At 50.2% G+C, this 70,546-nt stretch overlaps 2 protein-coding genes across 6 annotated transcripts; both read right to left on the reverse strand.

The window, feature by feature from the left end:
• Positions 1–44,859: 44,859 nt before the first annotated feature.
• FOXL1 (forkhead box L1) lies at positions 44,860–54,695 on the reverse strand. Of its 5 annotated transcripts, none has more exons than XM_037040234.1 (3): positions 49,209–49,310; positions 48,995–49,013; positions 44,860–48,743 (listed from the first exon to the last, which is right to left on the reverse strand). In XM_037040234.1, exon 3 carries the CDS (start codon positions 46,954–46,956, stop codon positions 45,928–45,930), a length of 1,029 nt encoding a protein of 342 aa, XP_036896129.1. In that variant the 5' UTR covers positions 46,957–48,743; positions 48,995–49,013; positions 49,209–49,310; the 3' UTR covers positions 44,860–45,927. The 5 variants fall into 5 exon arrangements, with proteins under 5 accessions (XP_036896129.1, XP_036896127.1, XP_036896130.1 ...); XM_037040232.1 differs by having other exon boundaries at positions 49,189–49,310; XM_037040235.1 differs by lacking the exons at positions 48,995–49,013; positions 49,209–49,310 and adding an exon at positions 53,145–54,695.
• Positions 54,696–56,097: 1,402 nt separating this feature from the next.
• On the reverse strand, positions 56,098–58,996 carry FOXC2 (forkhead box C2). Its single transcript, XM_037040236.1, has one exon. The coding sequence runs from the start codon at positions 58,377–58,379 to the stop codon at positions 56,874–56,876; it is 1,506 nt and encodes a 501-aa protein (XP_036896131.1). The 5' UTR covers positions 58,380–58,996; the 3' UTR covers positions 56,098–56,873.
• Positions 58,997–70,546: the final 11,550 nt, after the last annotated feature.

The following is a 70,546-nucleotide window of genomic DNA, read 5'->3' on the forward strand; positions in this document are numbered from 1 at the left end:
TTTCTGTGTGTTAGTCCCCTCCCTCCCAAGCCTGATATGTGGTCAGGCTCCAGGAGGGCAGGGACTCTGTCTGTTTAGCTCAACAACACGTAGCAAGTGCCCAGGAGAGGGACTGATACTCATCAAGAGCTCAATAAATGTTTGTTGAATAAATGGATGAACAAGAAATAAATACAAGTCAGCACTTTGCAAGGTATAGGTATCAGGAGGGGTAAAAGGGAATGTGGTCAAATCAATCTGAAAAATGACTTCTTTTTTCAAACTTTGAGAAGAGTACCTCACTTTCTCCCCAACTTTATTGAAATATAATTGCCACATAATATTGTGTGAGTGTAAGGTGCAGAGCTCAATGATTCGATACACTTATATGTTACAACATGATTTCCACCACAGCTGCTAACAGCTCCATTTCATCACAGTTGCCAGTTTCTCTGTTGTGGTGAGAGCGTTTAGAATCTGCTCCCTTAGCAACGTCCCAGTAGTGCACGCTGTGGCCACCGTGCTGTGCATTAGACCCCCAAATATGTTCATCTTTTAACTGGGAAGTTTGCACCCTTTGAAACGTCTTCTTTGCCACATGCTAAGGAGCATTTTGAATCTTCCTGGATTTTTCTGAAACATCTCTCAGGGGGATGACTCCAAAGGACACACTGTGAGGCATGAGCTAACTCTGGAGGCATCTTGAGAACTACTCTGTGTTTCCATCCTGCGGAAGGCTGGCGTCTCCCCAGTGATCAGTCGTCAGCTGTTCTTGTACCCTGGTCAGCACCAGTCACTGAATGCGTGCTGTTAACTCCTGGACCTTGGACACAGGATTGCCTGAAAGCTTTGAGACATTCAATTTTAAAGGAAAAAATGGGGTTTCAGAGATTATGTGGTTTGTCCCTTTCATTGTACATTGTAAATGTACTAGAAAACACTGTGCTGGTCAACGCTCCACCAAGAATGTGAGGTCTGAGTCTGATTGCTTGAGTTCAAATCCCAGCTGCACTGCTTCTTAGCTGAGTGACCTAGGGGAAGTCACTTAACCTCTCTGAACTTTACTTTCCTTATTTGTAAAAACAAGAAAATAAAAAACAGCGCCAGTTACATGGTTTGCTGTAGGGATTTCCTGGATGGGAAAACCACAGAATGCATTTATCATAGCGCCTGGCACTTAATAACCACTCTGTAAATATTAGCTATTATAGTTGCTTTTCCTTATTACATTTTGCTGGGACTAAGAATAAAGCTGAGGCTGGGTGGTCTAGTGGTTTTACATTTCTAAGCCAAACCACCTGGGTTCAAGTCTCGCTTTGCAACTAACCGGCTGTATAACCTTTGGCAATTCATTTAAACTTAGTGTGCCTGTTTCTTTATGCCTCACATGCGGAGAACGTAGCTCCTAGGTAATGGGGTTGTTAAAGTTCAGTGAGTTAATATTTGCAAATGCACTTAACCCAGTGCCTGGCACAAGGTTTACACTCAGTAAGAATTGCTGGGAATGTGTCCTCTCTCTCTCTTCAGAGCACAGCAGGAGGCAGATTGAGTGATCCCTGCAGGCTCACTTCTTCCAGAAATGATGCTTTTCCCAGGAAGCTCCCTCCCTGAGGCCTGGAGCCACGCCTTCTGCTTTTCTGCACCCCAGCTCCTGGCCCTGCACTGGCCCCAGACAGGTACTCAGGCAGAATAGATGGCTGCGTGTACTATCCCCCGGGTCTAGGAGTCATGCTGTTCCCATGGGCCCCTGGCCATGCTTGTCAGAGGACAGACTTGCCACCCATCACACTCACATGGTGCCTGTCACCAAACACTGAAGCCCAGAGGCCCAGAATGCTCAGCACTGGGCAGCTTGCTGAGTGCATGGCAAAGTCTGCAATAGCCAACACCTCCTATGGAAGTCCCTGAGGTTGACCACGCCGAGTCCCCATCTGGAATGTCCAGTGGTGAGAGGAGATGAACCTGACCTTTCCTCCCCAGTGTTCTGCTGTCTGGGCCAAGTCTGAGAAGCCAAAGGACAGAGCTTGGCCCCCTGGGACCTCAGCTGAGCCATCCACTCTGACCCGTTGGCACTGAGCCCTCCTCCTGCCGGAAGGACAAAGAGAGCAGCTGTCAGTGACGTGCCAGGTTCTAACTGGTGGCAGGGGTGCCCTCAACAGCTAAAGAGTCACCTATGGGTGGAATACTTCTTGGAGCTGTCCCACCAAAGGGCCAGGAAGCTGGGGCATGTACTCATGACTCTTGTCCCCACTGAGGGTATTGGCTCAGTGGCCTTTTGACCTGTCCCGTGCATGGGCAGAAAATGTCCTCAGGTGGTCCAAGAAATGCAGGCAGCCATTGACATGTGTGGGCCTGTCTCTGACCTTCCGGTGCACCCTGCCTGTCCCGCCCAGCATGCCCACTGGAAAGGGCTTCAGCTGCCCACAGTGGTAAACCACTCACGAACGAACCCTTTGTCGCCTTTCCTGCTCCGCTGTCTCATTTCCAACAGACTATCTGCACAAGTCCGTGGCTCAGGCTCTGCTTCGGGAGGTCTAAACTAAGACAGGGCTGAGCCGAGAGCCTTTAGGAGCAAAAGTTCTGCATCCTGAAGTCTAATCTGAATGCAGCTTTGCTCTCAGATTTTGATGATGTGATCTTGGGCAGTGAAGTCGCTTAGCCACACTTCTTCATTTGTGAAATGGTTGTACTAGGGACACCTCTCTCCTAGTGTCGTCTCAGGATGGACCGAGGCCAAACGCAGAAAGGGCTCAGAGCACACACATCCAGGAACCGAGCAGCACACACGGGGCAGCTGCTATTTTTTGTGCACTTAGCCAGTCGAAGCCTCAGTCTGCACATCCATAAAATAGGAGAATAATCAGTGACAAGTGCCAATAGAACATGCTGAGACCCTGCACAGAGGAGGAGCTGGATATGCTGTTGTTACAGGAATGCTAATTGAGCCCTGGCCAGGTGGTTGCAATGGCATCCCTGAACCAAAAGGCCTTGAGTCCAATTCCCAGTCAGGGCACATGCCTGGGTTGTGGGTTCAGTCCCTGGTTGGGGTGCATACAAGAGGCAACCAATCAATGCTTCTTTCTCACCTGAATGTTTCTCTCCCTTTCTCCTTCCCTTCCCCTTTCTCTCAAAATCTATATGTCTTCAGTTGAGGATTTTTGAAAAAGGATGCTAATTGATAGTAATATTAATCTTTGTATCATGCGTGACCGACCTCCAGAAATGTCTGGTAATGCTGCTGAATAACAGCAGAACACGGAGCTGAGCAGAAGCGGCCCAGAGGCTGCACAGATTTCCTGCTTCCTGTCCCAAGCAGACGCCAAGCCAGTGAGTCTTTGCAGTGAGCCATCATTCCCAAGTGTGCCCATTAGTGCAGGGGCTATGGCCAAATTGCTCAGGGCCCCTGGAAGTGACGGTCTTCAAGTATTCCTACACTCCAGCCCATTTTGTATTTGACCTGTTGCCTTCTGACCATCAGCTCAGAGAGCTTTGGATCAAGGTGGAGTCATTACTGCTACTTCTCAGTGAACCCAAGGCAGCCCCAGGTACTGAGTGGGTGAGAACCCTGGCAGAGCCATGCTGTGCAGGGGTGATGGGAGTCTCTCCACCTGAGGACACAGTCTGTAAGGAAGAGGGCACTCTACAATGTAAAGCCGCCCCTGCAAGGGACACAGGCAGGGCCCATGCTCCAGGTCCTATTGCATCAGTCTTGCCAAAAAGACCTATTGCGCAGCTGCCCCAGGAACCCAGGGTCCCGGCATCGCCCACCTCACCGGCCCAGAGCCCTCACTCCTCTCCTCTGTCAGGAAAACAAACCCACTTTAGGTACTTCTTCCAGAGGGAGTTAAATGGAGAGGTTTGGTTACACACCTGATAAGAGCTGCGCTGAGAGCTGAGAACACCGGGAAGGGGCTGTGAGCAGCCTAGATATCAAGAGCAGCCAGCAGTGGCCACTGCTGAGGCAGGGTTCCTCTGCCCAGAGCCAGGGCATCCAGGCAGAGCGAGGACCTTGATGTGCCACCCAGCGGGAGCAGGACCTTGGAGGAAGGGGCTGGAAGTGCAGAGAAGGCTCCCATGCAGGAAAGGGAGGTGGAGAGGTCCTTCCACTGCCCACCCCGCTCTCTGGTCTTGGCCAGGGAGACACCGGACAGAGCTGTGGCAGTTACCAGGTGCAAGGACCCCCAGAGGTGTCTTCAAAGAGGAGCAGGGAGGAGCCAGGGCTGTCTCTGAGGAGTGCCACATCCTCTCCTTCCAAGTGTTGCCCACCACTGCCCCCTGCCAAAAAAAAAAAAGTCCCTTTTCTCCTGAGGTAGCTAGGGGTCTTCAGGGACACCTTCCCCTCACTGTCCCTTTCTGGGAAAGGCTCCTCTGTCCCACCCTACCCTGAAACAAAGGTGGCAACTTCCTTCTCTGCAAGCGGAAGGGGAATTCCAGAGCACGTTGACTCTCACCACATGATAAAACACCCTACTATTTCCTCTTGATTAGTCCGCCCATTTCCTGCGAAGTCACTCTCTTCTTCCATAATGTTCAGCCACTTACCAGAAAGATGAATAAGACTACTAATAAGCCATGTGAAAACCTGTACCGTAATCCCACTATCCCGGAGATCATGCTGCAGAGACCATGCGTGTGCCATAAATGGACCACCAACTTACCCAGAAGGCTTGAGCGAGCCATCAGTAACAGCACAAGGCCACTAGCCAGCGCCCCAGCGGGCCCATAATTCCATCTCATCTTCTTCCCTCTTCTTCCCCAGCCCACTCTCCCCCTTCTTGCATGGCTTGGAAGTTGACTTCCCTGGATAGGGTTCAAACATCTATACATTTTTATCAGCTTTTTAAAAATGGAAGTTAAAAGTCTAATGGGATTGCTGAGTAGAGATTGAACGGTTCCAGGGGAGGAAGTAATATGGGATAAAAGGGGGTGTTCAGTTTCAAAGTCTCCTAATGGAACGTTGGAGAAGGCTTGCATAGAAAGCACTTGTCTCCGAGTGCCAGATTTTATTATGGATATCTGGTCAGGAAAAAAAAAGTGAAAATGTCAAGTAGAAGAAGAAATTAGGGTGACCGAGGACTTTCATGGTGGGAGGAAATGTTTAACTAAGTGCATTATTCATTTTTCATTGACTTAAATGCCAGGGGCTTTAGCTCATAGTGTGGGGCTGGCAGTAATGTCCGGGCCTGACAAAGCTATGCAGTTACACTGTTTTTCCCTTTTGTAATCTCGGTTAAAGAGTGCTGGTCTTGAGGGGTCTTTGGCTGAGGGCAAATATTCTGTCTCCTCTAGGGAAACTGCCTGTTTGCTTGACAGAAAAATGGAAATGGTAACCTCGTAGAACTTGCATTTCTCTGGTTACCAGGACCTAGTGAGCCTTTCATCTCCATTGAATTACCCAGTCCCCTGGGATTGGGTGGGAGGTCTCTGAGTCAGTGAAAGGTTCACTGTGGTTTCAACGTGGGCCTGCTGTGTCTGTGTCTCCATCAGGGGCTCGGTGAGTGAGCCATGCTTGAAATCAGACAGAAATGCCTTCCTTTTTCTTTTTGACCGTGACATACAACAGCGATTTCTCCTTCTTATCTGATGGGTTTCAAATGCTGTAGTTACTGCAAACTATTTCCCTAATTGATCCAGAATGCAGACTAATTCCCATGCCCTGAATTGGAGATTTATTTGTCCCAAATTTGAAAATCGGTTGATACATGTAAGACTAGTCTTGTGATGACTGCAATGAAAGTTGTGTTTAATAAACAGAACCACCCGGCCCCCCGCCAAAAAAAGTAGAGAAAGACTATGAACTTTGATTCAATTATAAATGTGTTTTTAAAATCTTACAAACATTGCAGTAATAATCATGATATTGACCAAAAAAAAAGTAGAAACAAACATTTATTGAGACAGTGCCTGCCAGGTACCATACTGAATATTTGACATACAGAAGGCATTGGACTTTCCTAATCATTCACATAAGAGGCACAGATAAATTCACAGAGGTGTACAGAAGGGACATGGCTTGTTCAAGTTGACAGACCAGAAGAGGTGGACCCAGGACAAAGTTCTTTTCAGATGGGATTTTATTGTCCATTCTGGGTATAGAAATTAGGGGTGTCCATCCAGAGCCACTCTTTCATGCAATAACTGAGGCTGCAGCTTTATCACACCAAAACCTTCTAGTTAAGTAAAGAGTAAAAACTCAGCACCCGATTTCTTCTTCCCACTTACACATCCCAGAGACCTGTTCCACGGCTTCCTTCGGACATTGCACACAGCACTCTCATTCATATCCCATTGGCCAGAAGTTAGTCACATGACCATGCATGAGAGGCTGGGAAATGTAGTTCTTAGCTGGGCAGCCATGTGCCCATCTAAAACACTAGGATTCTACTATTAAAGAAGAGGAGACAAGTGAATATGGGATGACAATTGGCTGCGTCTGCCACAATCTTATTCATCAGTATGTCCCTAGCATCTATACACATCTCTAACACATAAGTCCTGAATAAATAAACTCACCTGTCACAGATTGCCAACATCTGATAAGAACTCCAACTATTATTCCAAGGTTCTGGAAGTCCCAACATTAAATGGAAAAATTCTCTTATCAGAATAAGGAGAATGTCGGCATCTCCATTTATAGCTGAGGGTATAATATCCCCTATTTCCTTATCTATAAGACCCTAACTTTAGCCATCATTCTTCCTTACACAAGAGTTCTAACTAGTGTATATAAATGCTCTCCACTCCAGGAAGTGGACTTAATCCCGCCCTTGGGTATGAGCTGAACTAAATGCCTCTAATGAATAAAGAATGGTAGGAACCTTGAGTAGAGAAACCTGGCAGACACTACATTAACGGGGTGATCAAGCTGAACCTCCTAGTGCGAAGTCACACAGATGCGATGCTCCGTGCCCCAATGTCACATAATGAGAAGGGCACCTCATCTCTGGTGTTTCCCCTGAACACACAACTCGTCCAATCATGAGAAAAACCCAAGTTGACAGACAAACACAAGTTCAGGGACATTCTGGAAACCACCTGACCAGTCCTCTTAGAAACTGCCAAGATCATGAAGAACAAGGAAAACCTGGGAAGTTGTCACAGTTCAGAAGAGGCTAAGGAGCTACACAGACTAACTTCAATATGGGATCCTGGGACAGAAAGAGGACTTCAGTGGGACAACTGGTGAAACCCAGATACTCTGGAGAAACAGGGACGTACCACTGCTGGTTTCTCACTTTTGAAAATGTGTTGTAGACCACTCTGCCTGGTTCTAGGAATTGTATCTCGACCCCTTGTGGCTAAGGGCGAGGGACAACCTTTGGAATGAGAGCCTCAGGAGACAAAGCTTGTCTCTGGTAGCAAACGCTGCCTCACTTTCCTCTCCCTGCCCCCAAAGCTTGGTCAGAAGTCAGTGATGGGTAAGACCCCTTCCAATGGGGGGGCAATCTAAGCCAGACTTCATCACTTGGGAGGCCATCATGGAAGGACTCGGGGGGCTGCAACAAAGAGGGAGCAATGGACTCTCACCCTCTGGCTTTGACAAAGCCCAAGTCCCCATGTTCTCTGGGAGAAGTGCTTCCTGGCTCTAATCCCCTTAAGCCTGAATACCTGTTGGGGAGAAGTGCAGCTCCTTGCCTTGCTAGAGTGTGTCCTGGGGAAAAATCTGACATCACAAAGACTTCCTGATAAACCTGTGAAATCTGCTAAGCACTCTGCTAAGAGTGCTTTCATTCATCTGTTAAGGGTTCAAGCAGGAAACCCTAAAACTCTTCCTGACAGATTCTGACTCATAGTAAGCTCTCAGATTTCTTTGAAATGTTACCTACTGTTTGATCCTTGACGCCCTGTATTCCTGTGTATTACAACCCAATAAAAGCCCCTGGAGGAGGGAGCTCAATGCCTTTTTCCCCTGAGAAACTGGCCACTGCTCACAGCCTTTTTCCTCTGGGAAAATGGCCACTTCTCCTCCCCAAGCAGATCACATCATGTCTCCATCAGGATTACCCTCATCCGTGGTGGCTGGGGGAACTTGCGTGGAAAGTCACCCCCACATCTGGTGCCCAAACAGGGACTTGAATGGATGTGGGACCTCCTTCCAGCCAGAGACCTGGAGCCACTTTGCCACGGGGGATGCACGCCTACTCTCATCTGAGAGTAGGGGGGACTTGCGAGGAAAGTGGCGGATGGGGGGACTTGCGAGGAAAGTCACCCCCACAAAAATGCATCATGGTTACAGAAGAAAGCAGCATAAAGGGAGACGAGTAAAGCGTACACAGGAACACTGCACCATCCCTGAAACCTTTCTCTAAATCTAAAATTGTTCCAAAGTAAAACATCGATTCAAATTAAAAATACCCACCATCCCTTGCAGTTAGGTTTGGCCAAATGACTCTTTACTGGCCAGGGAAATGCAAACAAGATGTCTGCCCACAGAGTTGGTTTCTGGGGAAGCGATAGTGTATGTGCATGGTGTTTTATTTTTTCTAAATAAAATCTTGGCACAGCCCTCTTTCCCTTTCTCTTACCACCTCCTCCATGTCTGAAATGCAGGCTTAACGCAGGTGCTGAAGACAGGAGGGCAGCAAGCCAAAAGGAGACCCAGTTCCTAACGCGTTCCTTCAGCAACTACAACGTGTCCACCTCCAGAATTCTTGCCACATAAGCAAACCAAGCCTTGTGGCTTCACCTCATTTGATCAAGCACTGGGTCAAGTTCCCATGATATGCAACCACGTTCACCCTTAATTTATATCAGGTGGAACCATAGGGAGTTGCCAATATTTGATTGTTTTGACCTATAAACAATGGCAATTTTGTGAAGTCTGACCTATCACGGGTCATTGTTTTTCTGAAATGTCATTGAACCATATTCATTAACTACAGATCTAAATAAGAAATAGCAAACTGCCCCTCTCCAACGTTTTTTCCGGGGTGACTATTTTGCCTCTTAGGAGCCCTAGTACTAGGTTTCAAATATTGTTTTACCTGGTGTTCTATCACTTCTTGATGCTTCTGGTGACTTAGTAAAAGAGATTCTCAGCCTCTTACTCCTGCATGCATTCAACAGCATCGAAAAACACACTATTAGTGGTTTTCAAAAATACTTACTTTCCCAGCAATTTCAGTCCTAGGTATATATTCAAAAGAATTAAAAACAAGGACTCAGACAAATACTGGGACGTGAAGCACTATTCATAATAGCCAAAAAGTAGAAACACTTAGATGTCCAGAAACGGATGGTGCATAAACCAAATGTTATCAGTCCTTACGGTGGAACATTACTCAGTCATGAAAAGGAACGTCGTACTGACACGTGCTACAACCAGGGTGAACCTTGAAAACACTGTGCTCAGTGGAAGAAGCCAGACACAAAAGACCAGGTAAATGTGATTCCACCATGTGAAGTATTCAGAACACGTGACCCAATAGAGAAGACTACAGACGGATGGCTGCCAAGAGCTGGAAGAGGGGAGTGGGAAACAACTGCTCAGTGAATACAGAGTTTTGTTTAGGAGTGATGAAAATATTTTGGAACTTGATAAAGGTAGTGGTTGCACAACATCGTGAAACTACTAAATTCCACTGAATTGTACACTTTTAAGTGATTAGTTTTCTATTTTGTGAATTTCACCCTTGATTTAAAAAAGTTTTCCTCAATATTTAAAAATACATGATGAAAGCAAAATAATTATCCTGCCAAATAACTTATAATTGAGATGAAAGAAAATAAAATCAAGCTAGCCAAGGGCTCAGCCCTCCACACACAGAGTTTGCACTGAGTGTTCCAGTTATCTCTTGTTACACAAGAAAGCACTCCACAACGCAGTGACCGAAAATAATGACACCTCTTTGCTGGCAGATCCGCACCTTGTGCTGAGTTCAGCAGAGATGTTTCATCTCTGCTCCGCTCAGCATCACCAAAGATTCCTTAAGGTGGACACTTCAGACAGCTAAAGGTCCTCTGGCAATTGGTCCTCTGGCAGTCGGTATGGGGACCTCAGTAGTGGCTGTGATTGGGACCCCTACAGGTGGCCTTTGCATGCATCCGTTTGGCTTCCTTACAATATGGCACCTGGCTTCCAAAGATGGGCATCCCCAGAGGTCCAGGTGGACACTGCATCACCTTCCCTGACCTAGCCTCAGCTGTCCCGCGGCATGGCTGAGGCCACAGTCACAGGCCTGGGCAGATGCAAGAGGTGGGAGGGGCGTCAGTGTGAGGAGAGCAGAGGCTCGACAGACGGGTGCAGCCATTTGGAAAGCACAGTCTATCACATCCATCGGGCTACCGGTCTTTATACCTCGCACGAAACGGACTGAAATGGGAAATGCTAGGAAGAAGCCTGGTTAATAATGTGTAACTAGAAATCTAACGGTAGTTCGGGGTTGATGATGGAGACGTCTCTGGGTTTTCACCGCAGAACTTAGCAGTCACTCCTTGGCACCCTTGCTGATGTGAAAGGGTCATGGGGAAACATCCAGCAAATGTCGCACGCCACTGAACCCCATCATTCGAACGGCAAAACTCTCTCACCAGCAGCCTCTCATTTGCAGCGGTAATGAACAGCCCCTGCGCTCATGTTCACCCAAAGCTATTTCGTGCACTCCACATACACTGCAAACTGACTTAAAACATTAAGCACATCTGTGTTTATCCAATCAATAACTTTTCCCTTCCAAAAAAGAGAGAGGAAAAAGAAGAAGAAAAAACCTACCCAAAGTTGTTTGGGTTAAATGCCAGCGTTTTCATCTTAGGGATGAAAAGCACTTCCTCCTAGGACCAGACTTCCTTAAAACACGCCCTTAGGTCAGCTGGTAAAAGTTTAGGAAGCAGAGGAACCCCCACTGTTCAGTCTTACCCCATAATCCAGCATCCTTCTGAGGTACCCCCAGGCATAAAGTGGACTTATTCCTCCCTCAGGACTCCCCCAGACTTCCACAGCCTCCTGAGTGGGACCCCACAAATTGTAGGGAGCCTAGATAAGAGAGAGGTGGAGGGCTGTCATCAATTCTCCTTGAGCTGCAAATGCAGAGTAATTCCCACGATGCCCAGATCGACCAGCCCTCCTATCCCATCTGCCCTCTCTTTCTTTAAACACACCCACTTCTCTCTTTCAATGTCAGTGTGTGCACTTTTCACAGGAAGCAGCGGGAGGCTTCTGTGTGAAGAGAGACAAGTCAAAGCCTGCTGCTCTCAGGACTTTTAAGGAGAACGTGATCCACTTCGTACTATTGGGTGGAGAGGTGAGGGGTCAAACGGGGCTGTGACCCACAGTGCACCCTCTCCAGCCCACCAACCCCCTCTTACAGCACAGACAATATGAAGCCAATATCTCTCCCGTGTAAACCAATCTTCCAACAAAAATCAGAATTGTAAGTCCTTTGTGTTACATGTTTCTCATCACAATGTAAAGACCCGCGACTCTCATGTGGTTGATGTTATCATCATGTTAGTCCCCAGTCTTTATCGGAGAGGCATTTTCAAATCTGTGAGAGCAAAGTTGACACCGAACTCTTGGATGATTAAACATAACGAACCGGCCTGTGTCCGTGCTGAGCATCCCCTGGCCCCACCAAGCGGGGCTGGCAGCCGATTACACAGAGGGCCTCATGGGAGATAGACAAGCTACTTGGAGAATGAAAGCATGTTGCTTGGTGCCTCCCCCCCTTCTCACTTCAGTGGGGTGACGTGTCCCTCAGCCCCATCTGGAGTGACTGTACTCCCTGTGGGAGACACGTGCCCGGAGCCCAGGTGCTGGCTCTGGGATGGGTCCCCTACTGCCGAAGAGAAAAGGGATGCAGTCTCCCGAGGCCACCTCTGTGGCGCCTCCCACTGGAGGGGTTGCCCTTTAATCTGCTCCACACAGCCATCTGGGTTCATTCCCACTGTTTGCACCAGCCCCCACACCAGCTCCAAGTTATTCCTCCCCCGAGCCTTTACTTCCCAGGTTGAAGGTTGGAGGGTGCTGCAGCCAACCCAAGCTACTGGGTTCTGGGCCACTGAGCCCCCAAGTCTGTGGGCTGCTCAGTTTCAAGTCCATCCTGAACACTAATGCACAGCACGCTGTGGAGAAGGGTAAGTGAGGCAGATGCAGTCCTGGACTCCAGAGCCCATGGCCCAGCGAGCCACACACTACAAGCTGCATAGAGACTCATTCAGAGGCTGAGGCATGAGCAGGAGCCTGACCAGCCAAGGAAAGGACTGGATGATACAGGCAGAGAAAACAGTGGTGGAAGCATGGATCTCTTTAAGTCCTTGCACCAGTTTCCTCACCTGAAAAACGGAGAAGGTAGTTACCTGGTCCTGACCCCTCCACCTGAGCCCTATAGGCTCTGCTCACCACACATGGGCTAGAGCAGGGGTGTCAAACTCCTTCTCACCAGGGGCCATGTCAGCCTTGCGGTTGCCTTCAAAGGGCCGAATGCAATTTTAGGACGGTACAAATGCAACCACTCCTTAATGGTTAAGCAAGAGCTCAGCACTGCCACCAAGTAGAAGCAAGGTGCCAGGTTGAATAAAACAAGGTGGGGGGCCGCATTCAGCCCTCGGGCCTGTGTTTGCCACCCGTGCACTCGAGGGATTCTTTTAAACCTGAGTCAGATGTCCTTCTCCTCAAAAGTCTCCAGTGGCTTCCCACTTCACTTTGAATTAATAAAGTCTTTGCAAAAGCCACAGACACGGGCTCCTCTCACCCACCTCTCCAACCTCCTCTCCTCACGCCCCCACTCTGCCCCGTCTGCTGCAACTACACTCCTCATGGCTGTTTGCAAACACTCCTGCCTCAGGGCGTTCTCACTGGCTGTTCCTTTCCCTCTGCCAAGAAGTTCTTTGCCAGAAGAACCCTCCTCCCACATACCCTCCTCCCACACGCCCCTCACAACTCTTTCAAGAAATCACAGCTGATCTGAGAGATACAAACTCTTTTCTTAAATAGTGTTACATATATCGGGTACACAGGTTAAAGGTCATGACTAACTGCATGTTTGTATATGACTAATGTTAAGCCATAATGTTTAAGCCGGCAGTTTAGTTACAACACAAGTTCCATAAGGGTGTGTGTTTCTCAGATACACACGACCTGTAATTTTTTGGACCATGACCTCTGCAGGGCTAAATGACTTGCTCTGAGACATTATCCCTATCCCCTTGTGTGACCTCACTGTCTCCTCTCCCCCAACCGGGACCTGGCTTTATTTGCCTTGGTAGTGCTTTCTGCCCCTGGATACAAGCTATCTTTTTCTATTCAGTGTAGGTCCTCCTCTAGTTTATTCGCGGCAGGATCCCCACACATAGTCCAGTGCCTGGAACATAGTAAGGACCTCCAAGATGGCCCTTAGTGGCCCATGCCCTGTCTGGCCCCCAGGGGATCAGAGCTGTTCCCAGGGGACCAGTAGACTGTCAGGAGGTGATGCAAGTGACTTTTGAGCCACAAACAGCCTCGGGGCTTCTGCTGTGGGCTCTCAGAACACCTGACCTGGAGCCCTAAGCTGCCATGTACGAAACCCAGAGTGACCCAGTGGAGGGCCTACGTGAAGCAAGGCGGATGCCTGCTCCACACCTTCCATGCATCCAGATGAGGCCTCGAACACCAGGGAGCAGAGGCGAGGGATCCCCGTGAGCCCTGCCCAAATCGCAGATTCACATGCAAAAGAAAAGATTCCCGCTGTTTCGGAGTCATTCGTTACAAAGCAATGGATAACCAGAATGTCTGCCAGATAAATCCTTATCACGGGGTCGGCTCCTGGGGGACCCCATCCCGACTAGCTGTGAGTGTCAGATGAACAAGCATGCATGGTGTCTGCCCTCCTACACGCCCGCCAGGGGCTCACGGTCCATGCTGTGTGTCAACCTACCCTGGGAAGCTTTACAGACAGGCACACAACACTTTAGTTCCGTGCACCGCGGGGCGTCTGTGTGGCCCAGAGGGAGTGGAGACGTTGGCAGCTGGGAGGGCGTGGGGTGAGTGGCGAGAGTGGCTTGAACTAGGCCTTCGCAAGATGCTCAGTATTTCTCTTGGACCAGAGTCAGTAATTAAAATGTAACCAGAGGTACGTATTACTCACATGAAATGATGCTTTGTACAAGGTCACAGAAAATTGAAATCACCTGGCAGGAGGACCCTGGGGCCGGGGGAAGGTGCCTGTGCCTGAGGACCACGGATGGCGGCCCAACTCAGCCCCCCACCCTAGCAGCGGAGCCTCCACAGAAGCGAGCTGCAGATGTGGGGAGTAGGGGGCCCAGCCTTTAAAAGAGGCCAAAAGTCAGGATTCCGACCCAGAATGGACAGACACACAGCAGGGGAGCTGCCAGGATGGAGAGTGATTAGGTTTTTTGATGGGAGACTCCAGAGGAGACAGCGAGATCAAAAGAGGCCCCGCGGTCGCAGGCCTGCGATCCCACCCAGACCGGCGCTCTGTCTCTGGCTCCCAGGGCAGCCCAGGAACTGGGATTTTCCTGCCCCGTGGTTGTCTCTTCTCAGACCCCTTGGGCGGTCGGGACACAGTCCCCATCATGGAAAGGCTGCAGTCACAGAAGGCTTATGCCGTGCGCCCCGGACTCCATGCTCAGCGTTTCCTATGAATCATCTCATGTTTTTTAAAGACTTTATTTACTTATTTTTTAGTGAGAGGGGAAGAGAGGGAGAACGAGAGGAAGAGAAATATCAATATGTGAGAGAAAAACATCGATCAGCTGCCTCTCTTACACACCCCAACTGGGAACAGAGCCCACAACCCAGGCATATGTCCTGACCGGGAATAAAACCAGCAACCCTTTGTTTTTCTGTACGACACCCAACCAATTGGCTGAGCCCCAGGGGTCAGGGCTGAATCATCTCACGTAACCCCCACCACACCCTTAGCATCCCCATTCTCCAGAGGGGCCCGAGCAAGCCCAAGGGGCTCAGCCAACTGTGCCAGGTTCATCACCGATGGAGGGAGCTCTTAACTCACACCCACATCTGTCTGCCACCAAAGCCCGTTTTTTAAATCCAATTTTTGAAATGTCATTTACATATAATAAAAGGCACATGTTTTACATGTACAGCTTGATAAATTTTAACATGGGGCCCATCAAGTAACCACCGTCCTGACTTAAGAGAGAGCATTCCCACCATCCCGGGGGAATCTTTGCGCCCCTTTGCCGTTCCCTCACCCCCTTCTCATCCCAGCCCTAGGCGGTAACTGCTCACCACTCTTTTGTCCTAGAATCATCACCCAGCGTGAACTCTAGGACCTCACCCCACTCACTCAGCACGGGAGTGCAGTACTATTGGGGAAGGCCTCCTTGTTACATGCGTCAGCACTAAGTGCCGCCCGGTTGGGTGGGTGTACCCAGCTGATGTAGCCATTCAGCTGTGGATGGGCACTGGGGCTTTTTCCAGGGTGGACTGCTAGGAGCGAACCTACCACGAACATTTTAATACAAGTCTGAGTGACTGTGTCTCCATTCCCCTTGGGTAAATAGCAGGCGTAAAATGGCTGGCTTAACTTTGTGAGAAATTGTCACACTGTTCTCCAAAGCGGCTGAGCAGCATCACGCTCTAAAGCCTGAGGGTATGGCTGCCCTGCCGTTGGGCCAGTCTCAGAGACTGGATCATCACCCTTCCTCCGCCGTGGCCTTAGGCTACTGACTGCATTTCTTAGGATGGGGCTGCCCTCCTCTGGGAACGCACGTTTGGACCGGTCCCAGACAAACCAAAGGTGAATTCCCGGGCTCCTGAGGTGCCCCTTGCTCCCCTGGCACACTGCTGTTGAACGGAGCCCCTCCCTCCACCGCAGGAGCACGTTCACAAACACCTGGCCTTGCATCCCACATCTGTGCAACCTGGATGAGCTCCTTCATTTTTCTGTCTGTGAAGCCTCAGTTTTCCTGTCTGTGAAGTGGGGGTGGTGTGTGTGTGTGTGCCGTGGGCCTTCGCTCGGTTTCGGACTTGGCCAAGTGGTCTGATGCGCAAGGGGCCACCAGCCTTTCCTCCCCTGGGTAAAGATGCATGGGGAGTGGCCTGAGGAGCTGCAGTTCTTACAGCACCTAAAGTTCAGATTCGCATGAGAGGGGGAACTCAGTGACAAGGAGGTCCATTCCCAGCCCGGCCTTGTGCAGAGGGTCCTTGTCCCATAGCGTCTGGGGATGGGGGGGTCCTACCAGGATCTACCCCCAGCTCTGCATTTCCCCTACCCCTGGGTGCCCTAGGGCCTTGCCACCTAGGAAGAAAATGGGTCTATTGGACAATCAATTCCTTCAGAGCTTTGGAATAAAAAGACTTAGGCTCAAACCCCAGCCCTGCTGTGTGACTTTGGTCAAGTGACTTAACCTTTCTGGGCTCTCCTTAGAAGGAACCCTCTAAGGATATTGTGAGGATAAAAAGAGTCATTATAGGCACCAAGCAAATATCATCATCTTGAATTGTGGTGGCCTTAAGGAAATACATGTTAATGGGTAGAATTTTGAGGGAAGGTTAAAAATTTTTTAAAAATCAAAAGGAAAAATAGTTTCAACTTTGCAGAAAACACCCAAATTCTCTCAGTGGAAACCTGTTTTCCAGCTTCGACAGCGCCACCCGGTCTTCTAATCTTAGTGGGAAACAGTTGCCACGGACCCCGAAAACTGCACCCAGGGTTGTCAGCGCAGAGATGGGCTCCCAGCCTCCAGGGAGGCGGGTTCCATCCAGTCTGAACAGACCTGGGGTGTTTTGCTGGGTGCTCAGGATTGTCTAGACGTGGCCTGGCCGTGTCCTAGCATGCGAAACTCCATTGTGGGGCTGACAGCTCTGTTTGGCAACATGCTGGGCTGAGTGATTGGCGCCAGGACTGAGAGGGTGACGAAGTGCTGAAATCTCCGCGAGACGGTGTCATATCAGATTGTGCAGCTGCCAGCTCTTGGCCCCGTGCTCCGAGAGCGCGTCCTCGGCAACCGATAGACAGATGGGAGGGCCGATAACGACAGCCAGCAGCCCGTGGACCTGGCCAGGAGGGTCCTTGGGGCTGGGTGAGTTGTCCGTCCCCAGGTGAGACAGCGTGGGTGAGGGGAAGGAGCCCCGGACTGGCAGGGGATGGGAGAAACAGTTAAGCCATGAGAAGTGAAGGCCCTGCTACATTTGCACTGTGTGGATTTTGCTTGTATCCTGACCTGGATGGATGGATGGATGGATGGACGGATGGAGATAGATAAATAGATAACATGGATGGATGGATAAGAGAAAAAGAATGGACATAGATGATAGTTCAGGTGGCTGTGTGGATAGATAGATAGCAGATGGGGCACAGGTGGAGATAGACATTAGATGGTATAGATAATAGATGATATAGATAGATACAAATATAGACAAAGATACAGATATAGGTAATACAGATACATACATAGAAATTTTTCAATTTGAGCAATAACTGCATCGCTGATTATTTTGAAAAATTATTGTTTAAATTTTAGGTGTGAAGTGGTACCAGACAGAGAGAAGGCCCGGCCAACCAAAATCTTCACGAATTTGATGCACATTTGCTGTGAAGAGGTTTCTTCTACTCACCTCTTAGATCGCCAAGACCCGCAGTAGCAGGAAAGAGAAACAAGCAAGGTCATCGGTCGGTGCGGTGTGTTGTCTGCTGGGTGCCCACCTTGGTTGGGGAAGCAAAGAGGACCGAGGCAGGGCCGACGGCCCCAGGTCCTGCTGTGTAACATGGAGCCATCGGCCCCAGAAAGCTCTTTAAATCTGTCATTAAAAGTACAGGAAATGAAAAATTCAGTTCCTCGGTCACACCAGCCACACTTCCGAGTGCTCTACTGGCCACGCGTGGCAGCCGCCTGGGACAGCACGGTTCTAGAACATGCCACGGTCGCACAGAGCTCTCCTGGACCTCGCTGTTCTGGGGCGTCACCGCCTGAGAATAGACACAGCACTGCCAGGGCACCACGCCAAGAGGCGCGGCGGGGCCAAAGGGAGTGAGCACGGTGAGCATGGTGCACGCGGCGGCAGGGATCAGACTCAGACTCAAGTTCGGGGAGCCTCCCCATCCCGTCCCCCTCAGAACGTTGGTGTAATACAGACGGCAGGCGCTACGCAGCTCACCGATTATGTTCACTTACGCATGAGGGCAGCTTCCTGTCGGCCAGCCACCAGCGGCTTGCCATTCACCAGCTTCCCAGGTTAGAGCCACTGTGCCTGGAGGCTCCAGGCCTGCCGCTGCGTTTCCTCTTTGGTCCACGTTTCTGTGTGTCCCATTGTGTCTCCCCAAGTTTCCATTCCCAGACGCCCACTTATTTATTCCCAACATGCACAGCAGGCCGGCAATGCCACTGATTTCTCTCTGGTGGCTGGTAACCATAAATAACCCAATTGCAGATCACCACCAACAACTCCAGACCCTTCCACCCCCCAGCTTAGACCCAAGCCCAACACCCCAATGGCTGCTTTCTGTCCAGGACTCCATTCCCATGTGACCTGGATCTAAACCATAGCTTCATCGTTTCAGTATTTGCTGGTGACAGGAGGAAACCAAGGGTGGCCCTCTCTGGGATGAACCACGGTGACACTGTCTCTTTCCAGAAGGAGAGGAATTTCTGCTCAGCGTGGACCCAATGCCCACATCCTGGGTTTTAGATCGACCTCAAATCCTTTGAGATTTAAGGTGGTTTTCCATTTTGGGTGCATGTTTATTCTAGGTTTGCAGGAAAGTGGCTACTTAAAATGAATTCTAAGGTGTTTAGGCTCCAAATGGCTGTCAGTAAAAGATGCACTGGGGACGTGGTGTGGTTTTGGGTAGTACAGACTCCTGGTGACTCAGTTTCTCCACTCACCTGGTCGGCGTGGGTCTGTGAGAGGTAACATAAATGTTGATCCCAACATTAACATGACGAGAGCAGGGAAGGGCTGGGCTTGCTGGGACTGAGAGCTGTGGGTAAAAGAAATCAAATGGAGCCCCCAGGAAGGCCTACTGGGGTGGAAGTTGCGGGGCAGAATGACCTCGGTGGCTGGATGTCTGGTGACTCAGGTGCAGCTTCAGAGACTGAGAGTGTGGTGCTGGGCAGCAGGTGGTGGTCAGGGACCAAGAACTCCAGCAGGTGGGCAAGGCTCAGCCCAGGAGTGAGAGGGCAGCTGCCAGGGGCAGTGAAGCTGTGTGCACCTCGCAGGGTCTTCCGTGATGCCAGATTCAGGGACAGGAGTCCAGATCCTGGAAGGACTGAGGAAAGTCAAACAGAACCCTGAGCCTGGGAGAGATGCAGAATCAGGGCATGACATGGGCCCACAGTAACAAGGCAGAAAGACACACGCTGAGACGGAAGGAACCCTGGTGGACCCGTGGTCATGAGGAAGAGGCTAACAGCCCAGTTGCTGGAACTTGCTTGCACCAGAAATGAATCTAATGTACATATCTGTCACAGAAAAATTCTAAAGTGATTGTGGGCTCTACCCGAAGCCCCATGTGTGCCAGGCTCTTTACAAAGCAAGCCCTGGCCTGTTCCACACCCCGTGGGGCCCACACTTCCCCATCATAACACCAGCTGGACACATAATTGTTCTGCTCAATGACTCTTCCCACACTCAAAGATCCATGAGTGAGGCCTGGCCCGGCTTGTTCCAAGGTGCATTCAGGCATTTGGGATCGGCGGCAGGTACCCAGGAAGGGTCTGTGGAGAGAGGCATGAAAGGAGGGAGAAAGAAAAGGAAAGAGGGAAGGAAGGAGGGCTGGAGAGATAGTAGGAGAAAGAGAAGGTATAAAGGGAAGGAAGAATATGAGGAAGGAGGGAAGGAGGCCACGAGGAAGGGAGGTTCTACTCCCGAAGACAGTCTCAGCCGTGTGACAGTCTCAGCCCTGTGTGCCACAGTGACCTATCCAAGCTTTCTTGGGCGGGGGCGGGGGTGGGGGCGGGGGCGGGGGCGGGGGCAGGAATGTGCACATGCTGGTGCCTTAGGGAGCTGCTGGGAAAAGCGCAGAGCATTTAAAGGGAGTCAGNTCTTCCCACACTCAAAGATCCATGAGTGAGGCCTGGCCCGGCTTGTTCCAAGGTGCATTCAGGCATTTGGGATCGGCGGCAGGTACCCAGGAAGGGTCTGTGGAGAGAGGCATGAAAGGAGGGAGAAAGAAAAGGAAAGAGGGAAGGAAGGAGGGCTGGAGAGATAGTAGGAGAAAGAGAAGGTATAAAGGGAAGGAAGAATATGAGGAAGGAGGGAAGGAGGCCACGAGGAAGGGAGGTTCTACTCCTGAAGACAGTCTCAGCCGTGTGACAGTCTCAGACCTGTGTGCCACAGTGACCTATCCAAGCTTTCTTGGGCGGGGGTGGGGGCGGGGGCGGGGGCGGGGGCAGGAATGTGCACATGCTGGCGCCTTAGGGAGCTGCTGGGAAAAGCGCAGAGCATTTAAAGGGAGTCAGTGCCCTGGCTGGTGTGGCTCAGTTGGTTGGAGGGTTGTCCTGGTGCACTGCAAGTTTGCCCAGCTGGGTTCCCACTCAGGGCATGTGCTTCGGTTGCAAGTTTGATTCCCAGGCGGGGCACGTGTGAGAGGTAGTCACTCAGTTCCTCTCTCTCTCTCTCTCTCTCTCTCCCCTCCCCCTTTTCTTTCTCCAAAAAGCAATGAAAAAATGTCCTCAGATAAGGGACAATTTTTTTTTAAATAAAGCAAGTAGAGAAACGAGAGTAAGACAAGACTTTTACCCTTCGCCACACCGTCACATCCACCCTCGGAAACGTCTTTCCTTCTGTGTTTCTCATAGCTTTAGTGTTTTCTGATTACAGAATTGGGACCGTTCGGCAATTTTAGAACACCCGGGAGGAAAACGGAACCTACCATCACCACACTTGCTTCTCACCATCAGGTAAAGAAGATGCTTTTCTAGGGTCTTATTGCTTCATCATTTTGAAATGAGACCGTGTCTGTCCCAACAGGAGACAGAAAAAGGGACTCCGAGCTCTCGACAGCGGTGCCAGCCAGAGAGAGCAAGGAGCCCTCTGGTTACATCTGCAGCCTGGGAAGCCGTGGCAAGGCCGAGGCGCAGAGCAGCCACGCTCCGGCTGCGAGACCGCAGTAAGTGCCGTGGTCCAAGGACGCTCTTTCGGCTGGTATGTGTCACAGGACGTTCTGAATGCGGGACACACATGGGACAGACCGTTGTTGTATTTGTTCAGCAGGGACGACAGCACCTAAAGTTAACTAGACACAGTCAAAAATTCTGTTTAAACACAATATGAAAACCATGAGTCTTGGCACCCGTGAAAGCGTAGCGGGGCAGACCGGGTAAGGGATAGAGAAATCCACTTGGGGGCGGCAATTGGTGGAAATAGCCTTCGTGAGAGGCGTCATGGTTACAGCCAGCAAAAAATTCCTTAAGTACCTATCTTTTGACTTAAAATTCTTCTTTGAGAAATGTACCCTGGGAAACACGTTTATAAATGTGTCAAAATGACGGCACAAGAATTACCGCTGCGGTACCATTTGTCATAGCCAATCATTAGGCGCAACCCCTACCCTGGCCGGTGGGCGATTCATTAGACAAACTACCACCCAACAGACAACCACCCAGCCGTTCAAGAGCAAAAGAGCCACGTGTATAAGCATGGAGAGAGCGCCCAGGTCTGGCGTGAAGTGACACAGAAGTAATAAAACAGAAAGTAAGGTTCGTTCCCATCTTCACTCCAAACACACAGCAGCGACACATGCTGGGTGTGCGTGCGATCGTGCCCCACAGTCTCTGCAGGCGGCTTTCTGACAGCAGGAGCTGCCATCCCCTACCTCATCCTTTAGTGTGACTTGGGTTAAAAAAATAACTGTATGTCACTTGTTTGGTTAAGAACATATTTAAGTAAAACCTAAGTGGACAAAAATAAGTACTATAAAATTACAGTTTAAAATCCCAGGGAGTTGAATAAAATTCTTAAAAAGTAAAATCTGCTATACATCTGAGATGCTTGCATTATTTTTTTACAGATATGTGTGGATTTTGTTGGGGAAGGGGGAGTTCTTTAAATAAAGTAAACTGCCCAAAATTTTTTGGAAACTCAGCTGCTAGTACTTTTGTAAACCTTTGGAGAAGTTTATTTTATTATTATTCTCCTGGATCCAGTTTCACTCTCTGCTAACAATAAGGTGTGGTAAATATTTGCATTCTCTTCACTCTGGAGAGAGCAAAACGAACATTCCAGATGCGCTCTCTAAGTGCTTTGAGTTTAATTTAAGGAAAGCAGTGCACCAAATATTATCAGAGTTGATAACCTATGCGCTACTTTGCTTTCTAATTATTTTTATGAAAAATGATTAAGCCGTTTCTCGGAGGACACTCTTCTGGACCGCAGATGGCCGCCTTCCCCTCATGCCCTCAAGGGGTCTCAGGAACTAGGGATCTCTCTGGGCTCTTTTGTAACAACACTGATCTCATTCATGGGGGCTTGGTCCTCATGCTCTAATCACCTCCCAAAGGCCCCACCTCCTAATGTCGTCATATTAGGGGGTAGGAGTTCAACATATGAATTTGGGGGTGACACAACATTCAGACCATAACACTGTCTTTTAACACTGATTTTCTCTCTGTTCGCTCTCCTCTCAGACAGGAAATGCCCTCATGGAGGCAGGATGGCTGCCTGAGCACCAACCTTGCATTCTACCTCCCTGAGCTTTTCAGCCTAACAGAGAAATTCTTTTCCCAACAGTCCATGATTATTGTGTCTCTTGGACTTATATGGATCCCATATCTGTCCCTGACCCCGGAACTGTGTCAGGGGAAGGTGTGTTTGGTCAGCCTGAATCCCCAGGGCACTCTGGACGTAAAAGTAAAGTACTTCCACTGAAACGGGATAGACTGAGTGTGGAGGAGGGGTGGTGCCCATGGAAAATCAGGGTGCTGCTGTTAGGAGACAGGGAAACAGGTACTAAGTAGGCAAAACAAAAGATGTCAGTCTCGTTCTTGAAGCAGGACCACACCACATGGAACCCTCAGATCTCCAAGTATGTGGCGGTGGGCACTTGCTCACTCTCCCATGGTGTTAGAAGCATCTACTGGATACTGTTTGGGGACTGTCAACATTTATTTCCACCGCTTGTATTGCGGGGCTAGAAGACAGAGAACTACATTTCTCCCAGACCCCTGACCATTCTGCATACACTGCATGGAAGAGAAACTGTTGTGCAAGGTCCGGTGGGCAGAAACCACTCTTGTTTCTCTGGCAGCCACAGAGGATGTGTGGGCTTTGGCAAATGGAAGTTTTTGTAGCCAATGCTGTGTATCCTTGGAAGCCACCCAGCTCGGGATGGCTTGGGACGGCGAGACAGCGCAGTCAGCAGTGGTCTCCCACCGTCTTCTGACCTGTGGGCAGTAGTACCAACTCACTGAGTCTTTGAGTGACACTTCAAGTGACAAAGCTGGAAGCTGGATACAGCCTCTTCTGCCTTCACCCCCGCAGGTTTTCTGAAGATTTTGTAAACAACCTAATTCCCGATACCCAGTTCCTTTCCTTTGAAATATCCAGTGTGGTTTGCCTTTCTAACTTGACCCTAACTGTCATATTGTACTTTGGTGGAAAATTTTAAGAAGCTCTAATCCATCCAAACTTCTCCATTTCTGATGAGAAAACTGAGGCCCAGAGGGATAGACAACCTGCCGTGCTCCCCAAATTGCAGTCTCCCCTAAGCCTGCCCTACCGGTACCAGAGCCACCAGCCACTTGTGGCTGCTGAAATTTAAATGACTTAAAACTAAATCAGATTTAGCCCTGGCTGGTGTAGCTTGGTGGATTGAGCGCGGGCCTGCGAACCACACGATCGTGGTTCAATTCCCAGTCAGGGCACATGCCTGGGTTGCAGGCTAGTTCCTGGCAGGGGACACACCAGAGGCAACCCTACATTGATATTTCTCTCCCTCTCTCTTTCCCTTCCCCTCTAAAGATAAATAAATAAATAATACTTTAAAAAAAACAACTAAATCAGATTTAAAATCCATGCCTTTGCTTGTTCTTGCCACATTTCAAATGCTCAGTGCCTCCTGTGGCCAGTGACCACCGTCTGCAAGAGCACACACCTGCCGTCTTACGGGACATGTCCATCATCACAGAACGATCTACTCGACAGGGCTGTTTTAATCACAGTGTCAACCTCCGGCCCTTCTGACACTGAGTTGCTTCTTAATAAGTAGGCGCACTAGACAGACAACTTGTCCAAATTCTTCATGTTACAAGTGGAGAAACTGAGACCCGGATGCAAAGACCGACTCAGGTCGCCCCAGGGGCCCAACAAGGCGTTGTCTCCACTGACCTGAGGCCCCCAGCAGTTCAGAGCAACACTGTAGGCATCTGAGTCATGCACAACAGACGTGGTAAGAGAGAAAAGCAAATGAGTACTTTTTCTTATAACTAACCCATTAGCATTGATTTTTCAATGGATTCAGCTAACTGCTTTTTAAACAATAGGGTGATTTTTTTTTTTAACTTGCTCAAATATACCATGCTTTGCATCTCACTCAGATTCCAAGATTCTAAGCAGAACGTTAAGTGCAGTCTGTAGGGACATGTTCTCTGCGTCACCGAGTCAGGGCTCCTGCTGTAAATCACAGAGCACGACTATCCCCTGCGAGCTGGCCACTGGGGGATAAGACCCTGTCCAATAAAGGGACTTAACTGAGATTTCTCAACTCACTGTGGGAAAGCATTTTCTTACAAGGAGCCATGAGTGTTTTAGTGGCGGAAATAATAATTTCTTGGAACACTTTTTCCTCTTTATGGCTTCTTGGAAAGAAAGCCCAGGTCCGGACATCTGGGGGTCCGGGACGCCCCCCTTGGAGGCAGTGAGGAGTACCGCGGGGCACAGCGTCCGAGGCCTCTGCAGTGAGAGAGCGGGGCGGATGATAAAGCGAAGCCACGTGCTTTTCTTCGGCGTGAGGTTTTCTCCCCATGAACAGTGTCAGGGACTGTCGGAAGCTGGGCGTCGTTCCAGAGGTTAGAGACAGGGCCAAAACATATCATTTTAGCCTTTTCAGAGGGTCACTCCTGTCTCTAAAATGTTGAATACTGTCTCACCACAGTTGCAAAAGTCCATCCCTCAAAACAGAGCCCAGCGGCAGAGCATGTGCCCTCTAGACAGTGGCACCCCGGACAGTGATGTCCCCACTCCTCACCAGGCTTCTGTGACCTGGCCCAGCCTTCTCTCCACGCTTGTAGGAGACAAACTCTACCCGTCTCCAAGTGGCCAGCCACTCTGGCATGTTGTTTGAAATCGTGTGGCTCCCTCCTCCTGACAACCCTCGGGGGCGAGGTTTGTGATTCCCAATTTTCAAATGAGAGGGAGAGGCTCCAGGAGGTTAGGTGACTCGCCCAGGGTCACACAGCTGGGAGACGACAGGCCCGCAGCACCACCCTGGTCTCCTGGCCCCAGGTCCAGTGCTCTGCCGCTCTGCAAAACACCGCGGGGGAACCAGCCCCGAAGCCTCGTGCACCTGGTCGCTGTGACCTACAACACACGGCAGTGGCAGTGCGTGAGTCGGGAGACGAAGCGTTTGTCTACATTTGTCCTGCACTCCAGTCGGCGGCCTCATCCTAGGGCAGCGGCTATACCATCAGAGTAGACACAACAGACTTTTAATAACTCTACACAGCTTGAAACCAGAAGTATATTTTTACCCTTGTGAGTCACTCATCTATTTGTCAATAGAGGCCAGTAAAGGAAAAGGCCCCAGGGCCATTTATAAACAGAGGACAGTCCTGGAGACATCCCTCGGGAAGCCAAACTATTTAGGAATGCGCTTGTCCTGGAAAACAATGCCCGGGAGCAGACAGGCTGCGGAGGGCTGTCTGGGAAATGGGTTGCTGGGGCACGCCAAAGGCAGAGAGGCCGCTCTGAGGCAGGCAGGATAAGATGGAGCGCACAGGCCTCAGGCAGATCCGCAGCCCCACTCTACCTTGTAGGAACCATGGAGGCAAAGTGACTCACTCCTCTGAGCCTCAGCTTCCGCATCTGTGAAGTGGGCATGAGGGTGCTAGCCTTGCAGGGCTTTGCAAAGATTAGAGGAGATCAATTATGTGATGATGATCTCAGATGCCACCTGTGCTGGTGATGAGGATGCTGGCAGGGCTGTGATGATGGTGTGCTAGGAAGGGACATCTGTTTGGTACTCAGTCTCCAATAATGAACCGCATTAGCGGAACATGTACTACGTGTCAGGTGCGTACCATGTGTTGAGAGAGAAGGGGGAAATGCATGTAAATACAGCCTCTCTGAAAAGAGTAAACGGAGGACCGCGGCTTTGCCTCACCAGGGCACTGTCTGGCAGGATCTGCTGAAGCTTCAAATGCAGGCGCCCCAGGACCAGCCATTCCTTTTCTGGGTGCATACCCAATAGAAATGGGGTTTGTGTTCTTCCGGAAAGCTTGTGCAGGAGTGCACATAGCAACTTGCCTCTTCATATTCGAGAACTGCAAACAACCCAAGCTTCTGTCAACAGGAGCATGAATAGATTGCGGTTTGCTCATAGAGGGGAATAGTATACTGCGATGAAAAAGGAGTGAATCCTTGCCACGCAGTCACGTGAATGAGTTTCACATCACAATGCTGAGGAAAAGAAGCCTGATACAGAAGAACACATACTGTGTGGTCCCGTTTATATGACTGCCCAGAGAAATGAGCGAGTCCATGGTGGCGGAAGTCAAAGCAGGATGGAGAAGGGCACAAAGTAAGTTTCTGGGGTGATGAAAATATTCCACATCCTAATCGGAGAGGTAATCAAAAGAGTGTACACATGTGTAAAGCTTTCTGTATGCTGTCCCTATGTATTTTTTAAAGAGGACAATATAATCAATATAAACTGTGGAGACTAGAAAATATCTGATTGCTGTGACCCTGGGGCCAGGAAGATAGTAAGAGTGGTCCACATGGGCCAGATATAGGGCAGTAGATACTAGGATGCTCAGATTGCTAGCAAGGATAAGATCTGTGAGGGTCAATGTGCTTTAAAACCTGCGTTATTGAACCAAAGAGAACAGCCAAGGCTACAAGGCTGTGCCCTCCCTCTGTACTGAATGTTCGTTTCCCAGCTGGGCAACACAAACAGAGGTGCCCAAGCTGGCACGGCAACAGGAACCAAACTAAGAGATATATCCCAGAGTGAGCTCTGCTCAGACACTGCCAAATGGGCAGCAGGCAGCGGTGGGAGGACCGGACTGGGAAGTTAAAGTAAGGGTGATGGAAGGAGACTTGGCTTGGGGTGGTGAACATACGCGCAATGCGCAGATGATGTGGTAAAGAGTCTACACCTGAAACCTACACAATTTTATTAACCAGTGTCACCCCAATACGTTCAATTAAGACTAAAATAAAAAATAGAAACATATGGTCCCACAGTGAGGAGAGCTCAGCCTTAGGCTGGTGTCTCACAGCCACAGGGGCGACGTCCCTGGCCACCAAAGCAGCCCACGCACATTGGTGCTACCCTGACCTTTTCTATCAGCTGCACCAAATCACTCCCTTTCGCTTGTACTATTCCTTCAAATAAAGTAGCTTGGTACCCGCCCCCCCCCTCAAAAAAGACATTGTCCTACTCCTGCCCCCATCTGAAAGCCCGACGACTCCAGGGATAAGTCACTTAACCTCTTTTGGTGCCTCAGTTTCTTTATCAAATGGGTAATGATTCTTGAAAACCACCTGCTTGTACACAGAAACTCTAACTTCGTCTTTGCCACCCCCCCCCCAGGGTGCTCCACTCTTGGAAGCTACGCAGCAAATGTTGGTTGGTCAAATTAATTAATCAATTAACCATTCTTGATCATATCAAAGGGATGCTCTGAGAAATAAATGGTAACTGCAAAAGCAGTTCATAAGGTTCTCCAAATGCTAGGTGCCAGGTGGAACAGTCTGTTATAGGAACCCAGACTAGGAATGCAGCTTCTCTCTCCGGAGCACTTCTGGTCAGCCATTGCAAAGCAGTGAGACCCTTCCAATATCTGTTTGCAGCCTTGGCGGGTGTCGCTCAGTGGACTGAGTGCCGGCCTGCAGACCGAAATGTTTCCAGTTCAATTCTCAGGGCACATGCCTGGGTTGCAGTCGGGTCCCCAGCTGGTCCCGTGTGAGAGGCAACCAATTGATGTATCTCCCACACATCGATATTTCTCTCCCTCTCTTTCTCCCTACCTTCCCCCTTCTCTAAAAACAAATAAACAAAATTAAAAATAATGTGTCTTTACAGACATCCTGTTTTCTAGAAATCAAACTGTCCAAAATGGGTTTTTCAATGTGATTTTAACAAATGTTCCTCAGAACACTTTTGGTTGAAGGTGACAAAAATACAACACGATCTGGCTCAAGTAAACCAGCTTAAGAATTTATCAGCTCCTTTAACCAAGTATCAGGAGCAGAGTGAATCTTGAGATTCAAATGCTCACTCTTTCTCTCTCCTGCTCTTTTTTCTTTCAAGAAAGAAGAAACCACCAGACTGCGACTCAAAAAAGGGAAAACTTTCTCACTGGGTGACTCTCAGGTCAGCTGCATGTCAGCTCCACCCACCCCACCCAGTGGCTGCGACCACAGTCACGGGCACCTCCATCCTTTCACAAAGGGTAGTTACCTACCAGCTCCAGGGAGAAGACTCCTGCCTGGGATTCTGGCCCCGTAGGAATCACGTGTCTGAAGATGAACCAATCACGGTGGCCCAGGGTTGGAGTCTGATACAGAGATGACTACTGGAGGAACCTCTGGTCAACCTATCGAGACTGTTGTTGGTTCCTCGAAGATTTGTGCTTTTCCTTCCTCCCAACTGCTTGCATTGCGTCTTTTTATCGTTGCAGAAGGATGTTGAATGAGTGGGAGAGTGAAGAAGAGAACATAAAGACTATTTGAAGGAGGAGGTGGAGAGAAGAAATGCTGGCTAGAGGAATGCAAAGGAGATGCTGCCTTTTGACCCAGAGATCCCACTTCTGGGAATAAGGCCAAAGGAACCCCAAACACTGAGCACCCCTATGTTCATAGCAGTGCTGTTTACAGTCGCCAACGTATGGAAGCAGCCCAGTGCCCACCAATAGGTGAGTGGATCAAGCAACTACGGGTGTTTACACAATGGAATACTATTCAGCCATAAGAAAGAAGAAAATTGTACCTTTGCAACAGCATGGATGGACCTGGATAACATTATGTCAACTGAAATAAGCCAATGAGAGAAAGACAAATACCATATGATCTCACTCATGTGGAATCTAATGAACAAACTGAGCTAACAAGCAAAACAGAGACAGGCTCATAGATGGAGAGCAGGATGACAGCTATGGAGAGGGGAGAGACTAGGGGATGGAGGGATTGAGCAAAAGGAGAAAGAACTCACGGACAGGGGCAACAGTGAGGTGATTGCAGGGGAAGGTATAAGGGGACTAAATGGTAATGGAAAAAACAATTAAAAACTCAAAAACAAAAGAAGAGAGCATAAAGTCTACTTGAAGGGGGAGAAGAGAAGAAATGGTGGCTTGAGGAGATGATTAAATTATGCATAATAATTACTGCTGACAGACCCTCTCACAGGTCCCATCTCTTTGCTCCTCAACAGAACTCCTGGGAGGTGAGCTGGGGCTTCAGGGCAGGAATTGCCCTCTCCACTCGCCAGGTGAGACAAACGTTGCAGAGCGATGAAGTGACTTGGCCTGCATTTACTTGTCAGATGACGAAGAGAAAGAAAAGGACCCAAAGGTGCTCACTGTCGCCCCTAGCTCTCCCTCTGCCCCTGCACGCCCTCCCAAACATCAGCCATTGCCCCGAGTGTGGCATTCCCCATAGGTCAGACCACCATTCCACTGTTTGGTGAATGTTTTCCTTTAAATCAGCTCATACTTTTTAAAAGTTTTTTCTTATTTTTTCATTTTTAGAGACAGGGGGAGGTAGGGAGAAAGAGATGGAGAGAAACATCAACGCGTGATTGATGCAATGTGTTGCATGCCCCCTACTGGGGACCCAGCCCACTACCCAGACATGTGCCCTGACTGGGAATTGAACTGGTGACACTTTGGTTCGCAGGCCCGCACTCAATCCACTGAGCCACACCAGCCAGTGCTCATACTTTTTAATAACTTTTAAAAGTAAAATTTATAGGATTGCTGTCAATATCAAATCAGTGTCTCTCCGTAAGTAAACTATAACAAAAAAATGGGAGGAATAAAATCAAGGCACTGTCGTTCACTTCCAGCTAGACACTGTTGTCTGCTCAAGCCTCCACCCGAGGCCCTGGCCTGTCTTCCTTGAACGAGAAGATTAGCAGGTGTCAGAGACAAGTTAATATCAACCGAGGCTGATCTTGATGTAATCAGTTGGTGTGGAAGAGAATGGAAACGGGAAAAGCTTTCTCACTGACTGGGTGACTCAATATGGAATGTGCACTTAAAAATGAAATATGGGAAAACATGCTTATTTTAGCTGTTTGCTCACTTTCTGGAAATCTCTAACTTTTCCTGCCTCTCATTCCTGTCAGGTATTAGTACATGATGGGACAGGGCACATTTGATGTCTGGTGATTGTGGGTCCAAGTAAATAAATAAAAGCACGCGTGCACGCGTGCATGCGCGTGCGCGCATATGTGTGTGTGTGTGTGTGTGTGTGTGTTAGACCAGAGAATGGAGCTATATGCAGGACCAAAGTATATATTTCAAGATAGAAAAAAGGAAATATTAAGCTACCAAAATGTAAACTAAATTATTCTAATAGGATTAACTGTATAAATATTTTTATGCATAAATCCTAAAAATTCATATTTTGTAGGCAAACCCAATTTTAAAAAACATGAGAAAATAGGCCCTGGCTGGTGTAGCTCAGTGGATTGAGAGTGGGCCTGTGAACCAGACAATCACGGTTCGATTCCCAGTCAGGGCACATGCCTGGGTTGCAGGCCAGTTCCCAGCAGGGGATGCACAAGAGGCAACCATGCATTGATGGTTTCTCTTCCTCTTCCTTCCCTTCCCCTCTAAAGATAAATGAATAAAATATTTAAAAAAAATAAAAAACATGAGAAAATAGAGGATAATGAATCCCTAACAGGATATTGTATGCCACTTAAGAACTTATTGTCAATTGTGATCAGGGTATTGTGAAGATTTTAAGAGTCCGTCCTTATATTTTGGAGACATATACTGCGATATTAAAGAGTGAAATGAGCTGAGGTCCAGGATTCGCTTCAAAATCAAGATTGCTACTGAGCTGACAGTCGCTGAAGCTTAGTGAGTAGTACTCCTTTAATACATGTCTTAATCTTTTCATCACAAAAAGCTTAAAATAATTCAGACTTTCTAATGGAATCAGAAGTTCCTCTAAGTTCTGTTCCCCTAAGATGTGAGAAACCAGTCCTCACAATGTCTTCCAAGCTGCCCTTCTCTGGGCAGAACCAAGACGGTTAAGTGAACGGCTCCACTACACTTGTCACTCACTGGGCCAATGGCAAGGCTTCCGGACACAAAGGCTGCAGGACACTGGTCCTGGGTGTGGGGGAGGGGTCCTGACAGGTCTTCAAAACAGGCAGGTTTTGCCTATTTCACAGCCCACTGGGAATTCTCAGTTCTCTAACGGTGAACCAAACGTGAACTTTTTTCGACTCAGGAGCTCATTTATGCTTGGCAAAAGGCAACATCTCATTTCAAAGCTGGGAAGGGAAGACTTTAAAAGACTTAAAATCCAACTCCAAAAGCTCCTTAGACATCAAATAGCTTTTCTGAAATAAGGTTTTGATGAGTTAAGAGCAAATGAATCAGAAACATATGGATTAAATTCTCCTTCAAATCCACATGGGTTTAAAAATGAAGGAGAAGGGGCTCGGCAAATTTCTTTTCAGTTTTCTCACACCCGCAAGCACTTTGCAGTGTGAGATGGTCAGCAAATCTAGATGCAGCTGAATTTGTCCCATGCTAATAGCAAAGCTAAGGAAAAGATCCTGCCAAGCAAGCCGTGAATTCGAGTATGAGCTTCCCCTCCACCCAGCAAGCGCGGGTCCCCTCCATCATACCAGACAGCGGGCAGTTGAAAACTTCAACCAACTGTACTAGACACTGGTTCTGGCCTTTGCAGCCCCCCTTATTCTTCTTGCTTACGACATTAAAGGAAATTGCCAAAGTCAGCATTTCCATATTTCTTCTGGTCCCTACCCCCAAATAGAGACACCCCCCCAAATTCCCACTGCAGCCCCCCACAGGGAACGAGAATAGCTCCTATAGGCGAGCAATGTGAGCACCACTCTGTGTGCTCCTACCTCGGGCTCTGAACTGAAGCAAAGCCCATGCTCTTTGAGACTCAAAATATAGAATCTAAAAGTAGATTCTGTGGTCAAGTGAATCTGACAGGGACCCCTCGGAGCTCAAAGGACAGAGCCTGAATAGTCCTTGTCCATCACTGGAGTCAAACCCCTTTTAATAAGGGTGAGTCACTGAGTCCAGCCCTGACTGGTGTGTCTCAGTGGGTTGTGTGTCATCCCATGAACCAAAAGGTAGCCAAGCTGATTCCAGGTCAGGGTCAGGGTACCTGCCTGGGTTGCTGGCCAGGTCCCCGGTTAGGGGCATGGGAGAGGAAACTGATCAATGTTTCTCTCCCACATCGATGTTTGTCTCCTTCTCCTTCTCCCTCCCTTCCTCTCTCTCTCTAAATTTAAAAAGAAAAAGCAAACAAGAAACTGAGTCCAGAGAGCACAAAGCCCTGCTGAGGGACACCCTTTGAAATACACAGCAGCAATGCCAGTGAAGGGGTCCAAACTTCCTTATGCCCAGGCCGCACATAGGCTGCATCTCCGTATCAGGTGCCGTGCAACTTGAAGAAAACATTCTGGAGCATAACTTCGAGAAATCTTGTGAGTGGCGTCACTGCCCTGGTGGCCGAGACACCTCCGGAGGAAGCGCCGACTCTGCCACGTCAGTGCTATCTGAAGGGTAGCGCCCATTCCATCCACGTTTACCAAGAGCTGGTCAAGGCGATGTCTGAGTATGGTGGTAAGAGAATGAGTTCTGGAGCCACACTACCTGGGTTTGCCCCCCAGCTCTACCCCTTGGAGCTGCTGTGTGATGCTGGGCAAGCTCCCTAACCTCTATTTGCCCAGATGTCTCCTCTGTGAAGTGAGAATAACAATAGTTCCCACCTCGGAGCACTGTTGGAAGAATTGCACGAGTTTCTGCATGTGAAGCTGTTGGTGTCGGTCTGGCCCAGAGTAAGCGCTCCGTCAGTGCTCATCCTGGTGATTATTACGCTGTGCCAGTCACTGCAGATAAATGACCTCATCTCACTTAATCCTCACCACCCTCTTGATGTTATTACCCATTTGCAGGATGAGGAATCTGAGGTTTCAAGAGGCTGAACAACTCACTAACAAGGAGCAAAGCCAGATCTGCAGTCCAGATAGGTCTGGCTTCTAAGCCACCTGCAACCCAGAAGGCGCCTCTTCTCCAAGATGCACAACTTGACAAGCAGAAGACAGGCTGATTTTCAGCCTCGGCTCAGACTCTTGGCCAGCTCTGTGCTGTGAAAAAGTTGTACAAACAATCACTGTGGCCCTACCCCATCAGAATCCAGGGACCCCCTTTCCTGAGCAGGTAGAGAGATAAAGGAGGGGAGACTCCACTCCAGAGCAGTGTCTGAAAGCCCTGTTCTGAGCACACATGCCAACCCTGCCACTTCCCAGCAGAGGAACCTGGAGCAAGTTAATTCATGGAGACTTAATCCCCTCATCTGTTAAATGGGCCTGATATTAGCACTTGCATCACAGAGCTGGGAAAAATAAATGACAGACACCTATAATGTGTGTACTTGGCAGGGGTCCCAGCACATGCTAATTGCCCGACAATTCTGAACCCACTCATGATTATGTTGTCACTGCCGACCAGGCGCTCCACCCTCCGCCTCCAGAAATACAAATGTCTCCACCACGACGTGTTTCAGATGCTGTTTCCTGTCTACAACTCACCTCCATGGCATACCTCCCTGCGCCCAGCACCACGCCTACCAGAACCTGCCCAGGACAGAAGCACAGAAATTCGAACAAGTACCAGGGCTCCCATTGTCCGCGTGGCTCCACTGACATTCTGGGGGGTCGTCTTTATGGGCAAGCCAGGTGTCCGGCAATTGTTTTGTCCATGAACATGTAAATGGCTATGCCCAATCACACTTCAGGTTCTGATACCAAATGAGAAATATGGTGCTGAATCACTTGCAAACCAGTAGCAAAGCCAGATCTCCAGTCCAGATAAGCCTGGTTCCTGGGCCACCTGGAACCCAGAAGGTGCCTCTCTCTTCTCCAAGGTGTACAACTTGGCAAGCATGGGACCAGCTGATATTCAGCCCCAGCGCAACCTCTTGGTTACAATCGTAAGATGTCGCCAAAATAGGGGCATGTAAATAGGTCATGTTTCCCATCCAGCATGGTGGGTACAGACTGAACTTCCCTCAGCTTTAGTTTTTTCATCTGCAAAACAGAACTGTCCATACCTGCTTCTAAAGGGTGGTACCAAGCATATAGTAAGTGCTCAGTAAGTGGTAATCCCACCACTGGAGACTTCACTCCCATCCCCAATCCAGCTTCACACGAAAAGCCAAGAAAACTGTAGATCAACCCGTAGGCAACAAGCAAAGTGATGAGCCCAACCCTGGGGCTCACTGGAGATGAAAAGACTTGTTTTGCTATGTCAAGATCACAAACCTATTACACTTTTAAGACCCAAAGAGGAGGCCCGGTCCCTTTGAAGCCAACGTAAATACAACTGTTTAACAGCTTATGTTAACTATCCAGTGGGAATTGACTTGCTTAGATGGATTCACGTTGCCAGCAATCTCTTTCAGAGACATGGTACTCGCTGGAAATCAGGATTTTACTAAATGTCCTGCGGTCGCCTCCGCTTTGTTTCTTAACAGGGCTGTCTTTATGTAAGTTTTCTTTGGCTCCCCAATAGAAGAGCACCAGATTCCTTTTGAAGTTTTTTATTGATGAATGAGCCGCTATAAATAACCCGTCATGGCAGCCGCCCGATCTCTGAAGTTTATTCTGGAATAATAGTAGCAGTGGGAATGAAGGGCAATTTACGGCAGCGTGTCACGAAATAGTTTAATGGGCTTCATACTGTTTAGCTTAATCTTTACAGATGTAAAAACAGAAATACAATTATTTTAACAACTATTATTACATATTGCTTTGCTAATGAAAACAAAGGCGTGGGCAGCCCTCTGAGACAATACGGGGATCTTATGAAACTGAGAGAAGGAGCAAGTGTGGGATGCTGGCAGGATCCCCCCTGACGTGGGGAGGGATGAAGAGCCGTTGATGGAGATGCTTGATCCCCTCCAAAAGTCCCTGCCTCTCCAATTTGCCACACACACACAACCACACACACAACGTGTACGTCGTCATCACGTGTTCACACTGAGGGCAGCTTCTCGGAGCTGCTTTCGAGCTCAGCTCTGCGGTATGAATTATGGGGCCCAGGGAGAATTTCTGTTGCTGGGAAAGACAACCGCTTTCTCTTAATGGAGCTTGAAGGACTTTTCCTGTTTCTCACAGTCCCCAGCTGCCGCTCTGCCTCCTTGTTCCTACCCCATCCCCCCCATTTTCACAACGCCAGCTTCCAAGGAGGGTCCTACTCGCCAGAGGGGACAGGGGTACAGCTCACTCCAAACCCTTTAAACCCAGAGGTCGAGTCTGCAGTTGGAACATTCTCCCTGACCCTCCGGGGAGTCTCAGAGATTAAAAACGGAACCCCTGGGTCTCGTCCGCAGCGATGTAAAGACTGCCCTCCTCTTTGATTCTTCAGGGAGGTCCTTGCCTACAGAGGCAGTCCAGAGCCCAGAAACGCCATTATGCTTAGCATTTTTCTCATGAGCTCCCGCCCAGACCCCCTGCACTCCAGACTGGGAGCTGGGAGTGCCCACGTGACCCTAGGCTATTTAATTTTGTGCCTTGGGGAGTTCATGTCTCCCTGCCCCTAAGTGGGGTTCTCACCAGTAAAACTAGGAGATGGCCTGAACACTGCACCCTTTGGAAAATGACAAGAGTGGGCAGAGAAAAGTCAAAACATTTATTTTCAAGACTCATTTGGAGACTGTGGCTTGTATTTGTGGTCAGCAAAAGACTTGCTCACTAGTCAGTGGCAGCTCAAGACCACCACAGTCCCCCAACCTCATAGGTGGGGTAGGGAGTGGGCAGACCCTTGAGAACCAAATACCCTATATTTCTGAAGGGCAGCTCACTCCCAGGGAATAAAGAGCCAGGCTACACCCCTGGACACCCAGTTAGCTCTGCTTATGTTTCCCCATCAGATAAGCCCCACTGCTCCTACCGCACCCCAGGCTGAGTGAGTCTAGGGTTGGAACAACCCTCCGTGGAAAACAACACGAGGAATGAGGGAAAGCGCTTTCATAAGATTGTGCACGCAGTCTGCAAACACTGTCTGTATGTTGCGTGCCAGGCCCTTGTGTACGATACACGGAAGGACATCCACTCTAGCAGGCGAGTCAGGCGTCAGGGAAGTGTAATCCTGCAACGAACATTTTGTGGATCCCTGCAACGTGGCCTGGTCGCTTCCCCAGGCCTGAGGAAACCTGTGTAATCCCTCTTGGTGACAACCGGGCCCCAAAGAACAGAGCTAATGGTGTGAGCTATGTCTGTCATCTTCTCTTCTCTCTGCGATTTTAAGGTAAAGGACCATATAACGCTTCTTAATCGTGTGTACCTTTTATGGCTCTTTTAGACCTGTGAGCCACAAAAGAATAATTTAACTGTTTTTAGTTCCCACATTTTTAAAAGCTAGAGACCTTGGAAATGCTTACAGGACTTTGGAAAGTGACTAAGCTTGTGAAACCTGTGACTTCACATGTAAACTAGCGGAAGCTGCAGTCCCACACTCACAGGGGACTCTGGAAAATCAAATGAGTAGTAATATAGGTAAGGTACTTCAGGCCAAGTCCTCAGAAAACATTAAAATGATTGTTAGCCCCTCCTAGATCTTATCACTTTTATCAGCTTACATTTTTACTGCAAACTCTCCTTCACTGACACACAGAGGGTTTGCACGTGGCTCACAGAATCTTTGTAGCATAGGCTGAAAAAATGGATTCTAGGGTGAGCTTCCAGGAGTGAGGGCCAGATCCTGCAGAGCTGACTACCCAGGTGAGTGCTGCACCTCTAGGATCTGTCTCTAGGATCAGAAGCCTTCAAATCCAGAAGTCACTGTCAGCTTTAGGCTTGAGGTCTGAACCACACCACGCCCTCCTTCTGCCCACCTGGCTCGGCTCCCAAGCTCACACTGGTCCGTCTGGTGGTGGCTCCCTCACTAGCACACAAAATAGGAATTCCTCTATTTTTATTTTGTGTCAGGAATACCAATTGAAAGTATGGAAATCTATCAGAAAATCGAGTGTTTAAAAGATTTCTGAATAACCAAAAACGTGTGAAGTGTACTATAGTGCTGGTGTGTGTCATTTGCTTTTCTCCACCCGAATATAATCCCCTCAAGGGCAGGACCTGGGTCTGTTTATCTATATATTCCTAGTGCATGTCACAACCCTGCAGCTAATGAACCTTCATTCACTAACTTTCAGTTGAAGAATGACAAACTATTAGGACTACAAAGGCCACTTGGTACAAGCCATGTTCTTGGCCATGAAAAAGAATATGCATATTCCTAAAGACCTGGGCTTCCTATGTTCTGAAACATGTGTCATCATTTATGAAACTCTAGCATGTACAGCACTGAAGATGGTATGAGAGAGAGTGGGCACTGTAGGAACAACTGGCCTTAATTTTTGACCCTGATTCTCCCCAAAGACATGTATTTGGTCAAGTCCCCGAACCCCAACCTTCATTTCTGTCTGTCAAATGAGAAGACTCCAAGCCATGGCACAGGGTTGTTGAAATGAGTGAATGGGGTGATATGTGCCAAAGATTGTGTATTCGATACCTTCTTTCAAGAGAGCAAGGAGCGGTGAGGACACAATCCTTGAGTAATGTCAACAGCCGGTCTGCTTCATTCAGCTGGTCCTAAACCTACGTTTTTGTTTCTTCATGCCAAGTGGTTTTTCTGAATAATCCGGGCACTTGACCTCCAGTTTCCCTTACTTATATGGCAACCACTAGTTACTGAGCTCAGCTGCACACTAGAATCATTGCCGAAGGTTTGTAAAATACCATCTGGGATTGTGACGAGGCCAGCTGGCGGTGTTTCTTTAAGACCCCCTGCTGAGTCCAGTGCTCACCCAGTAGAGCTCCCCCAGTCTAAACACAATGAGAGAGTCGGGTTCCTAGCCGGTGGCCATTTCCGTGGCTGCTGGAAGAATGGAAAGCAACGTGAAATGGATCTTAGGTTCCAGCTTGGCTTGGATAGTGGAGCTGGCATGGCGCCCCCAAGACAATGAGGGAGGGGACAGTGAGGTCACTGGTTGGATCTGTCAACCTGTGGTTATTTGGCAGGGGCCTGCCCTCATTTCTCGGTGTCATACATCAGGGCAGAGGGTCAGGAGAAAACACAGTGCGGGGAGCGCGCCCCAAGACCAGTCCTCAAACTGACCGGCCGTGTGGCTTAGGACACGCCAGCTGCCCTCTCCACGCCTGTGTGTGAAGGGAAATTTTGCCAGCACCTACCTCATAGGAGGGCAGCTGAAGCTCAGTGAGGAGATGGATATGCCAAGTTTGCATAGTAGGTCCCTATACATTTCTTCGCACCTTCTAATTTTGTAGAAATTTAAAGAGTTAAAAAGTTGGTCAGTCAATCATTTTTTTCCACTCGTCTCTCTAGGTTGCTGGGCTGTCAGCAATCAAAGCAGAAGAGTTGGGCCTTGGAGAGGACCGTGCAGGGGACGTGAGAGCTCTTCGGTGATGGTGGTGATGGTGGTAGTATTAGTGAAGTTATATATGTGCATATATGTAGTTTTTTTATTATATCAAACAAGGAAATATCAAAACGTATTGGGAATACCAGACATAATGTCTTGGAGGTAGGATTATTCCAGATGATCGTGGGATTAAGGTTTGTTCTCTGCTTAATACTTTTCTAAATATTCCACATTTCTTTCATGAACACATACAACTTCTGTAGCAGAGGACAACTCTCGCCAGAGTAGAAGAGGTGCTAAAGGCCGTGAGAGAAGCTGAGAGTCTATTGTACACAAATATGGACAGAGGGGAGAAAGGGGAAGAGATGGACAAGCCACTCTAGGCTGTTCCTTGAGCCCAGCAGTGTTGGGACCTCACCGGTGTGGCTCTGGCTGCAGAACTGACTCCCCTGAGGAGTTTCTAGAAACACACCACCTGGTCCCACCACAGGCAGCCTGAATGGGGGTCCCTGGGGATAGGACCCCTTCGCGGGGAGAGGGGGCAAGGGCTTCAGGTCATTCTGTAGCAGAGGATTGGGAACCGGGGCCTCTTGAGTGTGGTCTTGTCTCACGTGTAAGTCCAGTGAGCACTAGAACAGACAGCAGAGATAAGCAATGAAATGCACTGAAAATAGATCTATTTCTCTTTAAGGCTCACTTCCTATGTCACTGAGTGGCCCTGATTCAGCCCAGACACTGGACTGTCCTTAACCCGGCAGTGTCTCCCAGCCCCACCCCACCCGTGTCCCACAACCCCACACCCAGTGTCGCAAAGGAGAAGCCACTTCCAGTGCACTCAGGGCCCCAGCGAGAGCCCAACATGAATTATTCATCACCACCACCCCCCCATCATGCTCTCAAGATGAAGCCCCCAGTGCCGACTTGAAGTCCAAAAATGTGGGAAAGTTTATTTATTTCTCCCAAACATTCCTGATTTGTAATGTGCTTTCTAAAAATGTTCTAACTGACCAAGCCCCTGCTATATTTAGCCTCAGCATTTAAAGAAATGTTCCTTACGCTTTATAAGGCGGGCTTTGAAAAACTGCTCCCCAGTCTGGTCCCCGTCTCCCCAGGAGCAGGGTGGAGCTTCTCGCTGGCTACGGGAATGGTCTCAGTGCTGGGGACAGAAATAAGGAGTTTTATTCATCCCCCAAGCCGCTGTGTGCACGGTGGCTGGACTGCCAGCCCCAGGAGCCCCTCTGGAGCTCCCGGGCAAAGCGAGGAAACAGCAAAGGGGTTTTGCACTCCTTGGCCTGTGAAAATCGACTCTCCTGTGGTTTCCTAGGCACCCCCCCCCCCTGCCACGCAGAGCTGCTTACTTTGCTTTTGGTTTCATATTCAAACGGTTGGATCACCTCAAGAGATGTAACATTGCAATGAAGAGATGAAAATGGACCCTAGCCCACCTGGCTGGGAGAACTGGAGCAATCAGCCCCCAGAACTCTCCCATTACCTCCAGAATCATATAACGTGCACAAGAGTGGTTGCTTCCTGATTTTGTTACCGAAGTAAGAAGTCACAATGGAATTGTAAAACAAATGTGTTTAGATTAGAGGCCATGTTTATACAGAGCAATAAGACCTCCCATTATTAAACGCTTTCTGAGTACCAGGCATTTCATATGTATTAACTAATTTAACTCTGACAATGTCCCTATGCAGAAGGAGTTAGGATTATTCCCATTCTGCAGATGAGCACTGGGCCAGGTCTTGGCCTTGGAATTTATATTCCTCATCTAATTTATTCCTCCCAACAGCTGGATGAGGCAGGTGCTCATATTATTCCCACTGGTACAGCTGAGAAAGTTGAGGCATAGAAGAATATAGTTACTTTACCCTTACAGTACTGATGCCACACAGCAAATAAAGGCAGAGCTGGGTCATTAGCCCCTGTCTGGGGGGGCTAAGGCCACACATATAACGAGGTCAATGTAGCTCTCCCCAGCCCCACCCGAGTATCAAATTGCTGCATGGTAACAAATCAATAAGACGTCATTAAGAGGGATGTGCCTACAGAGACTTGGAAAAGTGCAGAGCTGAGACGTGACCAGCCAGCTACCTGGGAAAGCTGTGTGCAACCCAGATGCTGGAGAGGCACGATGTTTGCATTTTCCACTGCACATCACAAGGGTCTGAGTCACGCTTTAAAGTTCCCGTTGTCCAAGGTGGCACGATCTTGTGAACATCATGGTGTCATCTGTCCACCCTTCCAAGAGGGGCTGACCTAGACCCTGCCTGAGGCCCAAGACAGTTCATTTGCACCCTATTTCCTCTGGACTTGGGCAGGAGGACACTCTCGCCAGTGTGTGGCTCACATGTTCTGGAAGGGTGAGGTAGCATCAGTCACGCTCAGGACATCACCCAGTAAGGGATAGCTTTGTTTTAGGTGCTCAACAAATTGATAATAAATCCATGTCCAGTCATTCCCAGCTCCTAGCAACTCAGCAAGACTTTTCCAGGTTCAAAGCAGTGAAAGCGGAGTCCATATGGCCAGGGGACAGGGTCCTAGGTAGCTAAATTCAAGCCCAGAAACTGCTCAGAAAGAGGGCCCCAGATTAGGGTCTGGAACTCCCTTTTCTTGGAAGCTGGACAGATGAGAGGATCCGGTCTCCTGGAAGGCCAGACGTAGCCATCAGTATTATGAGGGACATCCTAGTCCTGGCTCTGGAATATCAAAGGTGTGGTCGGGGAAACTGCAAGCACTGGTCCCAGAGTTCAGTCCTCTGCTGGGCCGGCTGTCTCTGTTTGGCCCTCCCCCAGCTTTGTGCATTCTCAGCCCCTGCTCTGCCCCTGCAGGCTGAGCCCTATGGACGTAGCTCCTGGTAGGCTGGCCTTCGAGAGGGGTTCAGCCAATCAGACCTATCAGCGTGAGGAGGGTGAGAGAGGAGGGGGTAGAATGTTTCTTCTAGCTGTTTCTTGCACCGTGGCTGCATCCACACTCCCCTGTGCTCGCCCACCCTGGGCTGGGCCAGTCTCTTGTCTTGTGTCTCTCCCCCATAATTAGGCTCCTCACCGTCTTCTTTCCCCGTGGTCCATCTAAGCGGGTTTCTGTTTCCTACTGGAATCCTGATCCTCGTGCCTGGTGGCGAAAGGCCACTGGTACCAAATCTTTGCCCCACCACCTCCTCTTCGCCCTCCCTCCTGACTGCCAGGGTCATTAAAGATACCTGACTTGACTATGTACCTTCAAGACTTGTGGCAAGTCCTGCTCCCTGCCCCCAGCCACCTCCCAGGGGGAGAGCTAAATTTTGTGCTCTACGTCATCTGCCCACTGGTGTAGACCCTGGGCTTGAACCCACATCTGGCCAGTAAGTCCAGTGCATTTGGCATTTGGATGCCATTGGGAGAGACAGGGCCACCCTGCCCCGGTTCAGCCCAGGCCCCCCACTCCCTATTGCCCCACAGTAAGTCACCCTGAGAAGCCTGAATCTGGGGCCTCTGGATAAGGACACGTGAGGTAAAGAACTTGCCATTGGCTATTTAGGATTCTGTAAAAACTGCTTGAAATGTGAATCAAAATACTTACTTTCCCAACAAACTGATGCTCTCTAACTTTAATAATAAACTTTGCTTACTACTATTGTGTATTTTTGACTCTGTAAAACAACCCCCTACTTTATGGATGCAAGATTCCAGCCATCATGCACACGGGAAGCCCACCAAGTCCTGGCTCTCACTCCAGCTTGTTCCTGGAAGTGCCACCCACTCTTGTGATGCTAACATTAGCCTTTCAGTGTCTGGGCAGGCAGGCCCTGGCCTCCAGCTGTAACAATATCACCACGTGCGGCCAACTCTTAACCCACACGTGGATATGCACTGACCACTGTACATGAAACTGTAGAGACCACATGTGGCCTCCTTTTCGGAGAGACACAGTTATATGTGAGAATGGCTAACCACATCCTGCTCGGGTTCTAGAAAACGGTACGGGGCATTTGAGACCCCAATGGTTAATAGCCTCTACAAGAGCCAGCAAATATCCAAGGCCAGACAAAGCGAAGGTCTTTGCAAAGTTCTCTTATTGTCAAAGTCATGCAAGTGAAGGTCTCAGGTGGGCACGTCTTCCAAGATCCTTTCATAAAGTCTTTGTTCACTTCACTATAACACAACTAAATTATGCCAGGCTTGAACTATATAGAAAAACAAAATCTTCCCAAAAGTATCAATACTTAGATTATTTTGAAATAATTCTGCACTAGATTTGAGACTATCTGTCCCACCTATGTGCTAAAAAGATGAATTTCTGAGAATCTGTATGTACCAAACATATATATACATATATTTGCAGACATACATGCATGAATGTATGTGCATATATGTGCATACATGTATATGCATTATTTATTTATTATTGTACATAGACTCACCACATCCCCCACGTGATGATCAGTATATGCATGTGTGTGCATGTGTATGAGAGAGAGAGACCAGGGCTTGAACCAAAGATCATTTACGGAAAACCAAACGTGTACCCCTTGTTTAGCTGAGAGCACAGAAGCATACCTTCGGGGTGCCTATGAGTGTGGTTACTTCTGGCTCACCCTATATGTTTCAATTAAAGGTAGAATCCACTTCTTGGTCTCACTGATCCATACTTCGTAGCCCACCGACAAGCGTGGAACATTAGGAAAGCCATTTGGATTCCGGAGACCCGAAGCTGCCCTGGCCCTGCAGCGGGAGACGTACACACGCAGTGGCGGAGCGTCCACACACCATGACCCACTGTCCATTTCTCTTGGCTTCCTGACCAGATGAATGTGGGGATGAGGGAACAGAATTCCTCCGTATATGTGGATGAACCCCTCACAAAGTAGGTATACACGTATGCCTCTATTTTCCTGTGGCATAAAAATAATGTTTATATTATAGTTATAGCATTGCAACTATAACTCTAAAATATCATCCTTTTAAAATGGCAGTATTAGGTGATTGGCTTCTCCAGAAAAGAGCCCTCATAAGTTAACAAGACGTGCAAGATAGCAAATGAAACACAAAAACAGAAGAAGAAATCAAAGCCCATCCTACCTACGGAGCGGACTTGCATCCTCCTTTGCAGGGTTCAGGCAGCACCTACTGGTCCCGGGTGTTCTGCTCAGCCCCCTGAGATGCTGGTGTTGATGGGGTTCCCAAACAGAATCCCAGTCCTCTCATTCTTGTGCACATATTGTACTGTTTGTTTCCTCCCCCAGCACCCCCGCCCCCGCCGTAATCCACTGAGCCAGTCACTGAGAGGTTAACGAAAAAGCAACTTTATTCACAGAGGCTGAGACTTTGGGGTAACAAGACAGCCGATGGCAGCCGTTCCACCGCATTTTAGACTCACCACAGTGACCCTAGATCTCAACAAAGTTCTTCCGGTGGAGGACACTCGGCAGCTCACCGAAGCCCTCCCACCAGCCGGGGTGGGATGCCGTCGTGGAAACATTTAGGAGTTAGTAGCATGTGGCTCTAAGAATGAATTCTCAGAAAGTCAACTCTGTGCCCACTAACTATGAAATTATTATGATTGTCCTAAATGTCCTTTCCAACATATTAGCCAACAGGCTCTCTTGATGTAAAGTTTGTGTCCAGTTTCATACAAGCCCTGGAAACTATTTCAAAGTTACTTTGAAGACCTATCTCAGCCTGTCTCCAAGAACTCCCCACTTACTGTGCCTTTCCCACATCACGTAAAATCAAAGTAACAGAGGGCTTCCGAAAATCAAGTTCCAGAAGCCCCAAGACAACCCAAAGGCTGATCACGAGAGTTCAGATGCATTTTCTGAAAGCTACAAGCTGAACCAAACGGTGAAAATTTTCATCCTCTGAACCAGATCTCTGCTGCAGACCCCTGCCTTGCCACCCACCCCTCCCAGCAGACTTCTAGCCACCTCCCTAAGGGTGTATTTAGCTGTCGGCTCTGGGTCTGCTTAGTCGGAGTTGGAGGGAGGAGCAGGGTCATGTTGCAGACTTGGATGCTGTCGGCTGGGAATGTCTAAAAGAATCCTCCCACTGTGCCTTATGTTCCTTGGGGTCCGGAGAGGCCAGAGAGCGGCCTGCAGCCTGAATCGGCAGACCCCTTGCTCCTCCCGCCCCTGACACCCCCCTCCTTCTGCCTGCCCCTGATGTGTCTGCCTCACCCCACCTTTCACTGTGCAGCAGTCCTCCACTGCACGGCTCTGGAAAACGGGAATGCAGTCCAACCTAGATCTTGAAAAAAGCAGGGAAATCAAACATCTTAATGTTGTCTGAGACATCGCCCCTCCCCTCCACACACTTCCGGGCTCCCCTGAAACCTTTGATCCCTTCCGAACAAAAGCAAAGAGACAGGACGACTGCTGTGGCTGGGGACATGTGCGGGGAACAAGTGTGTGGGCTAGTGACTAAAGCTATGTTACATAGAGTGCGCCTTCTTAACAGTGGTTCACATAAATGTTCTCACAGGGCAATTGTTAGAATAAAAAGCATCAGGTACTTAGCCAAAGAATAGAACACGTTGTTGTTGTTGTTGTTGTTGTTTTTACCGCCCAGAAAGAAGAAAAAAAGAAAATTTCTGTATTTAAAGTAAAAACGTGGTTTCTCGTCTTCCACCTGGACCTTGGTGGTGAACCCTCAGCAGGCCTTAGCTCTGCCAAAGAACCTGAAAAACAGGGTCACTCTCAGCGTCCCCACACCTGGATCTCAGGGGCAAACCCCTCTGTGAACACCCATCTTCCCAAGGGGTGAAAGCCAAGGCCTGAGTCGCAGTGGTAACAGAGCCGGGGGAGCTGGGGATAAGCCCGAAAGCCAGTGGCTCTCAGACGGAAAGAACCACATTTCTCCCCTCTGTCCTGCTTGCGGGTTGCTCGGGCCTGCACGTGCCCCAGACGTGCAGGACCTGTGGTTGAGTGGCTGAAGACTGGCACCTTTAAACTGACCTGAGGTCAAGGTGTTCTCCTGCTCGCGCGGTAGGAGGTCTAAGATGGCCAACTCCCTGGGGACAGGATCTTTTTAATATCCTAAGACGTCCGGGTTCGAGAAGGTCCCCTCCAAGAAGGCCCCCCCCCACCTGCGTGCATAAGTTGGAAAGACCTTCCAAAGTCCACACCTCAGCCAAGGAAAAGGTCTTTAAGAAAAATAAGAAGCGAATTCTTCCCCCAGCGGTGGGAGCCGTGGCGGCTCACAAGTAGCTCAGACCCGGGCAGGGGAGAGAACGCTCCACCGTTCGCGTTACTGGAAGTGGAGCACGGTGTCGGGGAGCTGCAGGGGGAAGTAGGAGAGGAAAGGGATCCCGAGCTGGTAAAAGCCACCCTGGACGTGCGGGTCGAGCATTAGGGAAGCGTTGAAAGGTGGCTGGAGGTTAGCGGGGGTGGCAAGAATCGAGGTGCCGAGACAGCCGCTGGGCCCCTGCTTGGCAACTCCCAGGAGCTCGGCCCCTGCAGTTGGCTTCTGGTCCCGCCGCCCCGCCAGGATACTGTCTATGCTGAAGCTCTTGGACTTGTCGGAGCTCTTCGGAGAGGCGGGGCGCGGAGGGGACTCCCGGCCTTCCCTCGTGCGCCCTTGCTGGCCCACCGCCACTGCCGCTGCGACCTGGACGTTGTCTCCCGCATCCTGCTCTGGGGGCTCGGGCCCGGGGCAGAGGAGAGGTGCCGGCGTAGAGGAGCCTCTCCGGAGGGGCCAGGGACGCGGGGGCGCTCCCTCATGGCTGGGGGTTTCGGGGCCGGGGCTCTTTTCCTGGCTCCCCGCGTCTGGCTGCGCCTCTACGCCGCGCTCTTGCGTCTGGGGCTGAGACCGCTTGGCCTCAGGGACCCCGGGGCCGGGCTTGGGCTTCCTCTTCCGGCGACGGTAGTTGCCGTTCTCGAACATATCCAGGCAGCGAGGGTCCAGCGTCCAGTAGCTGCCTTTGCCCGGCCGCCCTTTCTCGCGGGGCACCTTGACGAAGCAGTCGTTGAGCGAGAGGTTGTGGCGGATGCTGTTCTGCCAGCCCTGCCTGTTGTCGTGGTAGAAGGGGAAGCGGTCCATGATGAACTGGTAGATGCCGTTGAGCGTGACCCTCTGCTCGGGCGCGTCCTGGATTGCCATGGCTATGAGAGCGATGTAGCTGTAGGGCGGCTTCTGGGGGGGCTCCGCCCGTCCCGCAGCCGCCAGAGCGGCAGCAGGGGCGAAGGCTAGAGGCAGCCCGGGTCTCTCGGGGCCGTACAGATAGAGCATGGGCGAGGCGGCCAGAGCAGGCAGCCGGGGACCGAAGAGGTGGCTCATGGCGAGCGGGAGCCGGTGATGCGCTCCCCGCGAAGCAAGCGACCCGGACGGGCTTAGGGACTGCGCCCAACGCCGCTAGGGCCCTCCCGGGGAGCCGGCCGTGCGTCTGTCCCCCGCTCTGCCGCTCTCCCCGGCCGCTCCACGCTCTGTCCCCTTCTTCATGGCTTCAGAAATGTTAAATAATTGTTGTAAGTTTGCTATTATATGTTGACTTAGCGCTGGAAAATAAATTGTCTATGATAAACAGTCGTTGTGTTCTCAGCCCACCCACATTAATTAAAATTTCATTGCTGAAAAACTCCAAGCTTTTCTCTCCACGTGTCTTTTTGATACCAGCCAATCGGTTTCAGGGCTATTCCTTCATTTGTTTATAGAATTAGTCTGTTGATAAGTCCGCCCACCCAAGTTGAATCAAGCTGTGTTTATTTGGAAAAATTTCCGGGCACCCAATATATAAACGCACTGATCTGATGTTTGAAATATCACGTCCACCCCTTGACGCTGTAAGCACACACAGTCAGCGAGGCAGGATGTGGACCGCGGTGGCTGGGAGCGGGGTCTGCCGGGCCAGGAAAGAGAGGTGGGGATGGGGGGCGGCGCGCAGGGGTAAGTTTTACTGCTGACCTAGGGGAGTCCCTGCAACCCCCGGGCCTCCCACAAAAGGTCTTTTCTTCTCCCCGGCTTAATCGGAGACGTAGACAGGGTACGGTCTCACAGAATGCCTTCTACGGTCTTTGAAAGCTTTTACATATGCGGTGGGGAGAGGCATCACTGTCTAAGAGGTTTGGGGGAGTCTGATGAGAAAGGATGCCATCCTCCTTGGAAAGATCCTGGGCATGCCCTGCAGGAGCCAGGGCCTTCGCTAGGTGGCTAGTATCCAAGAGGCAGCAAGCCTCGACCCCAAGGCTCCCTGGGAACCCGAGGAAGGGGACTTCCGGAGCCCACCTTTTCCTGAAGCGGAGGTATACAGTGCCAGGGAGCTGGAGAAGGGGTGCGTTACCTGGTCCAAAGCTCTGTTGAGCGAAGTTTCAAAACAAACCCGATTGGAGAGTTCCGGGAGAAAAATTTAAGGTCTTTCTGCTGGGACTGAGGTTGCAAGCAAGAAACACCATAAAAGGGGAATTTGGCAGCTGGCGCGGGGAGAACCGGTATTTGTGAATGCGGGTCTCTTGCTTTATATTCTGCGCTTTCCTGTTTATAACAAGGAGGGGGGTTATAACAACTTTACAAGTGCACGCAGCTGGCCCGTGATTACATTAAGCATTTGCAAAGCCTGTTTGGTCTCCTCAGACCCACCCACTCACTCTGGGGTTCAAGCACCCCCCACCCCAAAGGATTTTACACTTAGCCACGTCAGGCTTAGAATCAGAAACCCTGTGTGAGGCTGATTCGGTTGGAGGTAATTCTGCCCTCACTCCACCGCATTAGGAGGAGGGGTGCGTGTAGCGTGACTAGTTCCTGTTTGTGATGTCTGATTAATATTTTTTTAAGAAAAAAAAAACCACTCTGGATAACTGAATTAGCGTTTCATTGAGTAAATCGGCAGCGATGCCAAAGAGAAGAGGGAGGAATGGGGAGGCAGGTGGGCGTAGAAATTGCCCACGACTGGCTCCCACGGGGAATGGGAGGAGAGGTACTGAACGGGCACCAAGGGGTGGAGGATGGAGTGGGGCGCTGCCGCTCCTGCTGCCACAGAGAGGGGACATCACACTGCAGACTGGTTGAGAGTGCCCAGGAGAACTGCACCTCAAAATGGGGAGTCCAGAAGTTTGGAGGTTCTGGAGAGCCTGCCAGGGAGCGGATATGTTTGAAATACTGAAAAGAACGTGGCAATCAGGGTCGAAAAACCGGTTTGGGTGCAGGCACTTATTGAGGGAGAGCCAGGCCAGGCCCAAGGACACGTCCACGCCTCTGTCCAGGGAGCAGCATTTCTGACTGAGGCCGAGCCTCCCGGGCCTAGGTATTGAAGGCGGCCCTCTTGCCCGGAGGGGGCGGGGGCGCTGCCCTCTCTCTAGATCCCTGGCTCTCTGGCACTCACCAGAGCACTCCTTGTAACTCTGGAGAGGAAAAAAAGAGCCTCAATGACGTGCTTTTGCAACCCGCGGTCCCGCAGTCCCCGGGGTTCCCCAAACTCTCCAGATCAGCTCGCCCTCCGCAAGCTCAAGTTTGGATGCAGGTCGGTTTCCAGCCTCTAACAAACCCAGAGTAAGATAAAAGGATGTCACTACGCACCACCACCCCCATCTCCGCACTCTGAGCCCTTCTTGGAACTTCCCGGGCAACCGGAGTCCAGTATGCACATCCCCGCCTCTCTGGAAAGGCGCGCCGCAGCGACGCTTCTTCTGAACTCGAAGGCAAATCAGAGCTTGAATTCGTACAATAATAAACACCACCCAATTTGGGCATGGGCCGGACGCAGGAGGAGACATGCGCGGCTGGTGGGCGGGGCACTGATAGTAAAGCGGGGATTCGGGGGAGAAAAACCCGAGTTTTAGTTGCGGTCTGGAGAGCGTATGTGGTGGAGTTTGCTGAAGTTTGCAACGTTTCTCGGAGGATGTAGCCATAGAACTCGGGCCTGGCACCCCAATCCGGCTCCCGCGAGGAGACGACTGCTGGGCTCCCAGGCCACGAGACTTGTAATGCAGTAGGAAGGACAGCGCTGGGGCATATTTCCGGGGAGCGCAAGGCACAAGCCCTTTCGTCTGAGATCGGATGCGCCCTCGTGCGGAAGCTCTGTCCACTGAGGACGGAGCCGAGGCCCGGGCAGGCGCGGGGCGGGGGTGGGGGGTGCAGACGAGCGTTGGAGGCAGCGGGCAGAGTGGGTGTCCCAGACAGCCAGGTGGAGACACTGAAAGTTTCAAAGTTCCCTGTAGGTTCATAAGTCTTCAGATCCCAGAAGAGGGCATTCATGTCTGAAGTCAGTGCAAGGGCTTCTACCAGCCTGCAGGCAAGCCCTGAGATTCCCGTATGCTCCACGGAGGATCATAGCGCTTCCAGGTCCGGGGCCCCAGCAGAAATCGGGCTCAGTGCGGTATGGAAACAGCAGACAACACCATTCCCAGCCCCCACCTTTCAGGAGAAAGCCTTCTCCTTGCGCAGGCAGGGCAGCGGCCAGGCACACACCAGGACCAAAGCGACCTCAGAAAAAGAGGCTGAAGAGGAGAGAGGAGCTCCAGTCACCACCTGCTCACTACCAGGGGCGGCTACCCTTCCTCTGCTCAGCCGGTGCATTACAAAGCAGAGGGACAGTCGAGTTAAGGACGACCTGTGTCAGCTCTCCTGATCCGTGCCTCACTGCCTAAGGGTGAAGACAGTTAATACATTCAGCTCTACCATGTGTGAGAAGACTGAGGGCAGGAAGACGCAAGACTTAGCAAGTACACCTTACTGACATCCTAAAAACCTTGGAAAGGATGGTGGTAATAAGGGTACTACTGATAACTAAAATGTCCTGGAGGCAGTTATGTGCCAGCACCGTTCTAAGTGCTTTCCTCGTGTTAGATCATTCCACAGCAACCCCGAGAAACAAAGCTTTATCGTTCCCATTCTTCAGAGTCAGAAGCTGAGGCCGAGAAGTTAACTCATCCCAGGTCCTCCTTGAGAGTGTTGCAAAGCCAGAAAAAAAAAATCGCATTGTAATTGCCCTCGTGTGTGGATGCTAAGGGCCCTGTGGCAGTTCTCTTAGGAACACTTGCAGCATCTGTGAGAGATGAGATGATCATCCATCTCACAGATGACGAAACTGAGGCTGGGCACAAAACACCCTGAGACATCGGAGGTGGTAAATAGCAGAACAGAAATCAGAAACCACACTTTTTCCTCCAAAGGTAGATTCTCTGAGGTCTGTCCGTCTCGGGTGTCCGTGAGAGGCCCCCAGATATGTGCCTAGAGTAAGCAAAGGCAGGGGGCCCTCCAGAGAGGGGAGGCCATTGGGCACCGCAGGGCCGGGAGATGTGGGCATTAAAAGTAGGGAACCTAGACGTGGCTGGTGTAGCTCAGTGGTTTGAGTGCGGGCCTGCGAACCACAGTATTTCGATTCGATTCCCAGTCAGGGCCCATGTCTGGGTTGCAGGCCATTCCCCAGCAGGGGACTCACAAAAGGCAAAAGAGAAATACATCGATATTTCTCTCCCTCTCTCCTTCCCTTCCCCTCTAAAGTTAAATAAATAAAATCTTTTTTTTAAAGTAGGAAACCGAGAGTCCTCATACCCCACTAAAACCCAGGAGATGCTTTCCTCCCCACCTTCCCCTCCCACTTTGAAAGGACTGGGGAGCAGGGTCTTCTGCTGCTTCTCTGCGGGGGGGGGGGAGTGGAGGGGGCACTGAGCCGTGAAGGTAACCGTTGTCTGGTCAGCTGATGCTGAGTGAAGCCCAGACAGCAGGGTGAATCACTGATTGTTTTAGAGCTCATCTTGTTCCCAGAAGTGATTTAGAGGGTCTAAAATGGGGCAGCCAGGGCACATACTGCCCTTCCCAAGCAGCTTAGCCTGATACATGCAGTCCATTGAGACCAGCGATTCCTTGCTCTTCTGTTACCCAAGGGAACCCAAACATCTAACCGTGTGTCCCTCCCATGGCCTGGGCCCTGTGAAGGCACTTCCACCTTGTGTGCTGGATTCATTAACCTCCACGATAGCCCTATTCGGTGGTCCTGTCATTTTTTCAGTTGAGAAACGAACCCAGACAGCGAGAGATAGCATGCCCCAGGTCACATGAACCCTCCGCTGGCCTGTGCAGAGGGCCTAAGCTGATGTGCGTGTGTGTGTATGTGTGGATTCAGCTCAGAGAAAAAGGCTCCACTGAGGAGCCTGCCTGCAAAAATAACACGAAGGCAGAGAGAGCCCAGAGGGGCTGCTGGGAAAGGGAAGGCCCAGGGCCAAGGGCCACGAAGTCATGGGTCAGGGTGGTCTCTCTGGACTCCATGACCTCCTAGCCTGGGTGGGCATAGACAGAGCACAAAACTCTACCCCAGGCTCAGGAGACCAGCGACTACCCTCCCAAGGCTCCCCAGTTCCCTTCCCTTAAAGGGCCCTGCAATGCCAGCAAGCTCATCAATCTGTCAACCCGTCCCCTTCCCTTCCCTCCACTTCAGCTTTTCACACCCTCACAGCCCAGGATAAAGCACCGCCCCCACCCCCACCCCCCCACCATGAGCCCAACCCTGGAGAAACCCCAGCGCCAGAGAGACACATTCAGGACTCAGACCCTACACCAGCGATGCCTCTCTGTCTCTGCTGCACAGCAGGCGCGTTGCAAAAGCGAGAGAAAGGCTCGCACAAGTCCAGGCAGTGGCATCTTCCCAGGCACAGTGGCCGTCCCTGACCGTGGCAGCCTTGCCTTCCAAACTCCCTGAAACATTCCACCCCCTTCCTCACATGCCTATGTCAAAAAGCAAACATTTCAAACATCTTGGTGAGCTGAGGCCACGCAAGAAAGAGGCAGGCAGGGAATGCGTCTCAAAGTTTGGGAAAGCATTCCAAATATGTGGGGCCAGAAAGCAGTCACTGGTGACTCCGACCCAGCGTGTCCTGCTCACCTGGAGTCCAGCCCCCAGCGGTCTCTGGCCTGGCTGATACTAACACGCAAACCCTCTGGTTTCTACTTGTCCCTTCCCGCCACACTGGGAGGCAGGAGTGTACTGACCAGGGATGACCCTGGGCATATATTCCGTGAGACGTCAGGTACAGGCTCCAAGGCCCCAGCACATGCTCGAGAAACTTAGTTCTGCGAATAAATCAAATGTATCTTTCCTTGACGTCAGTCTCTCTAGCCACCTCAAGTTTATGGTTATTAATAAATTCCCATCAGGCTAACCTTGCCCAATATCTTGTCTAGTTTTTTGAATTTGGGGTGGGGAGAGGAGCCAGGAGGCAAGCGTTCAGCCACAGGGACTTTTTTCCCCCAAAGGGAACCTGGGAACTCTGCTCTCTGTGCTAAGTGCAGCTCACAAGCCTCTCCCAGGCCCGGAGGTGACCCCCAGGCAGTCTTGGGGTAGAGGGGAGGAGATGGACCCCGAAAGATTTATGAGCCATGTGCCGAAGTTCCCAGGACCCTGCCGTTTTCTTCCCTCCAAGTTGGATCTTCACTTCTTGCCATCAGAGAGGGGAGACGAATAACCAAGGGCCACAGCCCCAGCTGTGCTGGGGGCGGGGGAAGTGCTGGGCTGCCTGAAATGCCCTTGCACTCACCTGGTCGTGCTACAGATGAGAAGACCCAGACCAGAGAGGGAGCCATCCGTCCACAGAGCGAGATGTGGTCTTCTAACTCCCAGCCCAGTGCTCCAGCAGTTCCAGGGTACAAATCACCACTGATTTTGGCGGCCACAGAGACAGGCCACTTGAATCAGAGCAGGGAGATCCAGCCAGCCACACACCCAAGTCAGGTTTGGGAAGAGAGGTCGGAACGGGGTGGCACACCAGCAGTGCTTTCTCCCGGAGAGCGGTGAGGTTGGGGCATCGGTTGGAGTCTTACGAGAAGCAGAGGACGGCAGCTTCTGCGGGGCTGGGACTGTTCAGGGTGCTCGGGGGCCACGAGGTCTCTCCAGGCAGCCCGCATCTGTCAGAGCTGGACCCTGTTTAGAGACACAGTCCACCCAGCCAGGGCCAGTCCAAGAGGCAGGGTTAACTTCGAGGGTAATGGTTCCTGCTGTGGCCTTCGGGTTGCTTCCATGTTATTTGCAGTATCTTTGAGACCTGCAAAACTATATCTTATTGGGTCAGGAAGGAACATGGTTATCAGACATGGCTTTATGCAAACTTTATCCGGGGAGCCTCCAACGGACTCTCGGGCCCTTCTGTCCTGGATCTCCTTTCCCCTTCTCTTGAAAGGCCCCAGGCCTCCTGAGGACCAACTGGCTGAAGGAAGGAGCAGCAAATGGATCAGAGAAGCAGACAGCCCGTACCTGGCACTCAGTCTTTGCACCCAGGCAGCAGAGGTGCAGGGCCTGAGAAGTCGAGAAAAGCAGCCCAGCTGATGTCTGGACTCCCAGCTGCTCAAGGTGTAAGTGCTTCAGGGTCCTCCCGCTCCGTGGGGAGCAACAGATGCCTGAGGCTGCCGCCAAGCCCTTAGGCCCAAGGCTGGGCTGAGCCAGGTCTGAGCTCAGCACCCAGCACACTGGCCGGCCGGCCGGCACTGACCCACACCTGCCTTGGCCCCTAGTGCTTCAGACTGAGAGATCTCGAGGTGACGCCACACACCCCAGCCCTCCACATTGCCACCTGGATAAAGGCCCAAACACAATCCCCCAAGTTGCCCATGTTCCCAAGGGAATGGAAGGGCCCCTCGACATGGTCTCCACCCAACTGGGGGAAACCTTTCTGGAGCTACCCACTCTGGTGATTGGCCCACACACAGCGGGACATCTTTAAGAAGCCTTCCGGGAGGTAGAAGACCCAGGGTGATTTCAGAGGCGGTGCGGGTCTGTCGTCGTACTCCATCCCATTTCTCTCTCCCTCATTCTCCATGTGTCTACAGAGCTGGCCTGAGTGCCAGGACTTAAGATGAGGGCAACCTTTTGGGGGAGACTTTCTGAAACACCCGAGAAAAGAGAACGTCAGCTACAATACTGCCCTCCTCTCCTGCGGCAAACAGCGTAATCGAAACAGGAGCAAAATGAAACCAGCTTGCCAGAGCTGGGCAAGGAGCAGGGCCGCCTCTTTCTGCAGTTCACAGAGGGAGTTTCTCTCTGTGTGTGTGTCTGTATCTCTCTGTCGCTGGCGGGTCCAGCTCACCCAACCAAAGCACTGTGGCCTGGAGGCCGGCTAAAGCCCAGGGCGGAGCACTGGGGCTCCCCGACCCTGCACATTGTGAAAAGGAATAAAATGCAGGGGTTTTTTTTGTTGTTTGTTTGTTTGTTTGTTTGTACCACATGCCACCTCTGGAGCCACAGATTGAAAGAATCTGTGTCATGCATATGGGGACATGCATAGTGCCCAAACCTCCCCCAACTTCATCTCAGCATAACACAGGACATAACGCCAGTTTTAAAACAACCGTACAGCACCCAGGTTACGTTCCACACCGTTACATCAGACAGAATCACCTTTTGGGAGATCATCCTAGCCTGAGATGTTAGGGTCACAGGGAGCTCGTGCCTCGGTGAGGTACAGCTCACCTACTGGGGTGAGAAACATTCCCCAATTTGGACAGGAAGACCAGCAGGAGAGTTGTAGGTTTCAGCCTGTTCAATAGATAACGAAGCCTTTTTTCCTTGGCTACATCTCACAAATGTGGTGTTGCTAATAAAGTAAAAAAGAAGAGATAATCAAAATTAAAAAGAAAAAGAATCTCCCTGTTATTTAAAGTCTGCAAAAAGTTGATACATTTAATCCTAAAAGCACTGGAAATTATTTTTGAAGGGCAGTGAAGCTTTATGATTTTTCACTGCAATAGGGTAAAGATTTAGAAATCGAATCAAGAAGTAAAGAGATCTGAACCCCCACCTCTGGTCTGGCCACTCTGGGGATGGTTGCTGAATGCTGCAGACTCAGTCGCCTTCAGACCTTCCCTGGCCCAGTTCGAACTCTCCTTCGTGCAACCATTAAAGCGGACGGGGAAGTCCGCATTTTAGGAAACGCAGCAGAGGAAGGACGCCCCTGCTTTGTAGTTCACTAACAAAAAATATGTTTCCTTCCCTCACTGAATCGGGGGTGGCTGGACATGCAGATGGAGCGCCACTGTCTTGACAATCGGCATGTTCTTTTTTTTTTTTTTCTGCACTTAGCAAAACGCATTACAGCAAACGACATTACAGCACGCAGTTGCTTCAGCAGACTGGCCTCAGCCGTGTGAAATTCTGAATTAATTGAAAGCCTTGTTGTCATGAAGAAGACACTAGAGAAGTGCCCCCATTCCTCTGTGATTTTATATATATATATATATATATATATATTCTGTATATATATATCTATATCAGATATATATATATATCTATATATATCTGTCTGTCTACATATTTACCCACCTGTATAAAAAATAATCAAAACAGGTGTATTTGCAGACCCACCTTGTTGCTGCTTTTTAAAATGCGAGTACACAAACACACTGCTTGTTGGGCAGAAAAACAACACGGGTTTATTTTAAGGTAAGTACAACAATTAAGGCCACATAAGACAAACATAGGTGAAGTTAAATTTTTTGAAGTTTTTTTTTTCTTTTAGGAATGCTCAGGGAGAAATCTACTATACAAAACCATCACACTTTTGTAAATAAAAAGTATCAGATACTTGACTTCTCTGTCAGCCAACAACAACAAAAAATAAATTATTTTCTTGTTTTGTAAAAGACCTACAACTGGGAAAAGAATTATACCTCATAATTGTACAGGAGGAAAACCCCACATGGGTTTTCTGAATTTTCAATTGGACAGAAATGGTTGGGCAAGATGAAAACTATCCAGTGAACTCAACTTTAAATATTATATTAATGGCTCTGAACAACAACAACAAAACAGCCTGGTCACGAACCCGCTCATTTGTACGGCGCGGTTAGAGAGAATCAAAATTACACACAGCACGCACGCGGTCTGCAGAGACCCCTACAAACGCACGGAGGTCTCCACAGAGAGTCATTACTGGGCCGCTCTGATATTTGGTCCATCACTCAATTTCGGAAACCCCGAGTGGAGCAGAGAGCACCGACCGCCATCCTGCTAGGGGAGGGGGATTTAAACATCAATATTCATTTCGTTGGGCTGCGTCCCTTCATGGGGAAGCCCCTTGAGAATCTCAGAAACGGGGCGGCAAATTAAAGTTACCTGCAGCTTCCCAGAGGGCTGAAGCTGGCGCGCGCGCTCTGCTCCCGGGTCTGAGAAAAAGTGGGTGGACGAGTTTGGTCCTCCTCTGCGTCGCTGCAAGCCCGAACTGTCCGAGAGGGTCGCGTCTGCGAGACGAAGCCAGAGCGCGGAGCGCCGGTCGGGGTCAGTATTTCGTGCAGTCGTAGGAATAGGGGGCGGCATGGCGGTACAGGGACGGCGTGGACCTGTAGGGCAGCTGACAGCTTGCGTTGCCGCTCACCTGGGGTTCCCCGAGGGTCGAGTTCTCAATCCCTAGGCGGTGGGAGTTGAACATCTCCCGGACGTTGGGAAAAGTCTGCTGCTGGGCCGCAAACGTGTGACCGGGGAGGTGGTTCAGGTCCCCGCTGTGGTTAAGATACCAGGAGGCCGCCTGGGCCGCGGCGGCCCCGGGCTGCGGGGCCGACTGGGGCTGGGGAGCCGGCGGAGGTGGCGGCGCCTGTGGGTGGTGGTGGCCGTGATGTTGGTGGTGGTGTCCAGCGGCGGCGAGCGCGCCTTCTTGGCCCGCGGCGAGGTTGAGGGCGCTCAGGGGCGACGTGGGTCCGCTCTGGTGGTCCGAGAGGGCCTCGTCCAGCGCGGGCGGGACGCACATGTGCGCCGGCCGCTCGGCGCCGGTGTACAGGCTCATCGCGCGCATGCTGCATTGGTAGCCCCCGGCCGCCCCGGCCTCCAGGCCCTGCGTACACGGCTGACCGTAGGCAGCGGGCGGCGCGGCGGCGTAGGGCAGCGCCAGCGGCGGAACCACCAGGCCCGCACGCCCAGCAACCGGGCTCAGCTCGCCGCCCGGCGGCGACGTTCGCAGCGTCATGATATTCTCCACGCTGAAGCCCGGCAGCCCGTTGGGCGCGCCTGCGTGGTGTTCCGGCAGCGAGCCGTCGGGGGAGCCTGCGGGAGTGGAGGCCGCGCTTCGCGGGCTGCCCTGCAGCGCGCTCTCGGGGCTTAGCGTCTCCACCTTGGTGATCACCGGCAGCGCCGGCGACGCCGCCTCACTCTTGATCACCACCTTCTTCTCGGCCTCCTTGGGGGCGTCCGCTAGGGGGGGCCCAGACGGGGCGCCCTTGGACGTTGCCGGGGGCGGCTCCTTGAGGTGGGCCCGCTCCTCCTTCTCCTTGGGCACGTCCTTCTTCTTGAAGCGCCGGCGGCGCCGCAGGAAGCTGCCGTTCTCGAACATGTTGTAGGAGTCTGGGTCCAGGGTCCAGTAGCTACCCTTGCCAGGTTTCTTGTCATCCCGGGGCACCTTGACGAAGCACTCGTTGAGCGAGAGGTTGTGGCGGATGCTGTTCTGCCAGCCCTGCTTGTTCTCCCTGTAGAAGGGGAAGCGGTCCATGATGAACTGGTAGATGCCGTTCAGGGTGATCTTCTTTTCGGGCGCGTTTTGGATCGCCATGGTTATGAGCGCTATGTAGCTGTAGGGCGGCTTTACCAGGTCTTTGGGCGCCGCAGGCTGGTGGTGGTGGTAAGGCGCATAGGAGCGGCCCATGCCCGCGCCGTATTGCTCCGGGTGGCCCGAGTAGACACCCATAGGGCTGGCCATGCCGCCGTAGCTGCCTGCCGCCCGGTAGTAATTTTGCTCGCTCAAGTAGGGCACCACTCCCAGGGCATTGGGGTCGGACACGGAGTAGCGCGCCTGCATGCTGCGTCCGAGACCGCTCGCCACTGCTTGTTCGCACGGACGGTGAGGAAGGCCCGGAGACAAGCGAGAGAGGGAGAGAAAGAAATGAGAGAGAGAGAAAGCAGCGGGGGAGGGGGGCCTCCGGTGCCTGAAAGCCTTGGGGGCGAGGTGCAGGAGCACCGGCGCCCGCCTTCGGACGGAGAAGGGGCGCTGGTTTTCAGCGAACCGGGCGGATCAGCATCCTGCAGGGCGCGCCCTGGGCGAGCGCAGCGCCGGCCCCTGCTCGCTAGCTAGCTCTCAGGACTCGGCGGGTGGCAGCCCGGGCGGCGGCTGGGGACGCAGCGGAGACGCCACGCGCGCGGTGGACCAAGGCTGGCCCCCTGGTCCGTTCCAGGAGGGGGAAGGCGGCTCTCCAAGCGACCCAGCAAATCGGTAGCCCTGAGGGTCAGCGAGCTGGGGTCCAGATTGCTTGCCCTGCCGAGCCCGGAAAAAGAAGCAAAGTCCCTTTTAGGGATTGGGAAAAGTTTCAAAAGTCGTCTTGCTGAAAGCGAGTTTTTACTTTTCACCGGCCACGCCCCCTCCGAGAACTTTGGACCAATAGCTCGGCAGCTGTGGGGAGTTAGCAGCCAATCAGGGCGAGGAGCGCCGAATCCGTCGGCTCTAAGACCCAGACGCTGAGAGGCAGACTTTAACGCAGGTCAGTCTAAACTTGAAAAGATTTTTTTCAAGAAAAGTTATATCTTATTAAATTTTATTTTATTATCACATTTTGTTTAGTGGGCCCACGTGCCCAGAACAAAAATAAGCCACTCTCCTTAGCAAAAAAGTTAGTTTGAAATATAAAAGCAAATTAATTAATGTAGTCAAATATCTCTCTCCCCAAAGACCTTGTAAGTAGCCAAGACCCTGGGACTATTTTTCTTATTAATGAGTGATGAGGCGAATAATTAGATTTCCTAATTGTTGGGGCCCAGGTGTAATGGATTCAAAGCAAACGTGCTGGATTGGCATAGAAGGGGCCTCCCCTGGATGTTGTTATTATTTCAGCAAATAATTAATAATCAACAGGGACCTTCCAGGTTCAGGGCCGTCAGGAACAACCTACGAAGGTTTTAGGGGTAAATTACAGAAATGGAGTGCCCCTGGCCTACCTGAGGATGCTCGCCACAACGCCGGTGGGGAAGAGGCGCCGCAGCGGAAAGGAGCAGTATCTTGAGAATTTAATCCTCTAAATTCTCCGTGGGTTCGGTACATCACCCGCGTCACGGTGGACAGTTTCGCGGAATTTGGGACAGACTGTTAAATAACTCCGCTCAGTGCCCCCTCTCCCTTCCCGAGTAGACGCCTGCAGCCCACTGACTCCAGCCTCGCCGCGGCAGTTTTTCCCCCAGGAGGAATTCCCTTTGACGGGCTGACTCCCGCGCTCCCGAAAGCCGGGAACAATGCAGCCAGCCCCGGCCCGGGCAGAGCCAGGCTCCCCTGCCGGAGCGCGGAGACTTTCGGCCCCACCTCGCGCGTCCCCGGCGCAGGCTCCGGCCCCCGGCGGGCGCCCAGAACACCGGCCTGGGCGCAGCTCCTCTGTACTTTGCAACCGGCAAAGCCCCCTTAGGCTTCTCCGAGATGACTTTTTATATTGCGGTTGTGTTCGGGCGGTTGATGTTTGATAGGTGATTTGGGCGCCGGGCTCCGTAGTAGGACTCGGAAAGCGATTGCAAACGGTTACGACCCCGCCAGAGATGCTGGTATTGGGGATACGGACTCGGAGCAACTCGGGGTCTTCGCACTTCTAGACGCTCTTCTCTCTAGGAATCTCGGAAAGTTTGTTTATTTGTGGACTGAATACTTATTTCTCTCCACACCTCGAATAATCGGACCCCCTTTGCCCGCTTCCCCTGAAGGGGCGGGACTCCCCTAAGAAGAACTGAATGCTGATCAGAATTCCTCTGGAAGTTGTCCATCCGGTTGGGTAAGAAAGAAGACCAGATAAAACTTTTGTTTCAGGTTTCTTACCCCCCTCCTCATTCAGGTTAGATTCCCAAGAAGAGGGTCAGAGAATCTACCGTCTCTCTAAGCTTTTGGGAGTGAGCAGGAGGCATGGAGGACATCTCGTTCATTTCCAATAAAAGAACAAAAGAAAAAAGGTTTATATACATTATCTACAAATGATACTACCTCATGATAAATTCAGAACCAAAGAGAAAGTACAAAACAGGTTCCTATTACCTCAAATATTCTACTTTTGAAATACTATTTTTTATGGCTGTTATGAGTTCTTTTTCTAACTTTATTTTTTTTTTTGCAACAAAGTAAAATGAAACTACCTTAGCTCACAGGTGAATGGTTTGAGCATTCTCTCACCGCCCTCCCCCACAACTCCCACTAGAGGAGGTATTATTTTTAATGCCTCTAGTACATTCATTACAACTTTAAAAAACTCTGGAAAAAACTGCCTTTCTCCTGGAGTGTGTGACAGGCACTCTTGAGTTCTTCTTACAGTTTTACTGGAAATGCAAACTATTGATCAATAAATAATCCTCAGTCTGTAGGCTTCCCGAAGAAATATTATTTACTCTGCTTTTACGAGGTACTTTAAAAAAGAAAAAAAAAAGCTTTATCACAGAACAGGCTTAAACCCATAATATCTAAGGACCATGGAAAATAAATTCAAAAAGATCAGTTTCTGCCTGAGTCGGCATTTACAAGGGTGTCCAGATTTAAACCAATGCCATCTGAAAAGAACTAGGTTGAGTTGCCACAATTAGTACCCCCCCAAAAAAGTGGGGGTTAGAGGAAAGAAATCTTACAATCAAGACAGAAAAGGTGAGAGAGACATTTTCCTTTGCCCCTGGAATTAGGTTTCTTCTCCACTCAGTAGAACTCCAGGAGAAATGTTTGTTCAGGCTATTAAAACACCACCTTTCACACACCTGGACTTTGCAAAACCTTCTTTGCAAAACCGTATTTCCAACCTTTTCTTTAACCTGCCAGGGTATTTTGGAGAGGGGGTCGCTAGTTTCTTTCTGGTTTCTTCCTTTCCTGACCTCGTTGTCAGTGAGCCGAAGGCAGAATCGGGCCCCAGAGGGGCATGTGTGTTTCTAGAATAATAAGCGATGATTAAGGCAAAAGATATCCAAGTCACCTCCCCCACCCCTTGCCACCACCACCGGCACCACCACCACCACCACCGTCACCACCACAGACCGCCCTGCACGCTCTCCTGGGCGCCACCAGCCCCTGCATCTGGAGGTGGCTCCCGTGGACCTGGGGTTTTGGCACCACCTTAAGGCCACCGGAGAAACTACTCTTTGAGAGAAAGAGCTGATCACTCTGGTTACAATGAAGGTGCTGACACCTTCTGGATGCGACTTAGCATTGCACAGCAGGAACAAAGCCGTCACAATCTGTGAAAGTAAATAAACTGTGCAGTGTGGTGTGTCGTTAAAAAAAAAAAAGACATTTTCCACAGCTTGCGATGTGCCAAGAGCATGATCTACTGGAAAACAGAAATGCCTTTGAAATTTCCAGGGGAGCGAGAAATTCTTTCATCTACCTCAGAGAGGTAGATGCTCTCTGGTTTTAAGCAAATAAAATCTGTGCCTCTTAGGTGGCTAGAAGTCTGGGGTTGTTGTTATTATTATTATTATTATTATTAGGTTGTTGAACAAACTGCTCCTCCACGTCATCCCAAGGCATCTGTCTTTCTGCCGTGCGTGTGGGATGTGTTTCAGGGAATTCGTCAGAAAAAATGTTTGTACTGCATGTGTATGCAGCATTGGCTTTAACTAGAGGAAGATTTTGAAATGTGTCTGCGTCTGCACCTGCTTTGGAGGCACAACAGAAAGAGGGGCCACGTGAAAGGATGTTTGTGTCTTTCACCTCAGTATCCTCCTTCCAGTGCTCTTAACTCAATAGCCTTCAAACATTCCCCTTCTGGACTCCCGAGGTGCCTCAGGTTTTAGGGAAAGGGACCAGGAGTACGAGCAGGGCCAGGCTTCCACAAGCCACTTGCGGTCTGGTGGACCCTTGGGTTAAACAGAGTCGGTGCTGCTTCTTGAAGGTCCATTGCAGTGCAGCTCCTAGCAATCACCTTTTTCCAGGACACAAAGTGTGTCCCTGGTGAAAACTATCTAAGCCCATCTTACTGAGCATGACCGTCCCAGGGAGTTACCATGATATAGCACCTTTCACAAAGGGGAGGGTCATGAACTAGGAAATAACAGGGGTTAGGACTATTCTTGGTTAAAAGATAAAAGAAACTTCACAATTAAATGCAATACCTGACCCTGGATGGAGAACATTTTCTCTTATCTTATTTTAGTTGTATTTTATGGCTTTCGCTGTTACAGTTGTCCCTGCTTTCTCTCTCTTTGCCCCACTGCACCCAGCCCCACCCCAGCCCTCCCTCGGGCAACCCCCACATCATCGCCAGTCCCTGGGTGGATAGTGCCCAGATGCTCTCTGGCTAATCCCTTCACCTTCTTTCATTCGGTTCCTGCCCCTCCCTAGACGGAGAACATTTGGAAAGCAAATAGAGGACAGGTTTGAGAGTACCTGGGGAAATTTGAAAATGGAGTAGATATTAGATCATAATTCTGTATCAAGGTCAAAATTCTTGAGTGTGATGATCACATGTGGTCAAGGAAGAACATGTTCTTGTCTTTAAGAAGTAGATGTGAAGATACTTAGGGCTGATAGTCACCATCTCTGGCACTTTAAAATGACTCAACTGACAGTGGGGGAGAGGGGGACTGGGGGGAGGAGGGGGACGGGAGGGAGGAGGAGGGGGTCGAAAGCGCAGTAAAATGAGAACTATTGCTGAATATGTATGTAGGTTTCCGCTGGGTACGGTTCTTGCCTTTTTTTCTGTAAATTAAAAATTTTCAAAACTAAAAAAATGTTTGGAGAAAAACACCTTTGCTACTCTGAAAATTAAAAAAGGGATGTGACATAAAGCAAACATCTCTCTGTGGAAGGAGTTGCAGACCCTAACATGGGGACCCAACTTGGCCCCGGTGTCCTCCTCTCCTCGTATTCTGGAAATTTCTGAAAAACAGCAGTGGACTTATTGTGTTAAGTTGTGGTTGTTAAAGAAAAATAATCTGATTCTCTTGAAAACTTATCTGCGTTATAATTCAGACATTACCACAATTAACACAATCAAAGATGCAAGAAATCCAAGAGTACCACAGATGCTTTCAAAACAGAATGTTGATGATACATGTGTTTCTTCTTAAAGAGAGTTAAGGACATGCTTCTCTGTGCTGCCCATTTCATGCGAGTCCTATATAGTTGCCTTTAGCCACATTGCTATGTCATTGATTTGCTTACATGGTGTATCAGTCAGTCAATCAAGGCTGGTAGATGCACAGTAACAAACACCCCAAGTCTCAGTGACTTCATCTTGAGCCAACCCCAGCTTAGAGGGGGATCTGCTCATCAAAATTACTCAGGATCCTGAGAATGTTCAAAGCTGCCTCTCCTGTTATGCTGGCAGGGACAAGTGAGGGAGATTCTGCCCTGGGATTTTTGCTTCAGCCCACAAGTGACATGTGTCACCTCCATTCACAACTCATGGGCCAGAGATGGTCATATGGGCCCAACACACCCAGAGGACAGGACGTCCACCCATGCCCAGGCTCACAGGGCTGGCTGACCTTTGTTTAACAGCCTTGTGTCTGCCAGGCATGCCGGAGGCAGATAGTGGCTCTGCTTTGGTTCTGCCTGCAGTCCCAGTGCCTTGCATGGCACCATGGCACACAGTAGGTATACAAGAAGTGTGTAGCAAATGCATGTGTGACTTTTCCAAGACTGCTTCCCTAATGTATGAGAAAATGTTGTGTGTGCATACTGTGTGCCAAGCCCTGTGCCAGCTGTTCTGTCCCCAGCAGCTCATTTAACCTTCTTTTGGGGTACCTACCATGAACCTCACTGCTTAACGGGTGAGAAAACTGAGGCTCCGAGATCTGGAATAACTAACTCAAGTGTTACAGCTAGCTACCAAGTGATGGGATCAGGATCTTTTAGTCCATTCCTTTGCTGTCTCTTTGAAATTAGTTAAGGTCTGGGCCTTAGAAATTAGAGGAGACTTAAAAATTTAAAATAGAAACTTCTACATAAATAAAAAGTCTGTATGGACACATACCTATATATAATTTTCTGACTATATATACACAGTCAGTAGTGTGTGGATGAAGGCATGACTTCGGAACGCACATGACTCAGCGCCTGTGAAACACCACCTTCACACCCTGTAATTAACCCTGTCGGGTCCGTGACTCGTTGTCAGAGCCCGTGAAGCAGGCTTCTCCCTGGGTGGTGCAGACAGACAGGGCTTAGATTGTTGGACAAGGGCAGGGAGAGGAAGGGATAAGGAGGTGACTTGTTTTTCCCCAAATTGACAGCCTGTGGGGTGGGTGCTCTGAGCCCCAGGAAATACTAGGCTTGGATTACAATCGGGGGGTGGGGGGCAGCTTTGGCCAGTGCCTGAAGGTGACTGCTGGGACTCAGGGTGGCGATCACCAGGGAGGCTCCAGAAGGACCCTCAAGGACAGAATGAAGTCAGCAGGGCAGAGTGGCTCCTGGGATCAGACCGTTGCTGGCGCTGGCTGCTCTTTACCTTTAGGAATGGCAAGAAAGCCAGGAGTAGTCTCCCTTCACACGTGTGCACCGCACAGCCTGGGCCCTTCACCCAGGTTCCTCAGTCCCAGACTGCATTGCCACCTCCTCTGAGGCCTCTCCCAACCATCCGCGTACTTCTCCTCCCTCCCTTACCCACCCCTCAGCCTGATTAATTTCTGCCCTGTCCAATATGGTCCTGTCTGCTCCTCTCTCTGTCGCCTCCCCCCCACCCCGCCTCCGCTGCCCCAACCAGGACACCAGCAGCAGGAAGGCAGACTGGGACCTGGTCTGCCTTGTGCCCCCCATGGCGCCCAGCACCCAGTGCTCTGCTCGGCATGGACTCCATGCTCTGAAATTCCAAACTGAACAAACAGATGTCACCTGGGGGCTCAGAGACACCCCTCCCTCCCGCCATAACCACAGGCAGGGTCTGCTGTTCAGCGATTCAAACCCAGAATTCAAGTCAAACATGTATTAACACTTATTTTAGCCAGAGATGCCTCAGGACTGGACGCACATTGTCCAGTGCTCCCCGGCCCCCACACTGTGGCAGGCACCAGGCTGTCCTCGAAGGGACTCACCGGCCGAAACTTTAATTTTAGCAAACGCACCAAGAGCCCTCACCACGCTGCAGGCACTGCCCCCACAGTCAGCGTTAATCCTTTCCAGCCCTGACAGGCAGATGCCAGTAGGCTGTCGCCCTGCCTTATGGATGAAGGAAGCGGAGCAGAGACCTCCAGTCACTTGCCCAGACTCGGTGCTGGCTGCAGACCTGGGAGCTGGGCTTGCTACCCCTTCTGCGGCCCTCCTTCCCCAAGAGAGGGGCAGGGCTGAGCAAACTAATATTCTAAAAGGGGACGAGGATTAAGGAGAGCTCCTCAGAGAAGTGGGCGGTCAAGCTGGGCCTTGAGACCTGGGTAAGGAAAACTTCACACTCAGACCGACAGCTTTTTCCTTGACACGGGAAGGTGTCAGAATCTTGTTGAATAAAAATACAGGTGCCCACATTATGCATGGGATATAAATACACTAAAAAAACCCCATTGTTTATCCCAAATCCAAATTTAATGGGGATTTTGTATTTAATCTGGCAACCTGAACGTGGGGAAAAAGAAGTTCTTTGAACACCTTTTCGGTCATGAGCTTCTTAGAGAGTCTACAGTTATTAAGTATTAGATGCAGGTCCGAGCAAGTACATAGCATTCAAGTCCACAGTAAAGGGGGCCCACCGTAAAGGGGGGGCACAGTAAAGGGGGCCTACAGGAGGAAGTCTGCACTCCGCCCTGCCATTGCTCCGTGCCAGACACAGAACATACCAATGATGGCTGGCAGCTTGAAACAGGGAAGAAATGATACTAATTTTATTTATTTTTAAAGACTGTATTTATTTATTTTTAGAGGGAGGGGAGAGGGGGAGAGAAACACCCACCTGTGAGAGAAACGTGGATCGGCAGCCTCCAACCGGAGACTTGGCCCACAGCCCAGGCATGTGCCCTGACTGGGACGGCACTGCTACCCTTGGGTCCGTAAGGTGACACCCACCCCACACCAGTCAGGGCTCTGCTGATTTTACACCAGCGTGAGCGTCATCCATTAATTACATGGTTAAAATTCCGATGGTACCAAAGAGTTAAAATGAAAAGAGCAACTTCTTGCCACCCCCCTCCCCCGACTCAGAGACATTAACTTCTCTCCCTGTTTCCTCTGGCAGTTACCCATGTTTCTGGAAAAAATAGACTCCGTTGCTATTTCTTTTCTTGGTGATGCTCTCTGTGATCCTGTGCCTTCCCGCTCTGTGTTTAAAGATGGTAATAAGTTTACTTAGAAGAAATTGGCTGGTTCCTGTGTGCCGGGTGGGGTGGCAATTGAAAACACGCCCCACGTGGTTCCCAGCTGTCCCGGCTGCGAGTGTGTACACTTTAAATTAGCATCTGGGTTCACCTGAGGATGCCAGGCCCCTCCCTCCACCCCTGCACAGCTTCCCATAGAGATTTTTTTCCAGTTCCTCTGCAGGCTCCTCTTATGCCTTTATGTAACGCCTCTTCGCTTTCACTGCTTCTTCCATCAACTTTCACGTTAGCTGGCTCCCAGCTTTGTTAGAGGAGTTTGTTTGGTTCCCTACCCTCCCTCCTGAGAGTCCCCGGGCCAATTTGGGGTGGGATTTTGGGCCTGTGAAAATCATGGGAGGAGGAGGGGAGGCATTTCCAGGATGGGAAAAATAAGAAGAGAACCCAGCTGCAGGAGAAGGCCAGGGCTGAGTTGATAGGGATGTATTGTTATTGGGCTGAGAGGTGAGGCTTGCATGCAAGTTGCCAGTCAAGCAAGGCTTGGATTGTCCAGTTGAAAAGTTTGTGTTCTGCCTGATAGAAGCAGTGGGGAGCCACAAGGTCACAGCTGGATGTACAGGTGGAATCCAGGTGCACACAGGACAAGAAAGGGAAAGCGGAAAAGGAGGAGGGAAGCGCAGAGAAAGAGAAAGAGGAGGAGGAGGAGGCAGACTCAGGGAGGGGACAGAATGGGGAGGCAGAAGGCTGTTGTGGTCTGGGCATGGTGAGTGACCTCTCTGGCCTGGGTGGTGGCAGTAGGAATGGCAGAGCATCATCGTGACACTTCAGTCATCCTTGTCTCGCCAAAGTATAATCTCCCATGAAATTCGAGGTGCTGATGGACAGGCCTCACCTGATCCCCCGGATGCAATGGTGCACAGAGCTCAGAGCAGAGCCAGTTGACAAGAGGAATGCCTGAAGGTGGAAAGGAAACTTCAGCTGCTCAGGAGCCAGCCAGCCTTTGCTGTTACTAGAATTAGTCACTTATTTTCCTCTTCTTTCGAGCGCTTGAGGGCATGTGTGTGTATGTGAATATAGTGCAGGGACAAGTCAGAGAGCTCAAAGATGAAGGTGACGTCCAATGTGTTAAGCCCATGCCCGTGACAGGTAGGGGACTGGAAGGGCAGATGTCAGAAGCACACCAGGGAGAGGTTTAGCTCTCAGTGCCCCAGCCCCTTGGGTGAGTCACTGGGCCTCCCTTCTCTGGTCGCTCTAACAGGATTGTTATGGAAGAAGGAAAGCGAACATCTGTAGTGTGCTCGCCGAGGGCTGGGCAGGCTCGGTGGCCTGGACTCCCGTGTAGCAGCCTATCCCATCCTCCACAGTTTACAGAAGAGGGTGCTGATGCTCAGAGAGGCGGCATGAATTATCCAAAGTCACACGGCACTCCATGCCAAGCTTTTCACCCACTTACTGTTTTCACTGTATTTCTTCCAGGCAGGTTCTAAAGCACTTCTAAGAATTCATAAGGAATGCATATGAGAAGCCTCAAAGTCCTCAAGTGACCTCACACAAGAATGTTTATAGCAGCTTTCTTCATAATTGCCAAAACTTGAAAGCAACCAAGATGTCCTATAGTAGGTGAACAGGTAAATAAATGGGCACATCCAATGGAACAGTATTCAGCGCCGAAAAGGCGTGAGCTATTAACCCCTGAAAACACATGGAAGAACCTTAAAGGCCTATTACAAATAAGCCATGTGAAAAGGCTGCCCACTGTGTGATTCCTGCTGACATTCGGGAAAAGGCAACACTATGGCCACGGGAAGATCAGTGTTTGCCAGGGGTTGGAGGGAGGGATGTACAGGTGGAGCGCGGAAGATTTTTCAGGGCAGTGACACTACTCTGGGTGGGTGATCCTGTAATGAGGGCTATGTGCCCTTATACATTTGTCCAGTCCACACAGTGCATACCACCAAGAGTGAAGCCTCACGTAAATGGTGGACTTCGGTTGTGTCTTAGCTGGGGCTACCGTAACAAAACTGCCATAGACTGGGTGGCTTAAACTACTTTATTTCTCACAGTTTTTGAGGCATGGAAGTTCAAGATCAACGTAAGGGCCCTCTTCTGAGATCACAGACAGCCTTCTCACTGTGTCCTCAAAGGTGATAGGATGGGAAGCTCTGTGGAGTCCCTTTAACAAAGGCTTTGTGCCATGTCCTAATCCGCCCCCCCCACAGGCCCCACAGCTAACACCATCACACTGGGGGTTAGGTTTCAGCAGATTAATCTGGGGGCACACAAACCTTCGGTCTGTGGAGATACCAATGTATCAGTGTAGGTTCATCCATTTCAACAGTATCACTGTGCTGGAGGGTGTGGATAGCAGGGTAGGTTATGTTGGAGAAACAAGGGTGTATGGCAACTCTCTGTACCCTCTTCCAAAGTTTGCTACGAACTTCAAATGGCTCTAAACAATAAAGTCTATTTTTTAAAATTCTCCAGTGACCAAATGCAAGCTTACTTATATGATCGAGTTTGAAGCGTTTGGGTTAAAGTTCTAGAATATCTTTTTACAAGAGAGCCAGCTCATTTCTTCTAAGGCATCTCTTCTATAATTATTTATTCTTTTATGTGCCAGAATTTGGGGACACTTATGGAAATCTGGTATAAAAGAGGTACATAGAACGTCCTTTCCTCTGGCACCTCCCTTTGTAAAATTGCCACTGGGGGAGATTGGTCTTGGTGTTGTGTTACCATCAGGGGAACATACTGGCCTGGCCACTCGAGGAACTTGGGCTGTTGGCTACGAGCCTCGTCTGTGCTCTGAGCATAGCCGTCTAACATTGAGTCTTGCACGTTCCTGCTGCTGGGGCCAGATCATCTTGCATAAAATACTTTCCAAAGATCTGTTGCACTTTCCTCAAAGTAGGAAAGGACACCCAACCTTTCTGGCAGATTTCATTTTGTAACCTTCTATTTTACTCCTTTTGCAAGCCTGGTAGAAGACACGGCCACTTCCATGTAGCATTAAGGCCTGCTAATGTCCTTATATATTAGTGCTACAGATACCACCTAGACGTGCAGAGTTGTGATCAGGAGCCACAGACTGGCAATAACCACAGCAAAGGTTACACCACGCTCTGTCCCTTCCCATTTGGGGGTCCTTGGACAAGGTTCTTCAACATCTTGAGTCTCTGTTTCCTCCTCTCTAGAATGCCAGTCACATTTGCCGCCTAGGGTTGTCAAGGGGATCATATTTAGATATGACCTCTATGGCACTGAGCCCAGAGCCTGGCACAATAGTACCATTGTTTATTACTGTTATGTTCTATCTGATGAAAGTAAAGGGCATGGGATCAGTTCTGTGAGACCTTGAGTAAAGTCACTGGAACACCCAGAAACTCATTTTGCGTATCTGTAAAATCAGTATTAAAACGCTTTGTCTATTCACAAGTTTGTTGTGAGGACTGTATGAAATAATTGTGAAAAGTAGGTACACTTCTTGAGTACTTATGATGAGCTGTGCATGTTGTTGCTAAGGGTACGCAATCTCTCATAGGGAGTGGGTACTATTGGCTTGGTTTCCCCCCACCTTTGTTCGAGGGGAAGGGGTTATCCCTCTAATACATGAATGCAAGGATAAACTGACCTTCCTCATCTTTTCCGCTAGACTGCAGGCAGTGAGGCCATGGACTTGGTTGTCCTCTCAGCCCTGTCTCTTCCAACTGCCCTCCATCGACTCATCCTGTGTGTTGAATGAATGAGAGAATAAATGAATGAATAATGTACACGAGCAAACGC

Source organism: Sturnira hondurensis, unplaced genomic scaffold, assembly GCF_014824575.4.
Source record: "Sturnira hondurensis isolate 20B ecotype Veracruz unplaced genomic scaffold, ASM1482457v3 Scaffold0002597, whole genome shotgun sequence".
In the NCBI taxonomy this organism is placed as follows: Eukaryota; Metazoa; Chordata; class Mammalia; order Chiroptera; family Phyllostomidae; genus Sturnira; species Sturnira hondurensis.

Bases quoted from the DNA above. Each gene is read 5' to 3' on its own strand.
- FOXC2 (XM_037040236.1), bottom strand. From the start codon at position 58,379: ATGCAGGCGCGCTACTCCGTGTCCGACCCCAATGCCCTGGGAGTGGTG.
- FOXL1 (XM_037040235.1), bottom strand. From the start codon at position 46,956: ATGAGCCACCTCTTCGGTCCCCGGCTGCCTGCTCTGGCCGCCTCGCCC.